The sequence below is a fragment of the Cetorhinus maximus genome, unplaced genomic scaffold, assembly GCF_964194155.1.
Source record: "Cetorhinus maximus unplaced genomic scaffold, sCetMax3.hap1.1 HAP1_SCAFFOLD_490, whole genome shotgun sequence".
NCBI lineage: Eukaryota > Metazoa > Chordata > Chondrichthyes > Lamniformes > Cetorhinidae > Cetorhinus > Cetorhinus maximus.
This window is the reverse complement of record NW_027596432.1, coordinates 94,562-165,786: the sequence shown is the minus strand read 5'-3', so window position 1 is coordinate 165,786 and position 71,225 is coordinate 94,562. Positions and strand designations below refer to the sequence as shown.

General features: G+C 46.7%; 1 pseudogene across 1 annotated transcript; it reads left to right on the top strand.

The window, feature by feature from the left end:
- Positions 1-45,935: 45,935 nt before the first annotated feature.
- LOC144673851 (zinc-binding protein A33-like) lies at positions 45,936-57,607 on the top strand (annotated as a pseudogene). The gene is made up of 6 exons (XR_013574434.1): positions 45,936-46,397; positions 51,916-52,011; positions 52,092-52,322; positions 53,685-53,728; positions 55,713-55,861; positions 56,957-57,607. The product of XR_013574434.1 is annotated as a zinc-binding protein A33-like (transcript).
- The last annotated feature ends 13,618 nt before the right edge of the window (positions 57,608-71,225 follow it).

Here is a 71,225-nt window from a genome sequence, read left to right as displayed (position 1 = left end):
ATGCGAGAGAGTGCGTGTGCATGCGAGAGAGTGTGTGTGTGCATGCGAGAGAGTGTGTGTGTGTGCATGCTAGATAGTGTTTGTGCATGCGAGAGAGTGCGTGTGCATGCGAAAGAGTATGTGTGTGCATGCGAGAGAGTGTGTGTGTGTGCATGCGAGATAGTGTGTGTGTGCATGCAAGAGAGTATGTGTGTGCATGCGAGAGAGTGTGTGTGTGTGCATGCGAGATAGTGTGTGTGTGCATGCAAGAGAGTGTGTGTGTGCATGCGAGAGAGGGTGTGTGTGTGCATGCAAGAGAATGTGTGTGTGCATGCGAGATAGTGTGTGTGTGCATGCGAGAGAGTGTGTGTGTGCATGCGAGAGAGTGTGTGTGCATGTGAGAGAGTGTGTGTGTGCATGCGAGAGAGTGTGTGTGCATGTGAGTGTGTGTGTGTGTGCATGCAAGAGAATGTGTGTGTGCATGCGAGATAGTGTGTGTGTGCATGCGAGAGAGTGTGTGTGTGCATGCGAGAGAGTGTGTGTGTGCATGCGAGAGAGTGTGTGTGCATGTGAGAGTGTGTCTGTGCATGCGAGAGAGTGTGTGTGTGCATGCGAGAGAGTGTGTGTGTGCATGCGAGAGAGTGTGTGTGCATGTGAGAGTGTGTGTGTGTGCATGCAAGAGAATGTGTGTGTGCATGCGAGATAGTGTGTGTGTGCATGCGAGAGAGTGTGTGTGTGCATGCGAGAGAGTGTGTGTGTGCATGCGAGAGAGTGTGTGTGCATGTGAGAGTGTGTGTGTGCATGCGAGAGAGTGTGTGTGTGCATGCGAGAGAGTGTTTGTGTGCATTAGAGAGAGTGTGTGTGCATGCGAGAGGGAGTGAGAGTGTGTTTGCAAGAGAGTGAGTGTGTCTGTGCAAGAGTGTGAGTGTGTATCTGTGTGATAGACTGAGTGTTTTTCTGTGTGAGAGAGTGAGTGTGTGCATTTGTGAGATAATGAGTGTGTCTGTGCGAGAGAGTGAGTGTGTGCATGTGCGAGAGAGTGAGTGTGTGCATGTGTGAGAGAGTGAATGTATGTCTATGCGAAAGAGTGAGTGTGTGTATGTGCTAGAGAGTGAGTGTGTGCATCTGCGAGAGAGTGAGTGTGTGCATGTGCGAGAGAGTGAGTGAGTGCATGTGTGAGAGAGTGAGTGTGTGTCTGTGCAAGAGAGTGAGTGTGTGCATGTGCGAGAGAGTGAGTGCCGCAGAGAGAGCGTACCCAGGGAGTGCGTGCCCCAGCGAGTGCGTACCCCCGAGAAAGTTTGTGCGCAAGAGTGTTTGTGTGCATGTGCGATAGAGTGTGTGTGTGCATGTGCGAGAGAGTGAGTGTGTGCATGTGTGAGAGAGTGAGTGTGTGCATGTGTGAGAGAGTGTGTGTGCATGTGTGAGAGAGTGAGTGTGTGCATGTGTGAGAGAGTGAATGCGTGCATGTGTGAGAGAGTGAGTGCGTGCATGTGTGAGTGAGTGTGTGCATGTGTGAGAGAGTGAGTGTGTGCATGTGTGAGAGAGTGAGTGTGTGCATGTGTGAGAGAGTGAGTGTGTGCATGTGTGATAGAGTGAATGTGTGCATGTCTGAGAGAGTGAGTGAGTGAATGTGCGAGAGAGTGAGTTTGTGCATGTACGAGAGAGTGAGTGTGTGCATGTGTGAGAGAGTGAGTGTGTGCATGTGCGAGAGTGTGAGTGTGTGCATGTGTGAGGGAGTGAGTGTGTGCATGTGTGAGAGAGTGAGTGTGTGCATGTGTGAGAGAGTGAGTGTGTGCATGTGTGAGAGATTGAGTGTGTGTGCATGTGTGAGAGAGTGAGTGTGTGCATGTGTGAGAGAGTGAGTGTGTGTATGCGTGAGAGAGTGAGTCTTTGTATGTGTAAGAGTGTGAGTGTGTATATGTGTGAGAGAGTGAGTGTGTGCATGTGTGAGAGAGTGAATGCGTGCATGTGTGAGAGAGTGAGTGCGTGCATGTGTGAGTGAGTGTGTGCATGTGTGAGAGAGTGAGTGTGTGCATGTGTGAGAGAGTGAGTGTGTGCATGTGTGAGAGAGTGAGTGTGTGCATGTGTGATAGAGTGAATGTGTGCATGTCTGAGAGAGTGAGTGAGTGAATGTGCGAGAGAGTGAGTTTGTGCATGTACGAGAGAGTGAGTGTGTGCATGTGTGAGAGAGTGAGTGTGTGCATGTGCGAGAGTGTGAGTGTGTGCATGTGTGAGGGAGTGAGTGTGTGCATGTGTGAGAGAGTGAGTGTGTGCATGTGTGAGAGAGTGAGTGTGTGCATGTGTGAGAGATTGAGTGTGTGTGCATGTGTGAGAGAGTGAGTGTGTGCATGTGTGAGAGAGTGAGTGTGTGTATGCGTGAGAGAGTGAGTCTTTGTATGTGTAAGAGTGTGAGTGTGTATATGTGTGAGAGAGTGAGTGTGTGCATGTGTGAGAGAGTGAGTGTGTGCATGTGTGAGAGTGTGAGTGTGTGCATGTGTGAGGGAGTGAGTGTGTGTATGTGTGAGAGAGTGTGTGTGTGAATGTGTGAGTAAGTGAGTGCGTGCATGTGCGAGACAGTGAGTGCCGCAGAGAGGGCGTACCCAGGGAGTGCGTGCCACAGAGAGTGCGTGCGCGAGAATGTGGGTGTGCAAGAGTGTTTGTGTACATGTGTGACAGAGTGTGTGCATGTGCTAGAGAGTGAGTGTGTGCATGCGCGAGAGAGAGAGTGTGTGTGCAAGAGTGTGAGTGCTTCTGTGCAAGAGAGTGAGTGTGAGTCTGTGTGAGAGAGTTAGTGTGTTTCTGTGTGAGAGTGAGTGTGTGTATGTGTGAGAGAGTGAGTGTGTGTATGTGTGAGAGAGTAAGTGTGTGCATGTGTGAGAGAGTGAGTGTGTGCATGTGTGAGAAAGTGAGTGCGTGCATGTGTGAGAGAGTGAGTGTGTGCATGTGTGAGAGAGTGAGTGTGTGCATGTATGATAGAGGGAGTTTGTGCATGTTTGAGAGAGTGAGTGTGTGCATGTGTGAGGGAGTGAGTGTGTGTCTGTGTGAGAGTCTGAGTGTGTGTCTGTGTGAGAGTCTGAGTGTGTGTCTGTGTGAGAGAGTGAGTGTGTGCATGTGTGAGAGAGTGAGTGTGTGTATGTGTGAGAGAGTGAGTGTGTGCATGTGCGAAAGAGTGAGTGTGTGTATCTGTGAGAGAGTGAGTGTGCGTATGTGTGAGAGAGTGAGAATTTGCATGTGTGAGAGAATGAGTGTGTGTATGTGTGAGAGAGTGAGTGTGTTTATGTGCGAGAGAGTGAGTGTGTGTCTGTGTGAGAGTTTGAGTGTGTGCATGTGCGAGAGAGTGAGTGTGTGCATGCGCGAGAGAGTGAGAGTGTGTGTGCAAGAGAGTGAGTGTGTCTGTGCAAGAGTGTGAGTGTGTGTATGTGTGAGAGAGTGAGTGGGTGTCTATGTGAGAGACTGAGTGTGTGTCTGTGTGAGAGAGTGAGTGTGTGCATGTGTGAGAGAGTGAGTGTGTGCATGTGTGAGAGAGTGAGTGTGTGTATGTGTGAGAGAGTGAGTGTGTGTATGTTTGAGAGAGTGAGTGTGTGTCTGTGTGAGAGAGTGAGTGTGTTAATGTGTGAGAGACTGAGGGTGTGGATGTGTGAGAGAGTGAGTGTGTGCATGTGTGAGAGAGTGAGTGTGTGTCTGTGTGAGAGAGTGAGTGTGTGCATGTGTGAGAGAGTGAGTGTGTGTCTGTGTGAGAGAGTGAGTGTGTGCATGTGTGAGAGAGTGAGTGTGTGCATGTGTGAGAGAGTGAGTGTGTGTCTGTGTGAGAGAGTGAGTGTGTGCATGTGCGAGAGAGTGAGTGCCGCAGAGAGTGCGTGCCCAGGGAGTGCGAGCCCCAGCGAGTGCGTTCCCCCGAGAAAGTTTGTGCGCAAGAGTGTTTGTGTGAATGTGCGATAGAGTGTGTGTGTGCATGTGCGAGTGAGTGAGTGTGTGCATGTGTGAGAGAGTGAGTGTGTGCATGTGTGAGAGAGTGAGTGCGTGCATGTGTGAGAGAGTGAGTGCGTGCATGTGTGAGAGAGTGAGTGCGTGCATGTGTGAGAGAGTGAGTGCGTGCATGTGTGAGAGAGTGAGTGTGTGCATGTGTGAGAGAGTGAGTGTGTGCATGTGTGAGAGAGTGAGTGTGTGCATGTGTGAGCGAGTGAGTGTGTGCATGTGTGATAGAGTGAATGTGTGCATGTCTTAGAGAGTGAGTGAGTGAATGTGCGAGAGAGTGAGTTTGTGCATGTACGAGAGATTGAGTGTGTGCATGTGTGAGAGAGTGAGTGTGTGCATGTGCGAGATTGTGAGTGTGCGCATGTGTGAGGGAGTGAGTGTGTGCATGTGTGAGAGAGTGAGTGTGTGCATGTGTGAGAGAGTGAGTGCGTGCATGTGTGAGAGATTGAGTGTGTGTGCATGTGTGAGAGAGTGAGTGTTTGCATGTGTGAGAAGTGAGTGTGTGTATGCGTTAGAGAGTGAGTCTTTGTATCTGTGAGAGAGTGAGTGTGTATATGTGTGAGAGAGTGAGTGTGTGCATGTGTGAGAGAGTGAGTGTGTGCATGTGTGAGAGTTTGAATGTGTGCATGTGTGAGGGAGTGATTGTGTGCATGTGTGAGAGAGTGTGTGTGCATGTGTGAGTGAGTGAGTGCGTGCATGTGCGAGACAGTGAGTGCCGCAGAGAGGGCGTACCCAGGGAGTGCGTGCCACAGAGAGTGCGTGCGCGAGAATGTGGGTGTGCAAGAGTGTTTGTGTACATGTGTGACAGAGTGTGTGCATGTGCTAGAGAGTGAGTGTGTGCATGCGCGAGAGAGAGAGAGTGTGTGTGCAAGAGTGTGAGTGCGTCTGTGCAAGAGAGTGAGTGTGTGTCTGTGTGAGAGAGTTAGTGTGTTTCTGTGTGAGAGTGAGTGTGTGTATGTGTGAGAGAGTGAGTGTGTGTATGTGTGAGAGAGTAAGTGTGTGTATGTGTGAGAGAGTGAGTGTGTGCATGTGTGAGAAAGTGAGTGCGTGCATGTGTGAGAGAGTGAGTGTGTGCATGTGTGAGAGAGTGAGTGTGTGCATGTATGATAGAGTGAGTTTGTGCATGTTTGAGAGAGTGAATGTGTGCATGTGTGAGAGAGTGAGTGTGTGTCTGTGTGAGAGTCTGAGTGTGTGTCTGTGTGAGAGTCTGAGTGTGTGTCTGTGTGAGAGAGTGAGTGTGTGCATGTGTGCGCGAGTGAGTGTGTGCATGTGCGAGAGAGTGAGTGAGTGCATGTGTGAGAGAGTGAGTGTGTGTCTGTGCAAGTGAGTGAGTGCGTGCATGTGTGAGAGAGTGAGTGTGTGCATGTGTGCACGAGTGAGTGTGTGCATGTGCGAGAGAGTGAGTGAGTGCATGTCTGAGAGAGTGAGTGTGTGTCTGTGCAAGTGAGTGAGTGTGTGCATGTGTGAGAGAGTGAGTGTGTGCATGTGTGAGAGAGTGACTGCGTCCACGTGTGAGAGAGTGAGTGTGTGCATGTGTGAGAGAGTGAGTGCGTGCACGTGTGAGAGAGAGAGTGCGTGCATGTGTGAGAGAGTGAGTGTGTGCATGTGTGAGAGAGTGAGTGTTTGCATGTGTGTGAGAGTGAGTGTGTGCATGTCTGAGAGAGTGAGTGAGTGAATGTGCGAGAGAGTGAGTTTGTGCATGTACGAGAGAATGAGTGTGTGCATGTGTGAGAGAGTGAGTGTGTGCATGTGTGAGAGTGTGAGTGTGTGCATGTGTGAGGGAGTGAGTGTGTGCATGTGTGAGAGAGTGAGTGTGTGCATGTGTGAGAGAGTGAGTGTGTGCATGTGTGAGAGAGTGAGTGTGTGCATGTTTGACAGAGTGTGTGCGTGCATGTGCGAGACAGTGAGTGCCGCAGAGTGTGCGTACGCAGGGAGTGCGTGCCAGAGAGAGTGCGTGCGCGAGAAAATATGTGTGCAAGAGTGTTTGTGTACATGTGTGACAGAGTGTGTGCATGTGCGAGAGAGTGAGTGTGTGCATGCGCGAGAGACTGAGAGTGTGTGTGCAAGAGAGTGAGTGTGTCTGTGCAAGAGTGTGAGTGTGTGTATGTGTGAGAGATTGAGTGTGTGCATGTGTGAGAGAGTGAGAGAGTGTATGTGTGAGAGAGTGTATGTGTGAGAGAGTGAGTGTGTGCATGTGTGAGAGAGTGAGTGCGTGCATGTGTGAGAGAGTGAGTGTGTGTGCATGTGTGCGAGAGTGTGTGTGTATATGTGTGAGAGAGTGAGTGTGTGTATGTGTGAGAGAGTGAGTGTGTGCATATGTGAGAGAGTGAGTGTGTGCATGTGTGAGAGAGTGAGTGTGTGTATGTGTGAGAGAGTGAGTGTGTGCATGTGTGAGAGAGTGAGTGAGTGCATGTGCAAGAGAGTAAGTGTGTGCATGTGAGTGAGAGTGAGTGTGTGTGCATGTGTGAGACAGTGAGTGTGTGCATGTGTGAGAGATTGAGTGTGTGTGCATGTGTGAGAGAGTGAGTGTGTGCATGTGTGAGAGAGTGAGTGTGTGCATGTGTGAGAGAGTGAGTGTGTGCATGTGCGAGAGAGTGAGTGTGTGTGCATGTGTGAGATAGTGAGTGTGTGCATGTGTGAGAGATTGAGTGTGTGTGCATGTGTGAGAGAGTGAGTGTGTGCATGTGTGAGAGAGTGAGTGTGTGCATGTGTGAGAGCGTGAGTGTTTGTATGTGTGAGAGAGTGAGTGTGTATATGTGTGAGAGAGTGAGTGCGTGCATGTGTGAGAGAGTGAGCGTGTGTGCATTTGTGAGAGAGTGAGTGCATGTGCAAGAGAGTCAGTGTGTGCATGTGCAAGAGAGTCAGTGTGTGCATGTGTGAGAGAGTGAGTGTGTGTATGTGTGAGAGAGTGAGTGTGTGTATGTGTGATAGAGTGAGTGTGTGTATGTGTTAGAGAGTGAGTGTGTGCATGTGCGAGAGAGTGAGTGCCGCAGAGAGAGTGTACCCAGGGAGTGCGTGCCCCAGCGAGTGCGTACCCCCGAGAAAGTTTGTGCGCAAGAGTGTTTGTGTGCATGTGCGATAGAGTGTGTGTGTGCATGTGCGAGAGAGTGAGTGTGTGCATGTGTGAGAGAGTGAGTGTGTGCATGTGTGAGAGAGTGTGTGTGCATGTGTGAGAGAGTGAGTGTGTGCATGTGTGAGAGAGTGAATGCGTGCATGTGTGAGAGAGTGAGTGCGTGCATGTGTGAGAGAGTGAGTGTGTGCATGTGTGAGAGAGTGAGTGTGTGCATGTGTGAGAGAGTGAGTGTGTGCATGTGTGATAGAGTGAGTGTGTGCATGTGTGATAGAGTGAATGTGTGCATGTCTGAGAGAGTGATTGAGTGAATGTGCGAGAGAGTGAGTTTGTGCATGTACGAGAGAGTGAGTGTGTGCATGTGTGAGAGAGTGAGTGTGTGCATGTGCGAGAGTGTGAGTGTGTGCATGTGTGAGGGAGTGAGTGTGTGCATGTGTGAGAGAGTGAGTGTGTGCATGTGTGAGAGAGTGAGTGCGTGCATGTGTGAGAGATTGAGTGTGTGTGCATGTGTGAGAGAGTGAGTGTGTGCATGTGTGAGAGAGTGAGTGTGTGTATGCGTGAGAGAGTGAGTCTTTGTATGTGTAAGAGAGTGAGTGTGTATATGTGTGAGAGAGTGAGTGTGTGCATGTGTGAGAGAGTGAGTGTGTGCATGTGTGAGAGTGTGAGTGTGTGCATGTGTGAGGGAGTGAGTGTGTGCATGTGTGAGAGAGTGTGTGTGTGAATGTGTGAGTAAGTGAGTGCGTGCATGTGCGAGACAGTGAGTGCCGCAGAGAGGGCGTACCCAGGGAGTGCGTGCCACAGAGAGTGCGTGCGCGAGAATGTGGGTGTGCAAGAGTGTTTGTGTACATGTGTGACAGAGTGTGTGCATGTGCTAGAGAGTGAGTGTGTGCATGCGCGAGAGAGAGAGTGTGTGTGCAAGAGTGTGAGTGCTTCTGTGCAAGAGAGTGAGTGTGAGTCTGTGAGAGAGAGTTAGTGTGTTTCTGTGTGAGAGTGAGTGTGTGTATGTGTGAGAGAGTGAGTGTGTGTATGTGTGAGAGAGTAAGTGTGTGCATGTGTGAGAGAGTGAGTGTGTGCATGTGTGAGAAAGTGAGTGCGTGCATGTGTGAGAGAGTGAGTGTGTGCATGTGTGAGAGAGTGAGTGTGTGCATGTATGATAGAGGGAGTCTGTGCATGTTTGAGAGAGTGAGTGTGTGCATGTGTGAGAGAGTGAGTGTGTGTCTGTGTGAGAGTCTGAGTGTGTGTCTGTGTGAGAGTCTGAGTGTGTGTATGTGTGAGAGAGTGAGTGTGTGCATGTGCGAAAGAGTGAGTGTGTGTATCTGTGAGAGAGTGAGTGTGCGTATGTGTGAGAGAGTGAGAATTTGCATGTGTGAGAGAATGAGTGTGTGTATGTGTGAGAGAGTGAGTGTGTTTATGTGCGAGAGAGTGAGTGTGTGTCTGTGTGAGAGTTTGAGTGTGTGCATGTGTGAGAGAGTGTGTGTGTGCATGTTTGAGAGAGTGAGTGTGTGTATGTGCGAGAGAGTGAATGTGTGCATTTGTGAAAGAGTGAGTGTGTGTCTGTGCGAGAGAGTGAGTGTGTGCATGTGCGAGAGAGTTAGTGTGTGCATGTGTGAGAGAGTGAGTGTATGTCTGTGCGAGAGAGTGAGTGTGTGTAAGTGCGAGAGAGTGAGTGCATGTGTGAGAGAGTGAGTGTGTGCATGTGCGAGAGAGTGAGTGAGTGTCCGTGTGAGAGAGTGAGAGTGTGTTTGTGCGAGAGATTGAGTGTGTGCATGTGTGCGCGAGTGAGTGTGTGCATGTACGAGAGAGTGACTGCGTCCACGTGTGAGAGAGTGAGTGTGTGCATGTGTGAGAGAGTGAGTGCGTGCACGTGTGAGAGAGAGAGTGCGTGCATGTGTGAGAGAGTGAGTGTGTGCATGTGTGAGAGAGTGAGTGTTTGCATGTGTGAGAGAGTGAGTGTGTGCATGTCTGAGAGAGTGAGTGAGTGAATGTGCGAGAGAGTGAGTTTGTGCATGTACGAGAGAATGAGTGTGTGCATGTGTGAGAGAGTGAGTGTGTGCATGTGTGAGAGTGTGAGTGTGTGCATGTGTGAGGGAGTGAGTGTGTGCATGTGTGAGAGAGTGAGTGTGTGCATGTGTGAGAGAGTGAGTGTGTGCATGTGTGAGAGAGTGAGTGTGTGCATGTTTGACAGAGTGTGTGCGTGCATGTGCGAGACAGTGAGTGCCGCAGAGTGTTCGTACGCAGGGAGTGCGTGCCAGAGAGAGTGCGTGCGCGAGAAAATATGTGTGCAAGAGTGTTTGTGTACATGTGTGACAGAGTGTGTGCATGTGCGAGAGAGTGAGTGTGTGCATGCGCGAGAGACTGAGAGTGTGTGTGCAAGAGAGTGAGTGTGACTGTGCAAGAGTGTGAGTGTGTGTATGTGTGAGAGATTGAGTGTGTGCATGTGTGAGAGAGTGAGAGAGTGTATGTGTGAGAGAGTGTATGTGTGAGAGAGTGAGTGTGTGCATGTGTGAGAGAGTGAGTGCGTGCATGTGTGAGAGAGTGAGTGTGTGTGCATGTGTGCGAGAGTGTGTGTGTATATGTGTGAGAGAGTGAGTGTGTGTATGTGTGAGAGAGTGAGTGTGTGCATATGTGAGAGAGTGAGTGTGTGCATGTGTGAGAGAGTGAGTGTGTGTATGTGTGAGAGAGTGAGTGTGTGCATGTGTGAGAGAGTGAGTGAGTGCATGTGCAAGAGAGTAAGTGTGTGCATGTGAGTGAGAGTGAGTGTGTGTGCATGTGTGAGACAGTGAGTGTGTGCATGTGTGAGAGATTGAGTGTGTGTGCATGTGTGAGAGAGTGAGTGTGTGCATGTGTGAGAGAGTGAGTGTGTGCATGTGTGAGAGAGTGAGTGTGTGCATGTGCGAGAGAGTGAGTGTGTGTGCATGTGTGAGATAGTGAGTGTGTGCATGTGTGAGAGATTGAGTGTGTGTGCATGTGTGAGAGAGTGAGTGTGTGCATGTGTGAGAGTGTGAGTGTGTGCATGTGTGAGAGCGTGAGTGTTTGTATGTGTGAGAGAGTGAGTGTGTATATGTGTGAGAGAGTGAGTGCGTGCATGTGTGAGAGAGTGAGCGTGTGTGCATTTGTGAGAGAGTGAGTGCATGTGCAAGAGAGTCAGTGTGTGCATGTGTGAGAGAGTGAGTGTGTGTATGTGTGAGAGAGTGACTGCGTGCATGTGTGAGAGAGTGAGTGTGTGTATGTGTGAGAGAGTGAGTGTGTGTATGTGTGATAGTGTGAGTGTGTGTATGTGTTAGAGAGTGAGTGTGTGCATGTGCGAGAGAGTGAGTGCCGCAGAGAGAGCGTACCCAGGGAGTGCGTGCCCCAGCGAGTGCGTACCCCCGAGAAAGTTTGTGCGCAAGAGTGTTTGTGTGCATGTGCGATAGAGTGTGTGTGTGCATGTGCGAGAGAGTGAGTATGTGCATGTGTGAGAGAGTGAGTGTGTGCATGTGTGAGAGAGTGTGTGTGCATGTGTGAGAGAGTGAGTGTGTGCATGTGTGAGAGAGTGAATGCGTGCATGTGTGAGAGAGTGAGTGCGTGCATGTGTGAGAGAGTGAGTGTGTGCATGTGTGAGAGAGTGAGTGTGTGCATGTGTGAGAGAGTGAGTGTGTGCATGTGTGAGAGAGTGAGTGTGTGCATGTGTGATAGAGTGAATGTGTGCATGTCTGAGAGAGTGAGTGAGTGAATGTGCGAGAGAGTGAGTTTGTGCATGTACGAGAGAGTGAGTGTGTGCATGTGTGAGAGAGTGAGTGTGTGCATGTGCGAGAGTGTGAGTGTGTGCATGTGTGAGGGAGTGAGTGTGTGCATGTGTGAGAGAGTGAGTGTGTGCATGTGTGAGAGAGTGAGTGCGTGCATGTGTGAGAGATTGAGTGTGTGTGCATGTGTGAGAGAGTGAGTGTGTGCATGTGTGAGAGAGTGAGTGTGTGTATGCGTCAGAGAGTGAGTCTTTGTATGTGTAAGAGAGTGAGTGTGTATATGTGTGAGAGAGTGAGTGTGTGCATGTGTGAGAGAGTGAGTGTGTGCATGTATGATAGAGGGAGTTTGTGCATGTTTGAGAGAGTGAGTGTGTGCATGTGTGAGAGAGTGAGTGTGTGTCTGTGTGAGAGTCTGAGTGTGTGTCTGTGTGAGAGTCTGAGTGTGTGTATGTGTGAGAGAGTGAGTGTGTGCATGTGCGAAAGAGTGAGTGTGTGTATCTGTGAGAGAGTGAGTGTGCGTATGTGTGAGAGAGTGAGAATTTGCATGTGTGAGAGAATGAGTGTGTGTATGTGTGAGAGAGTGAGTGTGTTTATGTGCGAGAGAGTGAGTGTGTGTCTGTGTGAGAGTTTGAGTGTGTGCATGTGTGAGAGAGTGTGTGTGTGCATGTTTGAGAGAGTGAGTGTGTGTATGTGCGAGAGAGTGAATGTGTGCATTTGTGAAAGAGTGAGTGTGTGTCTGTGCGAGAGAGTGAGTGTGTGCATGTGCGAGAGAGTTAGTGTGTGTAAGTGAGAGAGAGTGAGTGCATGTGTGAGAGAGTGAGTGTGTGCATGTGCGAGAGAGTGAGTGAGTGTCCGTGTGAGAGAGTGAGAGTGTGTTTGTGCGAGAGATTGAGTGTGTGCATGTGTGCGCGAGTGAGTGTGTGCATGTACGATAGAGTGACTGCGTCCACGTGTGAGAGAGTGAGTGTGTGCATGTGTGAGAGAGTGAGTGCGTGCACGTGTGAGAGAGAGAGTGCGTGCATGTGTGAGAGAGTGAGTGTGTGCATGTGTGAGAGAGTGAGTGTTTGCATGTGTGAGAGAGTGAGTGTGTGCATGTCTGAGAGAGTGAGTGAGTGAATGTGCGAGAGAGTGAGTTTGTGCATGTACGAGAGAATGAGTGTGTGCATGTGTGAGAGAGTGAGTGTGTGCATGTGTGAGAGTGTGAGTGTGTGCATGTGTGAGGGAGTGAGTGTGTGCATGTGTGAGAGAGTGAGTGTGTGCATGTGTGAGAGAGTGAGTGTGTGCATGTGTGAGAGAGTGAGTGTGTGCATGTTTGACAGAGTGTGTGCGTGCATGTGCGAGACAGTGAGTGCCGCAGAGTGTGCGTACGCAGGGAGTGCGTGCCAGAGAGAGTGCGTGCTCGAGAAAATATGTGTGCAAGAGTGTTTGTGTACATGTGAGACAGAGTGTGTGCATGTGCGAGAGAGTGAGTGTGTGCATGCGCGAGAGACTGAGAGTGTGTGTGCAAGAGAGTGAGTGTGACTGTGCAAGAGTGTGAGTGTGTGTATGTGTGAGAGATTGAGTGTGTGCATGTGTGAGAGAGTGAGAGAGTGTATGTGTGAGAGAGTGTATGTGTGAGAGAGTGAGTGTGTGCATGTGTGAGAGAGTGAGTGCGTGCATGTGTGAGAGAGTGAGTGTGTGTGCATGTGTGCGAGAGTGTGTGTGTATATGTGTGAGAGAGTGAGTGTGTGTATGTGTGAGAGAGTGAGTGTGTGCATATGTGAGAGAGTGAGTGTGTGCATGTGTGAGAGAGTGAGTGTGTGTATGTGTGAGAGAGTGAGTGTGTGCATGTGTGAGAGAGTGAGTGAGTGCATGTGCAAGAGAGTAAGTGTGTGCATGTGAGTGAGAGTGAGTGTGTGTGCATGTGTGAGACAGTGAGTGTGTGCATGTGTGAGAGATTGAGTGTGTGTGCATGTGTGAGAGAGTGAGTGTGTGCATGTGTGAGAGAGTGAGTGTGTGCATGTGTGAGAGAGTGAGTGTGTGCATGTGCGAGAGAGTGAGTGTGTGTGCATGTGTGAGATAGTGAGTGTGTGCATGTGTGAGAGATTGAGTGTGTGTGCATGTGTGAGAGAGTGAGTGTGTGCATGTGTGAGAGTGTGAGTGTGTGCATGTGTGAGAGCGTGAGTGTTTGTATGTGTGAGAGAGTGAGTGTGTATATGTGTGAGAGAGTGAGTGCGTGCATGTGTGAGAGAGTGAGCGTGTGTGCATTTGTGAGAGAGTGAGTGCATGTGCAAGAGAGTCAGTGTGTGCATGTGTGAGAGAGTGAGTGTGTGTATGTGTGAGAGAGTGACTGTGTGCATGTGTGAGAGAGTGAGTGTGTGTATGTGTGAGAGAGTGAGTGTGTGTATGTGTGATAGTGTGAGTGTGTGTATGTGTTAGAGAGTGAGTGTGTGCATGTGCGAGAGAGTGAGTGCCGCAGAGAGAGCGTACCCAGGGAGTGCGTGCCCCAGCGAGTGCGTACCCCCGAGAAAGTTTGTGCGCAAGAGTGTTTGTGTGCATGTGCGATAGAGTGTGGGTGTGCATGTGCGAGAGAGTGAGTGTGTGCATGTGTGAGAGAGTGAGTGTGTGCATGTGTGAGAGAGTGTGTGTGCATGTGTGAGAGAGTGAGTGTGTGCATGTGTGAGAGAGTGAATGCGTGCATGTGTGAGAGAGTGAGTGCGTGCATGTGTGAGAGAGTGAGTGTGTGCATGTGTGAGAGAGTGAGTGTGTGCATGTGTGAGAGAGTGAGTGTGTGCATGTGTGAGAGAGTGAGTGTGTGCATGTGTGATAGAGTGAATGTGTGCATGTCTGAGAGAGTGAGTGAGTGAATGTGCGAGAGAGTGAGTTTGTGCATGTACGAGAGAGTGAGTGTGTGCATGTGTGAGAGAGTGAGTGTGTGCATGTGCGAGAGTGTGAGTGTGTGCATGTGTGAGGGAGTGAGTGTGTGCATGTGTGAGAGAGTGAGTGTGTGCATGTGTGAGAGAGTGAGTGCGTGCATGTGTGAGAGATTGAGTGTGTGTGCATGTGTGAGAGAGTGAGTGTGTGCATGTGTGAGAGAGTGAGTGTGTGTATGCGTGAGAGAGTGAGTCTTTGTATGTGTAAGAGAGTGAGTGTGTATATGTGTGAGAGAGTGAGTGTGTGCATGTGTGAGAGAGTGAGTGTGTGCATGTGTGAGAGTGTGAGTGTGTGCATGTGTGAGGGAGTGAGTGTGTGCATGTGTGAGAGAGTGTGTGTGTGAATGTGTGAGTAAGTGAGTGCGTGCATGTGCGAGACAGTGAGTGCCGCAGAGAGGGCGTACCCAGGGAGTGCGTGCCACAGAGAGTGCGTGCGCGAGAATGTGGGTGTGCAAGAGTGTTTGTGTACATGTGTGACAGTGTGTGTGCATGTGCTAGAGAGTGAGTGTGTGCATGCGCGAGAGAGAGAGTGTGTGTGCAAGAGTGTGAGTGCTTCTGTGCAAGAGAGTGAGTGTGAGTCTGTGTGAGAGAGTTAGTGTGTTTCTGTGTGAGAGTGAGTGTGTGTATGTGTGAGAGAGTGAGTGAGTGCATGTGCAAGAGAGTAAGTGTGTGCATGTGAGTGAGAGTGAGTGTGTGTGCATGTGTGAGACAGTGAGTGTGTGCATGTGTGAGAGATTGAGTGTGTGTGCATGTGTGAGAGAGTGAGTGTGTGCATGTGTGAGAGAGTGAGTGTGTGCATGTGTGAGAGAGTGAGTGTGTGCATGTGCGAGAGAGTGAGTGTGTGCATGTGTGAGAGAGTGAGTGAGTGCATGTGCAAGAGAGTAAGTGTGTGCATGTGAGTGAGAGTGAGTGTGTGTGCATGTGTGAGACAGTGAGTGTGTGCATGTGTGAGAGATTGAGTGTGTGTGCATGTGTGAGAGAGTGAGTGTGTGCATGTGTGAGAGAGTGAGTGTGTGCATGTGTGAGAGAGTGAGTGTGTGCATGTGCGAGAGAGTGAGTGTGTGTGCATGTGTGAGATAGTGAGTGTGTGCATGTGTGAGAGATTGAGTGTGTGTGCATGTGTGAGAGAGTGAGTGTGTGCATGTGTGAGAGTGTGAGTGTGTGCATGTGTGAGAGCGTGAGTGTTTGTATGTGTGAGAGAGTGAGTGTGTATATGTGTGAGAGAGTGAGTGCGTGCATGTGTGAGAGAGTGAGCGTGTGTGCATTTGTGAGAGAGTGAGTGCATGTGCAAGAGAGTCAGTGTGTGCATGTGTGAGAGAGTGAGTGTGTGTATGTGTGAGAGAGTGACTGTGTGCATGTGTGAGAGAGTGAGTGTGTGTATGTGTGAGAGAGTGAGTGTGTGTATGTGTGATAGTGTGAGTGTGTGTATGTGTTAGAGAGTGAGTGTGTGCATGTGCGAGAGAGTGAGTGCCGCAGAGAGAGCGTACCCAGGGAGTGCGTGCCCCAGCGAGTGCGTACCCCCGAGAAAGTTTGTGCGCAAGAGTGTTTGTGTGCATGTGCGATAGAGTGTGGGTGTGCATGTGCGAGAGAGTGAGTGTGTGCATGTGTGAGAGAGTGAGTGTGTGCATGTGTGAGAGAGTGTGTGTGCATGTGTGAGAGAGTGAGTGTGTGCATGTGTGAGAGAGTGAATGCGTGCATGTGTGAGAGAGTGAGTGCGTGCATGTGTGAGAGAGTGAGTGTGTGCATGTGTGAGAGAGTGAGTGTGTGCATGTGTGAGAGAGTGAGTGTGTGCATGTGTGAGAGAGTGAGTGTGTGCATGTGTGATAGAGTGAATGTGTGCATGTCTGAGAGAGTGAGTGAGTGAATGTGCGAGAGAGTGAGTTTGTGCATGTACGAGAGAGTGAGTGTGTGCATGTGTGAGAGAGTGAGTGTGTGCATGTGCGAGAGTGTGAGTGTGTGCATGTGTGAGGGAGTGAGTGTGTGCATGTGTGAGAGAGTGAGTGTGTGCATGTGTGAGAGAGTGAGTGCGTGCATGTGTGAGAGATTGAGTGTGTGTGCATGTGTGAGAGAGTGAGTGTGTGCATGTGTGAGAGAGTGAGTGTGTGTATGCGTGAGAGAGTGAGTCTTTGTATGTGTAAGAGAGTGAGTGTGTATATGTGTGAGAGAGTGAGTGTGTGCATGTGTGAGAGAGTGAGTGTGTGCATGTGTGAGAGTGTGAGTGTGTGCATGTGTGAGGGAGTGAGTGTGTGCATGTGTGAGAGAGTGTGTGTGTGAATGTGTGAGTAAGTGAGTGCGTGCATGTGCGAGACAGTGAGTGCCGCAGAGAGGGCGTACCCAGGGAGTGCGTGCCACAGAGAGTGCGTGCGCGAGAATGTGGGTGTGCAAGAGTGTTTGTGTACATGTGTGACAGTGTGTGTGCATGTGCTAGAGAGTGAGTGTGTGCATGCGCGAGAGAGAGAGTGTGTGTGCAAGAGTGTGAGTGCTTCTGTGCAAGAGAGTGAGTGTGAGTCTGTGTGAGAGAGTTAGTGTGTTTCTGTGTGAGAGTGAGTGTGTGTATGTGTGAGAGAGTGAGTGTGTGCATGTGTGAGAGAGTAAGTGTGTGCATGTGTGAGAGAGTGAGTGTGTGCATGTGTGAGAAAGTGAGTGCGTGCATGTGTGAGAGAGTGAGTGTGTGCATGTGTGAGAGAGCGAGTGTGTGCATGTATGATAGAGGGAGTTTGTGCATGTTTGAGAGAGTGAGTGTGTGCATGTGTGAGAGAGTGAGTGTGTGTCTGTGTGAGAGTCTGAGTGTGTGTCTGTGTGAGAGTCTGAGTGTGTGTCTGTGTGAGAGAGTGAGTGTGTGCATGTGTGAGAGAGTGAGTGTGTGTATGTGTGAGAGAGTGAGTGTGTGCATGTGCGAAAGAGTGAGTGTGTGTATCTGTGAGAGAGTGAGTGCGCGTATGTGTGAGAGAGTGAGAATTTGCATGTGTGATAGAATGAGTGTGTGTATGTGTGAGAGAGTGAGTGTGTGTATGTGCGAGAGAGTGAGTGTGTGTCTGTGTGAGAGTTTGAGTGTGTGCATGTGTGAGAGAGTGAGTGTGTGCATGTTTGAGAGAGTGAGTGTGTGTATGTGCGAGAGAGTGAATGTGTGCATTTGTGAAAGAGTGAGTGTGTGTCTGCGCGAGAGAGTGAGTGTGTGCATGTGCGAGAGAGTGAGTGTGTGCATGTGTGAGAGAGTGAGTGTATGTCTGTGCGAGAGAGTGAGTGTGTGTAAGTGCGAGAGAGTGAGTGCATGTGTGAGAGAGTGAGTGTGTGCATGTGCGAGAGAGTGAGTGAGTGTCCGTGTGAGAGAGTGAGAGTGTGTTTGTGCGAGAGATTGAGTGTGTGCATGTGTGCGCGAGTGAGTGTGTGCATGTACGAGAGAGTGAGTGAGTGCATGTGTGAGAGAGTGAGTGTGTGCATGTGTGAGAGAGTGAGTGTGTGCATGTGTGAGAGAGAAAGTGTGTGCATGTGTGAGAGAGTGAGTGTGTGCATGTGTGAGAGAGTGAGTGTGTGCATGTGTGATAGAGTGAGTTTGTGCATGTCTGAGGGAGTGAGTGAGTGAATGTGCGAGAGAGTGAGTTTGTGCATGTACGAGAGAATGAGTGTGTGCATGTGTGAGAGAGTGAGTGTGTGCATGTGTGAGAGTGTGAGTGTGTGCATGTGTGAGGGAGTGAGTGTGTGCATGTGTGAGAGAGTGAGTGTGTGCATGTGTGAGAGAGTGAGTGTGTGCATGTGTGAGAGAGTGAGTGTGTGCATGTTTGACAGAGTGTGTGCATGCATGTGCGATATAGTGAGTGCCGCAGAGAGTGCGTACGCAGGGAGTTCGTGCCACAGAGAGTCCGTGCGCGAGAATGTATGTGTGCAAGAGTGTTTGTGTACATGTGTGACAGAGTGTGTGCATGTGCGAAAGAGTGAGTGTGTGTGCATGCCCGAGGGAGTGAGAGTGTGTTTGCAAGAGAGTGAGTGTGTCTGTGCAAGAGTGTGAGTGTGTATCTGTGTGATAGACTGAGTGTCTATGTGAGAGAGTGAGTGTGTGCATTTGTGAGATAATGAGTGTGTCTGTGCGAGAGAGTGAGTGTGTGCATGTGCGAGAGAGTGAGTGTGTGCATGTGTGAGAGAGTGAATGTATGTCTGTGCGAAAGAGTGAGTGTGTGTATGTGCTAGAGAGTGAGTGTGTGCATGTGCGAAAGAGTGAGTGTGTGTATCTGTGAGAGAGTGAGTGCGCGTATGTGTGAGAGAGTGAGAATTTGCATGTGTGATAGAATGAGTGTGTGTATGTGTGAGAGAGTGAGTGTGTGTATGTGCGAGAGAGTGAGTGTGTGTCTGTGTGAGAGTTTGAGTGTGTGCATGTGTGAGAGAGTGAGTGTGTGCATGTTTGAGAGAGTGAGTGTGTGTATGTGCGAGAGAGTGAATGTGTGCATTTGTGAAAGAGTGAGTGTGTGTCTGCGCGAGAGAGTGAGTGTGTGCATGTGCGAGAGAGTGAGTGTGTGCATGTGTGAGAGAGTGAGTGTATGTCTGTGCGAGAGAGTGAGTGTGTGTAAGTGCGAGAGAGTGAGTGCATGTGTGAGAGAGTGAGTGTGTGCATGTGCGAGAGAGTGAGTGAGTGTCCGTGTGAGAGAGTGAGAGTGTGTTTGTGCGAGAGATTGAGTGTGTGCATGTGTGCGCGAGTGAGTGTGTGCATGTACGAGAGAGTGAGTGAGTGCATGTGTGAGAGAGTGAGTGTGTGCATGTGTGAGAGAGTGAGTGTGTGCATGTGTGAGAGAGAAAGTGTGTGCATGTGTGAGAGAGTGAGTGTGTGCATGTGTGAGAGAGTGAGTGTGTGCATGTGTGATAGAGTGAGTTTGTGCATGTCTGAGGGAGTGAGTGAGTGAATGTGCGAGAGAGTGAGTTTGTGCATGTACGAGAGAATGAGTGTGTGCATGTGTGAGAGAGTGAGTGTGTGCATGTGTGAGAGTGTGAGTGTGTGCATGTGTGAGGGAGTGAGTGTGTGCATGTGTGAGAGAGTGAGTGTGTGCATGTGTGAGAGAGTGAGTGTGTGCATGTGTGAGAGAGTGAGTGTGTGCATGTTTGACAGAGTGTGTGCATGCATGTGCGATATAGTGAGTGCCGCAGAGAGTGCGTACGCAGGGAGTTCGTGCCACAGAGAGTCCGTGCGCGAGAATGTATGTGTGCAAGAGTGTTTGTGTACATGTGTGACAGAGTGTGTGCATGTGCGAAAGAGTGAGTGTGTGTGCATGCCCGAGGGAGTGAGAGTGTGTTTGCAAGAGAGTGAGTGTGTCTGTGCAAGAGTGTGAGTGTGTATCTGTGTGATAGACTGAGTGTCTATGTGAGAGAGTGAGTGTGTGCATTTGTGAGATAATGAGTGTGTCTGTGCGAGAGAGTGAGTGTGTGCATGTGCGAGAGAGTGAGTGTGTGCATGTGTGAGAGAGTGAATGTATGTCTGTGCGAAAGAGTGAGTGTGTGTATGTGCTAGAGAGTGAGTGTGTGCATCTGCGAGAGAGTGAGTGTGTGCATGTGCGAGAGAGTGAGTGAGTGCATGTGTGAGAGAGTGAGTGTGTGTCTGTGCAAGAGAGTGAGTGTGTGCATGTGTAAGAGAGTGAGTGTGTGCATGTTTGAGAGAGTGAGTGTGTGTCTGAGCGAGAGAGTGAGTGTGTGAAAGTGCGAGAGAGTGAGTGCATGTGTGATAGAGTGTGTGCATGTGCTAGAGAGTGAGTGTGCATTTGTGAGAGGGTGAGTGTGCGCATGTGTGAGAGAGTGAGTGTGTGTGTGTGTGAGAGAGTGAGTGTGTGCATGTGTGAGAGAGTGAGTGTGTGCAAGTGCGAGAGAGTGAGTGTGTGTATGTGTGAGATAGTGAGTGTGTGTGTGAGTGAGAGTGAGTGTGTGCATGTGTGAGAGAGTGAGTGAGTGTATGTGTGAGAGAGTGTGTGTGTGCATGTGTGAGAGAGTGAGTGAGTGTATGTGTGAGAGAGTGAGTGAGTGCATGTGTGAGAGAGTGAGTGTGTGCATGTGCGAGTGAGTGAGTTTGTGTATGTATGAGAGAGTGATTGTGTGCATGTGTGAGAGAGTGAGTGTGTGTATGTGCGAGAGAGTGAGTTAGTGCATGTGTGAGAGAGTGAGTGTGTGTGTGTGTGTGAGAGAGTGAGTGTGTGTATGTGCGAGAGCGTGAGTGTGTGCATGTGCGAGTGAGTGAGTGTCGCAGAGAGTGCGTGCCTAGGGAATGCGTACCCCAGAGAGTGCGTGCGCGAGAATGTGTGTTCGCGAGAGTATTTGTGTGCATGTGCAAGACAGTGTGTGTTCATGTGCGAGAGAGTGTGTGTGCATGCGAGAGAGTGTGTGTGCATGCGAGAGTGTGTGTGCATGCGAGAGAGTGTGTGTGCATGCAAGAGAGTGAGTGTGCATGTGAGAGAGAGTGTGTGCATGCGAGAGAGTGTATGTGTGCATGCGAGAGAGTGCGTGTGCATGCGAGAGAGTGCGTGTGCATGCGAGAGAGTGTGTGTGTGCATGCGAGAGAGTGTGTGTGTGTGCATGCTAGATAGTGTTTGTGCATGCGAGAGAGTGCGTGTGCATGCGAAAGAGTATGTGTGTGCATGCGAGAGAGTGTGTGTGTGTGCATGCGAGATAGTGTGTGTGTGCATGCAAGAGAGTATGTGTGTGCATGCGAGAGAGTGTGTGTGTGTGCATGCGAGATAGTGTGTGTGTGCATGCAAGAGAGTGTGTGTGTGCATGCGAGAGAGGGTGTGTGTGTGCATGCAAGAGAATGTGTGTGTGCATGCGAGATAGTGTGTGTGTGCATGCGAGAGAGTGTGTGTGTGCATGCGAGAGAGTGTGTGTGCATGTGAGAGAGTGTGTGTGTGCATGCGAGAGAGTGTGTGTGCATGTGAGTGTGTGTGTGTGTGCATGCAAGAGAATGTGTGTGTGCATGCGAGATAGTGTGTGTGTGCATGCGAGAGAGTGTGTGTGTGCATGCGAGAGAGTGTGTGTGTGCATGCGAGAGAGTGTGTGTGCATGTGAGAGTGTGTCTGTGCATGCGAGAGAGTGTGTGTGTGCATGCGAGAGAGTGTGTGTGTGCATGCGAGAGAGTGTGTGTGCATGTGAGAGTGTGTGTGTGTGCATGCAAGAGAATGTGTGTGTGCATGCGAGATAGTGTGTGTGTGCATGCGAGAGAGTGTGTGTGTGCATGCGAGAGAGTGTGTGTGTGCATGCGAGAGAGTGTGTGTGCATGTGAGAGTGTGTGTGTGCATGCGAGAGAGTGTGTGTGTGCATGCGAGAGAGTGTTTGTGTGCATGAGAGAGAGTGTGTGTGCATGCGAGAGGGAGTGAGAGTGTGTTTGCAAGAGAGTGAGTGTGTCTGTGCAAGAGTGTGAGTGTGTATCTGTGTGATAGACTGAGTGTTTTTCTGTGTGAGAGAGTGAGTGTGTGCATTTGTGAGATAATGAGTGTGTCTGTGCGAGAGAGTGAGTGTGTGCATGTGCGAGAGAGTGAGTGTGTGCATGTGTGAGAGAGTGAATGTATGTCTGTGCGAAAGAGTGAGTGTGTGTATGTGCTAGAGAGTGAGTGTGTGCATCTGCGAGAGAGTGAGTGTGTGCATGTGCGAGAGAGTGAGTGAGTGCATGTGTGAGAGAGTGAGTGTGTGTCTGTGCAAGAGAGTGAGTGTGTGCATGTGTGAGAGAGTGAGTGTGTGCATGTTTGAGAGAGTGAGTGTGTGTCTGAGCGAGAGAGCGAGTGTGTGAAAGTGCGAGAGAGTGAGTGCATGTGTGATAGAGTGTGTGCATGTGCTAGAGAGTGAGTGTGCATTTGTGAGAGGGTGAGTGTGTGCATGTGTGAGAGAGTGAGTGTGTGTGTGTGTGAGAGAGTGAGTGTGTGCATGTGTGAGAGAGTGAGTGTGTGCATGTGCGAGAGAGTGAGTGTGTGTATGTGTGAGATAGTGAGTGTGTGTGTGAGTGAGAGTGAGTGTGTGCATGTGTGAGAGAGTGAGTGAGTGTATGTGTGAGAGAGTGTGTGTGTGCATGTGTGAGAGAGTGAGTGAGTGTATGTGTGAGAGAGTGAGTGAGTGCATGTGTGAGAGAGTGAGTGTGTGCATGTGCGAGTGAGTGAGTTTGTGTATGTGTGAGAGAGTGATTGTGTGCATGTGTGAGAGAGTGAGTGTGTGCATGTGCGAGAGAGTGAGTTAGTGCATGTGTGAGAGAGTGAGTGTGTGTGTGTGTGTGAGAGAGTGAGTGTGTGTATGTGCGAGAGCGTGAGTGTGTGCATGTGCGAGTGAGTGAGTGTCGCAGAGAGTGCGTGCCCAGGGAGTGCGTACCCCAGAGAGTGCGTGCGCGAGAATGTGTGTTCGCGAGAGTATTTGTGTGCATGTGCAAGACAGTGTGTGTTCATGTGCGAGAGAGTGTGTGTGCATGCGAGAGAGTGTGTGTGCATGCGAGAGTGTGTGTGCATGCGAGAGAGTGTGTGTGCATGCGAGAGAGTGAGTGTGCATGTGAGAGAGAGTGTGTGCATGCGAGAGAGTGTATGTGTGCATGCGAGAGAGTGCGTGTGCATGCGAGAGAGTGCGTGTGCATGCGAGAGAGTGTGTGTGTGCATGCGAGAGAGTGTGTGTGTGTGCATGCTAGATAGTGTTTGTGCATGCGAGAGAGTGCGTGTGCATGCGAAAGAGTATGTGTGTGCATGCGAGAGAGTGTGTGTGTGTGCATGCGAGATAGTGTGTGTGTGCATGCAAGAGAGTATGTGTGTGCATGCGAGAGAGTGTGTGTGTGTGCATGCGAGATAGTGTGTGTGTGCATGCAAGAGAGTGTGTGTGTGCATGCGAGAGAGGGTGTGTGTGTGCATGCAAGAGAATGTGTGTGTGCATGCGAGATAGTGTGTGTGTGCATGCGAGAGAGTGTGTGTGTGCATGCGAGAGAGTGTGTGTGCATGTGAGAGAGTGTGTGTGTGCATGCGAGAGAGTGTGTGTGCATGTGAGAGTGTGTGTGTGTGCATGCAAGAGAATGTGTGTGTGCATGCGAGATAGTGTGTGTGTGCATGCGAGAGAGTGTGTGTGTGCATGCGAGAGAGTGTGTGTGTGCATGCGAGAGAGTGTGTGTGCATGTGAGAGTGTGTCTGTGCATGCGAGAGAGTGTGTGTGTGCATGCGAGAGAGTGTGTGTGTGCATGCGAGAGAGTGTGTGTGCATGTGAGAGTGTGTGTGTGTGCATGCAAGAGAATGTGTGTGTGCATGCGAGATAGTGTGTGTGTGCATGCGAGAGAGTGTGTGTGTGCATGCGAGAGAGTGTGTGTGTGCATGCGAGAGAGTGTGTGTGCATGTGAGAGTGTGTGTGTGCATGCGAGAGAGTGTGTGTGTGCATGCGAGAGAGTGTTTGTGTGCATGAGAGAGAGTGTGTGTGCATGCGAGAGGGTGTGTGTGCATGTGAGAGTGTGTGTGTGCATGCGAGAGAGTGTGTGTGCATGTGAGAGTGCGTGTGCATGCGAGAGAGTGTGTGTGTGCATGCGAGAGAGTGTATGTGCATGTGAGAGTGTGTGTGTGCATGCGAGAGAGTGTGTGTGTGCATGCGAGAGAGTGTGTGTGTGCATGCGAGAGAGTGTGTGTGTGCATGCGAGAGAGTGTGTGTGTGCATGCGAGATAGTGTGTGTGTGCATGCGAGAGAGTGTGTGTGTGCATGTGAGATAGTGCGTGTGCATGTGAGAAAGTGTGTGTGCATGCGAGAGAGTGTGTGTGCATGCGAGAGAGTGTGTGTGCATGCGAGAGAGTGTGTGTGTGCATGCGAGAGAGTGTGTGTGTGCATGTGAGAGTGTGTGTGTGCATGCGAGAGAGTGTGTGTGTGCATGCGAGAGAGTGTGTGTGTGCATGTGAGAGTGTGTGTGTGCATGCGAGAGAGTGTGTGTGTGCATGCGAGAGAGTGTGTGTGTGCATGTGAGATAGTGTGTGTGCATGCGAGAGAGTGTGTGCATGTGAGAGTGTGTGTATGCATGCGAGAGAGTGTGTGTGCATGTGAGAGAGTGTGTGTGCATGCAAGAGTGTGTGTGTGCATGTGAGAGAGTGTGTGTGTGCATGTGAGAGAGTGTGTGTGTGCATGTGTGAGAGTGTGAGTGTGCATGTGTGAGAGTGTGTGTGTGCATGCGAGAGAGTGTGTGTGTGCATACAAGAGAGTGTGTGTGCATGTGAGAGTGTGTGTGTGCATGCGAGAGTGTGTGTGTGTGCATGCGAGAGAGTGTGTGTGTGTGCATGCGAGAGAGTGTGTGTGCATGTGAGAGAGTGTGTGTGTGCATGTGTGAGAGTGTGTGTGTGCATGTGAGAGTGTGTGTGTGCATGTGTGAGAGTGTGTGTGTGCATGTGTGAGAGAGTGTGTGTGCATGTGTGAGACTGTGAGTGTGCATGTGTGAGAGTGTGTGTGTGCATGCGAGAGAGTGTGTGTGTGCATACAAGAGAGTGTGTGTGCATGTGAGAGTGTGTGTGTGCATGCGAGAGTGTGTGTGTGTGCATGCGAGAGAGTGTGTGTGTGTGCATGCGAGAGAGTGTGTGTTCATGTGAGAGAGTGTGTGTGTGCATGTGTGAGAGTGTGTGTGTGCATGTGAGAGTGTGTGTGTGCATGTGTGAGAGTGTGTGTGTGCATGTGTGAGAGAGTGTGTGTGCATGTGTGAGACTGTGTGTGTGCATGTGTGAGAGTGTGTGTGTGCATGTGAGAGTGTGTGTGTGCATGTGAGAGTGTGTGTGTGCATGTGTGAGAGTGTGTGTGTGCATGTGAGTGTATGTGTGTGCATGTGAGAGTGTGTGTGTGTGCATGTGAGAGAGTGTGTGTGCATGCGAGAGAGTGTGTGTGCATGTGTGAGAGTGTGTGTGTGCATGTGAGAGAGTGCGTTTGCATGTGTGAGAGTGTGTGTGTGCATGTGAGAGTGTGTGTGTGTGCATGTGAGAGTGTGTGTGTGCATGTGTGAGAGTGTGTGTGTGCATGTAAGAGTGTGTGTGTGTGCATGTGAGAGTGTGTGTGTGTGCATGCGAGAGAGTGTGTGTGTGCATGTGAGAGTGTGTGTGTGTGCATGTGAGAGAGTGTGTGTGTGCATGTGAGAGAGTGTGTGTGCATGCGAGAGAGTGTGTATGTGTGCATGTGAGAGTGTGTGTGTCCATGTGAGAGTGTGTGTGTGCATGTGAGAGAGTGTGTGCATGCGAGAGAGTGTGTGTGTATGTGAGTGTGTGTGTGCATGTGAGAGAGTGTGTGCATGTGAGTGTGTGCATGCGAGAGAGAGTGTGTGCATGTGAGTGTGTGTGTGCATGTGAGAGAGTGTGTGCATGTGAGAGAGAGTGTGTATGTGAGTGTGTGTGTGCATGTGAGAGAGTGTGTGCATGTGAGAGAGAGTGTGTGTATGTGAGTGTGTGTGTGCATGTGAGAGAGTGTGTGCATGCGAGAGAGAGTGTGTATGTGAGTGTGTGTGTGCATGTGAGAGAGTGTGTGCATGTGAGAGAGAGTGTGTGTATGTGAGTGTGTGTGTGCATGTGAGAGAGTGTGTGCATGCGAGAGAGAGTGTGTGTATGTGAGTGTGTGTGTGCATGTGTGAGAGAGCGTGGTTCACTCCAGCTCTCAGGGTTCGGACTCACCCCCACGCATCAACACCCTTGTACCAATTCACGCTGTGAGTTTACAGAGGGTGAGTGATTAAGCACCCTGAGACTCCGAGTGAGCTCGTCAACCACAATTTTACTCTCTCACACTCAAAAATCATCTTTATTAATCACTTATTTTTCAAAATTATCAATTTATTGCTCTGACATGGTTTTATCCTAGCTCAGCAAGCTGCTTCTTTTCCTCATACTTCAACATTTTGTTGAAATTCATTTTTAATGTTGTGCCAAACTGTAACTTTCTGAAATTTGCTCATCGGCTCCTTGAATGAGAAAAAAAATTGAAATGTGCCCCCCTGCCCCCCACCCACCCCGCCCCTGAGTGAAAAGGCTGGACTAGCATGGTCTAGAAGGACAAGGGCAGCAGATAGATGGGAACACCACCACCTGGAAGTTCCCCTCCAAATCACTCAACATCCTGACTTGGAAATATATCGCCGTTCCTTCACTGTCGCTGGGTCAAAATCCTGGAACTCCCTCCCTAACAGCACTGTGGGTGTACCTACACCACATGGGCTGCAGCGGTTCAAGAAGGCAGCTCACCACCACCTTCTCAAGGGCAATTAGGGATGGGCAATAAATGCTGGCCCAGCCAACGATGCCCACATCCCATGAATAAATTTTAAAAAAATCATTTTCATTGCAATCTCTGAATTAACTAATGATATGGGATCATTTTCACTACAATATTTGAATACAGATAGGTGAGAATCATCGTAATATTGAAGATAAATATAAATATATTGGAATCATATTCAAGTACAGGTGCTTACAACATGCCCGGTAATCCCAGGGAAAAACTCTGCCTGTGGGCAGCGACAATTTACGTCCTAGCCTCAGGAATCTCAGGTGTTCTGTCTGTGGCTCACTCACTCTCTCACGTTCTGTTTAACAGAGACGCAATACAATCTTCACCTGAAAGCTTTTGAAATTTGTCCTCCAGCTGTTCTTCAAAACTTTTTGAGAAAAAAAAATCCACTGAGCACAAATGAGTGAAATTTACAGGAGAATATTCCAGCCGCCGACCAGCCTGGATGGTTTTCATGCAACGCTTTAAAATTGGGATCACTGTCCTCGCTCAGGCCACGCAACCTGTATTCAGCAAGCAAAGTCAAAAGTCAGGGCACAACAATCAACTGCAAGCTCAGCCTCTCGCGAAAGGCTGAGGCTTTCAAACTAAAACGCTCATGAAAGCATTTAAAGGCGCGATTGTTAAATTTAATTATGTTATTTTGACCAATGTCAAAAAACCCTTCAAAAACATTACATTGAAATTTGAGACTTCAGCTAGTGAGCAAAGAAAGGCAGGTGAACATTTTTCTGAGAAAGGATTTGGAGTGATTTGCAGAGAATATGATAACCTCTGAAGGTTTGACATCAAGATGTGCCAGGCCACTGTTTAGATTAACCTTGGATCATATGAATTAGAAGCAGGAGTAGGCCACTCGGCCCCTCGAGCCTGCTCCGCCATTCAATAAGGTCATGGCTGATCCGATTGTAACCTCAACCCCACATTCCTGCCTACCCCCGATAACCTTTCCTCCTCCTTGTTAATCAAGAATCTCTCTATCTCTGCCTTAAAAATATTCAAAGACTCTGCTTCCACTGCCTTTTGAGGAAGCGAGTTCCAAGAACTCACCACCCTCCTGGTGAAATAATTTCTCCTCATCTGTCTTAAGTGGGAAACCCCTTATTTTTATAAACAGTGACCCCTGGTTCTAGATTCTCCCATGAGAGGAAATATCCTCTCCACATCCACCCTGTCAAGGCCCCTCAGGGTCTTATATGTTTTGATCAAATTAACTCATACTTTTCTAGACTCCAGCAGATACAAGCCTAACCTGCCCAACCTTTCCTCATAAGACAACCTGCCCATTCCCAAGTTTAGTCCCAATAAAATATCACTAAATTTGGATGGGCAACAAAAGTTGGTCTCTCCAGAAACATCCACATCCCAATAAAGAATAGAACAAAATTACAAGGTGGATGACACAAAGATTGGCCGGGTGGTTAACAGTGAGGTGAATGTCTTGGGCTACAGGAAGATATAGACGAGGTGGTCAAATGGGCAGTTAAGTGGCAGATGGAATTTAACCATGGAAAGTGTGAGGTGATACACTTTGGAAGGAGTAATTTGACAAGGAAGTATTCAATGAACGGCATGACACTAGGAAGTTCTGAGAAACAAAGGGACCTTGGTGTGTGTGTCCATAGATCTCTGAAGGTGGAGGGGCATGTTAGTGGGGTGGTGAAACAGACATATGGGACACTTGCCTTTATCAATCGAGGCACAGATTACAAAAGTAGGGAGGTCATGTTGGAGTTGTATAGAACGTTGCTAAGGCCACAGCTGGAGTACTGTGTGCAGTTTCAGAGACCCAGGTTAATCTTCTGGGGGACATGGGTTCAAATCCCACCACGGCAGCTGGTAGAATTTGAATTCAATTAATAAAATCTGGAATATAATGCTGGTCTCAGTGATGGTGACCATCAAACTGTCATTGATTGTTGTTAAAAGCCCATCTGGTTCACTAATGCCCTTTAGGAGGGAAATCTGCCATCCTGGCCTATATGTGACTCTCACTCCACAGCAATGTGGTTGAATCATAACTGTCCTCTGGAATAGTCGAGCAAGCCAGTCAGTCCGAGGGCAATTAGGGATGGGCAACAAAGCCTCACCTTGCCAGCGATGACCACATCCCGTGAAAGAATCAAAAAAAATGTATAGGTAATATGTTAAATTATGACATCTATTTTAAATATTTATAGGGAATTTGTTACAAGCTGTGGAATTCCCATCGGAACTGTTTGCAAAAGTTTCCAGTGAGCTACATGACCCAGATAAGTAAGTTAATACAGAACATAAAAACCGGTGTCTGGCAAAAGCCTGAACACCAGTCCCCACAGTGTGTGATATAACAGCAAACATTACAATGGATCATGGTGAGGTCTGATTCCATTTTTAGGACCAGCTGAAATCATCCTTGGATTCCATGGAGAATGAAAAGAAAAATAAAAGTGAATTAAAACAGCAGCAGGAGAGGAAGATTTCCGAACTGGATGTGAGTATTACTTCTGTTCCCTTTAAACACAATGATCCTTTAACAATCCACTGTTTAAATGATCTCTCTCGCCACTTTAAGAACAAGGCACCTCCACACAATTTGCCAAAATACATCTAATTGTACAGTGTACCCAGTCTGTAATACCTTTTCACTGTACACACTGGAGTCTGGGAATATATCTAACTGTACACTCTACCCAGACTGTAATATCTGTTCACTGTACACACTGGAGTCTGGGAATATATCTAACTGTACACTGTACCCAGTCTATAATAACTGTTCACTGTACACACTGGAGTCTGGGAATATATCTAACTGTACACTGTACCCAGTCTGTAATACCTGTTCACTGTACACAATGGACTCTTGTAATATATCTAACTGCACACTGTACCCAGTCTACAATACCTGTTCACGGTACACACTGGACTCTTGTAATATATCTAACTGCACACTGTACCCAGTCTGTAATATCTGTTCACAGTACACACTGGAGTCTTGTAATATATCTAACTGCACTCTGTACCCAGTCTGTAATATCTGTTCATTGCACACACTGGAGCCTGGGAATATATCTAACTGCACACTGTATCCAGTCTGTAATATCTGTTCACTGCACACACTGGAGTCTGGGAATATATCTAACTGTACACTGTACCCAGTCTGTAATATCTGTTCACTGCACACACTGGGGTCTGGGAATATATCTAACTGTACAGTGCACCCAGTCTGTAATATCTGTTCACTGTACACACTGGAGTCTGGGAATATATCTAATTGTACACTGTGCTCAGTCTGTAATATCTGTTCACTGTACACACTGGAGTCCAGGAATATATCTAACTGTACACTGTTCCCTGTGTGTATTATCTGTTCACTGTACACACTGGAGTCTGGGAATATATCTAACTGTACACTGTACCCATTCTGCAGTATTAACTGATACAGAAATTTGGACTTGGTGCCAAGTCCTGTTATAAAGACACCAGATATTAACACTTATTCATCCAGCTTCCTGTGTGTAAAATATTTAACATGATATATTTTTAATTTCCCCAGTTTCATCCTCATTGACCCTGGACCCAAACACAGCTCATCCTGGGAATATATCTAACTATACACTGTACCTAGTCTGTAATATCTGTTCACTGTACACACTGGAGTCTGGGAATATATCAAACTGTACATTGTACCCAGTCTGTAATATCTGCTCACTGTACACACTGGAGTCTGGGTATGTATCTAACTGTACACTGTACCCAGTCTTTAATATCTGTTCACTACGCACTGGAATCTGGGAATATATCTAACTGTACACTGCACCCAGACTGTAATACCTGTTCACTGTACTCACTGATGTCTGGGAATATATCTAACTTTGTACCGCAGATATTGTACCCTCTGCGGTATTTACTGCAGAAATTGTGGACTTGGTGCTAAGTCCAGTTTTAAAGACATCAGATATTACTCTGTGTCCATTCACCTTCCTCTGTCTAAAATATTTAACATGGTTTCTTTTTTAATTTCCACAATTCCAGCCTCATTGACCCTGGAACCAGACACAGTGCATCATGGCCTCACCCTGTCTGAGGATCTAACAGGTGTGAGACGCAGTGACACAGAATTACAGCTTCCAGATAATCCGGAGAGATTTGACATGGTTCCACATGCACTGGGGTCACATATTCACATCAGGGAAACATTACAAGGAGGTGGAGGACAGGGACAAGACTCAGTGGGACCTGGGTGTGACCAGAGAGTCAGCCAATAGGAAGGAAGGTTTAACACTGGGTCCTGAACATGGTTACTGGGCTGTGTTGCTGAAAGATGAAAATGAATATGAAGCTACTGAAAGCCTATCGGTCACCCTGACCCTGAGTGTAAACCTAGGACCATCGGAGTTTACCTGGACTATGAGGGAGGACAGGTGACCTTTTACAATGCTGATGATATGTCTGTTCTCCACACTTTCACTGACACATTCAGTGAGAAACTCTTCACTTATTTACACACTGGAATGTACAATGATGGTAAAAATGCTGCCCCTCTTAAACTGCGCCATTCCAAACTGTAGGCTCCTAGAGTGATGTGTCCCATATTGAGGGAAATGGGATTGATGTTTGGTCTGATGACAGGCGAGAGAGACGATCAGGGTTGGGGGGTGGGGAAAGTGTAAAACTAAAATTTCACAAAACGTGACCCAGCCCACAATGTTAACACTTGCCACCATTGTTGCAGCAGAGGGTTACTGCCTTGCCTGTGTCCTGTTCTCTCAGTGCCATTGGGAACCTCATTGAAATTTAATGCTGTCAGTTTGGGTTTCCCAGGGTGTGGGAAAACTGGGAGCTTCATGGAGATGGAAGCGATCAGATCAAGCTGGGAGTACTTTTCCAGGAATAAAAAAAAAACTCAGCAGGTCAGGCAGCATCAGTGGAAAGAAACCAAGTTCATGTTCCAGGTCAAGATGAGCTTTCATGATTTTATTTCAGATTTCCAGCATCTGCAGTGTTTGCTTTTCCATAAGTGCTGTTATAGCACGTTGCTTGTGAACCAAGAGGAGCAAGGATTCAGTCCCAGTCAGACAACGCTTCTGTGGATGACAGCATTGCATCACTGCTGAGCTGCTGGATCAACAGAAGCAGTTTGCACTGATGGACAAACGTTTGTTTTTTTCGCTGAGCTCCAAGAATGGCTAATGCACTCAGCGCAGCAGGAGTCAAGGTAGTGCTAGCTTTGTTCATTTGATAGCATTTTGAGGTTGTAATAGGCTTTTCTTTCTTTGATATGACTTTTCCATGCCTTTTGTTTATTTGGACAAGATTGAGAGGTGTTAAGAGGGTTAAAGCTTTATTCATTGTTACTGTGAATGGCTAAAGTTGATTGACACTTTTATGAGATGTAAACTGAGAAGTTTATTTGCACAGGAGATTTTCAAAGGCTCTTTACTTGTTGTGTTGTGTCAGCTTAAGGAGGATTTCAAAGGCTTGTCAGACTGGCTCATTTGCTCTTTACATAGTGGCTAGTGTACACAGTAGGAATGAGGGTATGAAAAGGGATACGGGGTTAATGGAAGGCATGGGAAATGGAGGGCATATGATGAGGCATGGAAGGACCTTGGGATTAGGTGGGGAGGTGAGGCGTAAGGGCTAGGGGGCCTAATAACCAAATCACAGGACTGGGTTCAATGTCCCGGCAAAACAAGTCATGCATGTTAAGCAGGCCATCTCGCCCAACTCTGTTACTGCCTGAGGCCTCCTTTGTGGGGCAGCATTCCTGACTCCAGACCAACTCCGACAGCTGGAGACCAAAATCTTGTGGCAAGTGTCCCAATGTTCAGAAGTCAGGAACAGTTATGGTTCCCGAGTCTAAGCAGACAAACCAGCCTTGTGTGTCTGACATTCCTGGGGTGATGCATGTCTCAAGCGGATTACAGTTGGAGAGAGGGGGAGCTGGAATTGGGAGAGGACCTTAGATCCGTCCTAAATTAAGTCAGAAGGTCTACTGGAAGTGATACTGTAAGGGTTAAACAGGGACTTCTATGTTTTTAGTTAAACCAGAGGCCAGCAGAATTCTCCAGGTGAACCTCATACACCATAAGGGCCGATATCAGCAGAACTCTCCAGGGAAACCCTGAGAATCATGAGGGACTAACTGGTTAGGAGATGGGGTGGAGGGGGGAGCGGTGAGGATAAACAGATAAGGGTAAAGACAAACAGTACCATGCCAGGGATGGAGCCAGGCTAGAACGAGATAAAGAGGCCCTGCTTGGGTGAGTAAAGTTAAGTACCTGGGGCTGGAGACATCTGCTTATCATGTGATTATGCACTGACAAGATTAGAATTTGAATGATGCAATGCGTACATGACTAGTTGTGAATAAAAAGACAGTTTTCCTGTAATCGATAGAGTTCTGTTTTAGCCAGTCCATGGCTGACTCTCCCTGTGTTCGCTTGAATAAACGATCGTTAGCCCGTATCTGAGTCTCCTGTGGCTGATCCTTTGAAGACATCACAGCATCTGGTGCTGCAAACAGGGTACTTGTCTCGAACCATCGGAGTGGCGCTGAAAAACGGGTGAGTGAAGTTTATTTACCACCCACAGTTAGTGCAGTAAACGGATCTTGGAGGCTCCACCTACAGGGACAATCAAACCAACTGAAGCTCACGTTTCCTCTGTACCTGCCTGTCACTGTTCATTAACCCCCCTAGGGGGTACCCCTCCCTCTCTCTTTCTCTCTCTCTTTCTCCTTCAGCACCTGAGGATTGTCTGGTCAAGTATCAAAGAATCAAAAGGGGAACTCAGTACAGGAAGCGCTGAGAGAAGGGAGGTTGCTAGTGAAAGACTGGCGGTATCCACGCAGGGGCTATAATAGAAAACCATGCCGTTGGCATCCGTGCGGAGTACGAATAAATAAATAAAATGCAGCCAGGGAGGGAGAAGGAGAAAGGCAGCACTATAGATCTTGGTGGGGATTAGGGGGCTCCATCACGAGGTTTACAGCGGAGTGACAGTCGAAAAATATGAAGAAAATGTGGAAGGAAGGGTGGAATCTGAAAGGTCCCCCACTAAATTTTTGGTAAATTACTTAAAAATGAATTGATTTAAGCCACAAGAGCTGTTTGTGCTGGAGAGAGAGAACCCCTTAGGGGGTTAATGAACAGTGACAGGCAGGAGCAGAGGAAATGTGAGCTTCAGTCGGTTTGATTGTCCCTGTAGGTGGAGCCTCCAAGATTCCTTTATTCCCCCCACTGCTACTTGAAGTTTTGTTTAGAGTATGAAAGTTTTAAGTCATTAGGTTCAATGTTATAAGAATGGAAATACATACCTTTGTATATGTGTGTGTGTGCAATAAAGTGTTTGTGTGCAAGGAAGCATTTGTATGTGAGCTTTAATGTGTTTCCTTCCCTAAATTGTCATTTGTGTGTGGAGTTCAGCACTTTAGAGTCAAAAGCCTCATATTAGATTAATGGAAAAGTGTATTCAAACATTCCAATGTTTTGAGCATAGGGTTCGAGTTGAGACTTCCGGCAAAATCACAATTCCAATGTATTGTAAAGATAAATCAGGGTTTTCCTTTGTTTGATGTGAACCAGTCTTTGTAAAAAAAATCACCTGAAATTCAAAAGGATTCTAGGAAAACCAAAAGACATAAACACACGGTCTTGGTGGTTTCTGTGGATAAAAATGGGTTTCTTTTGAAGAGATGAATTAAATAGGAAAGGAAATCTACAGCCCAACAGCACTGTTATTTATATTTGGAACAATCTTGAGATGTGAAAAGCGCAGTGGAATTTAGCAGGTTACTTTTTAATAACTAGGATGCTATCCAAGATAAAGAATATGTGTTGATAAACATCTGGATACAAATTTATACACATGAGAAAGAGGCTGTTTTAATTTTGATAGTATGAATTGCAGTTCTTACAAGGTTTAAAAATTTGAGGTTTGGTCCCCGATAAAGTCCTCAAAAGGGAATTTTTAGTTAAAAGGTTTGACAATTGGCACTAATTCAAATGCTGCAACTTTTTGTATGTGTAAGTTTGTTCCCAAAATAAAAAGTTAAGCTTAAGACCTTGACAAAGTTTGGCAGAAATCCAATTTTTGACAGTTAATGAATGTGAGATGTTTCTAAAATGAAAAAAAGGTCAGACACAATCTAGTGGGTTCCTTTTGAGAAAATAAAATGTTGTTTGAAGAGAAGATAAGGAAGCAAAACATGTTAATGCCTGGAATCAAGTAGAAATGTATGATTTCCATCTTAAAAGTTATGAGGCTACTTTATTGGATTGTAAAGTCTCTCCAGAAACCTGAATGAGTTAAGATGCTAGACTGCATGTGTGAAGTGGTATGGGGGAATGATTAAGGGTAGGAGATAGAGTTAGGGAAAGAGGACACAATATACAAACTATTTTAAGAGAACTAAATTTGATCATCTGGCCATTGCCTGAGATATTGGAACCGCACAGAGGGAGATAGAGACAGAGATCCCTGTTAACATGGGGGTCTTCCTAAAGAGTAAGGAAACATTTTAAACGATTGTTAGCCTGAATCTGAATCTCCTGTGGTTGATCCTTAGAAGGCACCACAACAACACCTTTGCAAAATATTGCATCAAAGAGAATTGTAGAGGAGTTGACTGAATGTTTTTTTTTACAAGATATTGATAACTGAAAGAAGTACTGTCAGATCAGGGTTCAAATTTCATGTCACAGCTGTTTAAGGAAGCAATGAATGACCTGGGGTTAAAGCAATTTAAGTCATCAGCTTTTGATCCTGAATCACAAGGTGCGATAGAGAGATGGCATCAAACTAAAAAAACCATGATGAGGGTGTATAGCATAGAGGGTGCATACAGGATTGGGTTGGGGGAATTCCATTCTGGTTATTTGTTATTAGGGATGCTCCTAATGAATCAACAGGATTTAGTCCTTTTGAATTAATCTATGGTCACGAAGTAAGGGGACAACTGAAGCTGATTCAAGAGAAATTAGTGGGTCAAAATTCAGAAGCTACTCTCCTGGATTATGTGGCAAACTTCAGGGAAAGATTCTACACAGCGTGTGAGTTAGCTAAAGAACATTTAAAGATACCACAGCAAGTGATGAAAACGAAGGCAGATATGAAAGGCAAAGCTCGTAATTTTGTTGCTGGGGAGAAAACGTTAGTTTTGTTAGCAGTACTGGGTGAAGGCAGGGTTTAGTGGAGCTTACAGAATTGAAAAGAAACTGAGTGAAGTAAATTATTTAATAAATGCTCCAGATAGAAGAAAGAAGCAGAGGGTGTGTCATGTAAGTGTGCTTTAAAAGTACTTTGACAGGGAAGATAATCAAAAGGAGATATTAGTGGTGGTAGGTAAGGAGAAAGAGGTAGAAATGAAAGATTCTGAAATTGACTTTCCTCTAATTAAATTGGATAATGAGGAGGTGCTTAAAATTTAAATATAATATTGAGTTACCTTCCAGGCAAGTGTCAAAGTGATTTGGAGAAGCTATTGCAGTCACACAAACCTATTTGTGGGAATAAGCTGAGGAGGGCAAATTTAGCTACACATGATGTAGATGTAGGTGATTCCATTTCAATAAGGCAACATCCTTATAGATTAAATCCAGTGAAGTTATCGCAAGTACAGGAAGAAATTAGATTCATGCTTCAAAATGACATCACTGAGTCTAGTTGCAGTAATTGGAGTTCAGCTATTGTGATGGTACCAAAACCAGATGGAGTACAAAGACTGTGTGTGGACTATCAAAAAGTAAATTTAGTGCCAAAAGCAGATTCATATCCTATTCCACAGTTGGAAGATTGCATTGAGAAAGTGGGACAATCAAAATATTTAAAAAAGATTGACTTGCTGCAAGGATATTGGCAAGTACCGTTTTCGGAGAGAGCAAAAGAGATATCGGCTTTTGTAACACCAGATGGACTATATCAGTTTAAAGTTATGTCATTTGGTATGGAAAATGTACCTGAAACATTTCAAAGGCTGACAAACAAAGTAATTGTAAGACTGAGAAATTGTGCTGTTTATATTGATGACTTGGTAGTTTTCAGTCAAATATGGGAGGAGCATTTAAAACTTATGAAAGAACTGTTTGATCTACTGCAAGAAGCTAATTTGGTGGTGAACTTGGCTAAGAATGAATTTGCAAAACCACAAGTTACATATCTAGGCCATACCATTGGACATGGTAAGGTGGCTCTAAGAGATAGTCACAGAGGTCTGCAGCACAGAAAAAGGCCCTTCGGCCCATCGAGCCTGCGCCAGTCAAACAAGTACCTAACTATTCTAATCCCATTTTCCAGCATTAGGCCCATAGCCTTGTATGCCATGGCATTGCAAGTGCACATCCAAACACTTCTTAAATGTTATGAGGGTTTCTGCCTCTAAAACTCTTTCAGGCAGTGAGTTCCATATTCCCATCAACCTCCGGGAGTAAACATTCTTCCTCACATGCCCTCTAAACCTCCTGCCCCTTACCTTAAATCTATGCCCCCTGGTTACTGATCCCCTCACCAAGGGGGAAAATTCCTTCCTGCCTACCCTATCTATGCCCCTCATAATTTTATACATCTCAATCATGTCCCCCCTCAATCTCCTCTGCTCCAGGGAAAATAATCCCAGTCTATCCAATCTCTTCTCATAACTAAAACTCTCCAGCCCAGGCAACATCCTGGTAAATCTCCTCTGCACTCTTTCTAGTGCAATCACATCCTTCCTATAATGTGGATTCCAAAACTGCACGCAATACTCTAGCTGTGACCTAATCAGCGTTTTATACAGTTCCAGCATAACCTCCTTACTCTTATATTCCATGCCTCGTCTAATAAAGGCAAGTATCCCATATGCCTTCTTAGCCACCTTATCTACCTGTCCCGCTACTTTAAGGGACCGGTGTACATGCACACCAAGGTTCATCTGATCCTCGGTACTTCCCAGGGTCCTACCATTCATCATGTATTCCCATGCCTTGTTTGTCCTGCCCAAGTGCATCACCTCACACTTATCCGGATTAAATTCCATTTGCCACTGATCAGCCCATCTGGCCAGCCCGTCTATATCCCCCTGTAATCTAAGGCTATCCTCCTCACTATTTACAACCCCATCAATTTTCATATCATCCGTGAACTTACTGATCAACCCTCCTACATTCAAGTCTAAATCGTTTATATATACCACAAACATCAAGTTACCCAACACCATTCCCTGTGGAACCCCACTGGACACAGGCATCCAGTCACAAAAACGTCCCTCGACCATCACTCTCTGCTTCCTACCACTCAGCCAATTCTGGATCCAATTTGCCAAATTGTCTTGGATCCCATGGGTTCTTACCTTCGTTATCAGTCTCCCATGCGGGACCTTATCAAAAGCTTTGCTGAAGTTCAAGTAGACTACGGTAAATGCATTGACCTCATCTACACACCTGGTCATTGCTTCGAAAAATTCAATCAAATTGGTCAGTCATGACCTCCCCTTCATAAAACCATACTGACTGTCCTTGATTAATCCCTGCCTCTCCAAGTGTAGATTAATTCTGTACCTCAGAATTGCTTCCGATAGTTTCCCCACCACTGAGGTTAGGCTGACTGGCCTATCATTCCCTGGTTTATCCCTTCCTCCCTTCTTGAATAACGGTACCACATTGGCTGTCCTCCAGTCCTCTGGCACCTCTCCTGTGGCCAGAGAGGTATTGAAAATTATTGCCAGCGCCCCAGCTATCTCCTCCCTTGCCTCACTCAACAGTCTGAGACACATTTCATCCAGGCCTGGAGATTTATCTACTTTTAAGCCTACCAGACCACTTCGAACCTCCTCCCTTTCTATGCTAATTTCTTTAATTATATCACAGTCCTTCTGCCTGATTTCCATACCCACATCGTCCTTCTCACTTGTGAACGCCGACACAAAGTATTCATTTCGAACCCTACCTACGTCTTCAGGCTCCACACACCAATTACTAATGTGGTCCTTAATGGGCCCTACTATTTCCCTAGTTATCCTCTTACTCTTAATGTACTTGTAAAATAACTTTGGATTTTCCTTTATTGTACCTGCCAATGTTTCTTCATGCCCCCTTTTTGCTCTACCAATTTCCTTTTAAGGACCCCCCCCTACACATTCTGTATTCCTCTAGGGCTTCTGCTGTTTTGAGCCCTCGGTATCTGCCATAAGCCTCCCTTTTTCTCTTTATCTAAGCCTGTATATCCCTTGACATCCAGGGTTCACTGGATTTGTTGGTCCCACTCTTTATCTTTACTGGAATATGTTGGCCCTGTACTCTCCCTATTTCCTTCTTGAATGAGTCCCACTGCTCTGACGCAGATTTACCTAAAAGTAGCTGCTCCCAGTCCACTCTGGCCAAATCATATCTGATCTTATTAAAATCGGCCTTCCCCCAGTTTAGAACTCTGATTTCTGGCCCATCCTTCTCCTTTTCCATAACAACCTGGAATCTAAAGGAGTTATGATCACCATCTGCAAAATGTTCACCCACTGATACCTCTACCGCTTGCCCGGCTTCATTCCCTGAAATTAAAAGCCATCATGAATTTCCCCATGCCTATAACAAAACGAGAAGCTTTGAGATTTCTGGGCATGAGTGGATTTGATCAGAATTTGGCACCAGCAAGTGTGGTTGCTCTATTGACTGAACTATTAATAAAGAACAAGAAGTGTCAATGGATACAGGAGTGTCAGAATGCATTTGGCAGTTTGAAAATTGTGTTGACTGTGACACCATTTTTGGCAGCACCTAATTACGCCAATCAGTTTAAGTTGGTGATTGATGCAAGTGATGTAGGTATTGGTGCTGTATTGTTACAAGGAGATGAAACTGGAATTGAGAAGCTGATAGGATATTTTTCATGGAAGTTGAATGTACAACAGAGGTTCAGGGGGCGGTGCAGTTGTCTGGCTGTCTGCTGCCTCAATGTTTCGTCTTGTCTCTCTCTGTCTCCTTTGGCCCATTGCGCTCACTGAAAGCCTTGGTGGTTGGAGGGTTGCAAGTGTCCTTGGTAGTAGAGACACTGACCATTTCATCTGCTTGCTCCTCGTTGGCTTTGGCTGCCTGTGCATAAGTTTGGGGCAGGTCCTGTAGAGGTGGCCTGTCTCGCCACACAGGTTGCAGCACTTAGCCTGTTTGCAGTCTTTTGTCTGGTGCCCTTCCTGTTTGCAGTTCTTGCAGAGGGCAGCGCTGCAGTTGGCCGCCACATGACCAGACTTGCCGCATGAACGACAAAGTTTGGGCTGCCCATCATAGACAAGGTAGCCACGGCATCCCCCGATAGTGAAGCTGGAAGGAGGGTGGAGGATTACTCCCTTCCCATCCATCTTGAGTGTGACCTTGACCTGGCGTTTGCTGGTCCCAATCCTGAAGGCATCTTTAACCTCGGTGCAATTCCCATCCTTGCTGACGTACCTGGCGAGGAAGGTGAGCACATCGGCGACAGGGACATGGGGGTTGTAGAGATGCACAGTCACCACTCGGTCCCGTTGCAACGGCAGAGCAAAGAGTGGCTCCACCGTGAGGTTCCTCATGTGTGGCTTCGTATCTCTTCTCCTCGAACACCTTCAGGAACTTGACACAGGCAGCAACATTCTTGAAGGTCACATCAAAGTATCCAGCGCTGGAGAAGCCCTGCAGGCAGTAGGTCTCCACGGCTTCAAATCCACACAACTCCAAAAGGATTCTCCTAATGAAGAAAGCATGGTCAATGGGTGTATCTCCTGCACTGTCTTTCACTGCCACCGTAATGGTGTTATTACCCCCTGGTTTGGGGCACAACTGGTTGCAGCCATCGCCTCTTTAAGTTCCCAATGTTCGGCACTGAAACCTCTTCAAAGGAGAACAAACACCACAGAAGAGGTCCCAATACCAAAGGGCAAAAAGGCCAAAGCCTTTGCTGAAACCCCCAGTAAAATATATGATACCCACAAAAACAACACTCTCACTCATGCAGAGGCAACCATGATCATGGTCTCTCAGGTAAGTATCTGACTGTCTGCCTCAGGGTCCTTCTCTCAAACTCTCCTCAAGGTGCTTCTGACCACCCTGTCTCAGGGTCCTCCTCTCACACTCTCATCTAGGTGCTGCTGACTGCCTGTCTCAGGGTCCTCCTCTCACACTCTCATCTAGGCGCTGCTGACTGCCTGTCCCAGGGTCCTCCTCTCACACTCTCATCTAGGTGCTGCTGACTGCCTGTCCCAGGGTCCTCCTCTCACACTCTCATCTAGGTGCTGCTGACTGCCTGTCCCAGGGTCCTCCTCTCACACTCTCATCTAGGCGCTGCTGACTGCCTGTCCCAGGGTCCTCTTCTCACACTCTCATCTAGGTGCTGCTGACTGCCTGTCCCAGGGTCCTCCTCTCACACTCTCATCTAGGTGCTGCTGACTGCCTGTCCCAGGGTCCTCCTCTCACACTCTCATCTAGGCGCTGCTGACTGCCTGTCCCAGGGTCCTCCTCTCACACTCTCATCTAGGTGCTGCTGACTGCCTGTCTCAGGGTCCTCCTCTCACACTCTCATCTAGGTGCTGCTGACTGCCTGTCCCAGGGTCCTCCTCTCACACTCTCATCTAGGCGCTGCTGACTGCTTGGCCCAGATTCCTCCCCTTGCCCTCTCCTTTCTCTTTCCAGTGCTTTCATAGTTTCTTTGATCAATATCTTCAACCCACCTCTTTCTCTCCTTCTCAACTTCCTGAATAACTTGCAGTCAGGAATATTAAGTTCCCATATTTCCTTTTTTGAGCCAGGTCTCTGTTATTGCCATTAGATCACAATCCCGGATGGTGCTGTGTATCTCCAGCTCACCAACCCTATTTGCAATACTGAGTACATTTACACACATACCCTCCAAACCTATGGACTTCCTCACCCTGTTCCCCCCAACCCCACCAACCATGTCTAATCTCTCCTATTTCAAATCTGTTCTTTACCCTCATGCTGTCTGACTCTCTCTGTCCTCTGTGCATCTTGATTCTCCTCCCCAGTGCTTCATCCTGCTGCCACTCCCCTCCTGCCTAACTAGTTTAAACCCTCCAGTGGAAAGCTGAGACCTGCAGAGCAGAAGAGAAGGAAGGTGCCGGCCCCAATTTTAGTCTTACACCTGGCGTATCTTTAGAACAGATTCAGTTGACCTTTGGTTCTTTAAATGTAGTCGCTGAGCAATATGGAATGTACCTGGGAATCCTGAGACACGCGGGACAGCGGGGGAGGGGGAGGCAGATTGCAAGGAGATGCCCAGGTTATGCTATGGGACCAGCAACTCTGAGGCAAACTCCGAGCGAACCTCTGGTTGCACGGGGATGTTCTGGGTGACATTACAGGACCTGTGACTCTGACACACACAGGGCGCCAGGAGGTGAAAGAGTGGGCACTCTAGGTTATATTATTGGACCACCGACACTAAGGCACAAACACCGATTGAACAGCCAATCATTCATCTTTCATGTATGACACTTATTTAATACCAAACTAAACATTCTTAGGCATGGCAGGAGCATTCATGAATCATTACCTTTCACCTGCTTGAGCTGACACAGAGGCACATGTGAAGTACACACCAACAAACAGGAGTGAATCATCACTTTTAACCCACTGTGTCGTGTACCTGAACAGGAACTGACACTGAGACACACACAGCTCGTACAGTACCAGACAGGATTGAATCATTCCTATATATGCACTAGTATGGAGGGTGGAGACATGTGGTGGGGGGGTGGTGGTCTGGAGATTTATTGGGACCAAGGGAAGGATTGGGAGTGGGGGGGAACAGATTGGGATGCGGGTGGAGATTGGGCTCAGGTGGGGTGGAGGGTGGGGGGGAGATTGGGATTGGTGGGGAAATTGTCACTGAGGAGAGTGGGGATGAGGTTGGGGGTTGAGTCTGGGAAATGGTGAATTCTTGTATGGTGTCCAGCTTCTTCAATGTTTTGCAGCTGTACTCATCCAGGCAAATGGAGAGTATTCCATCACACTCCTGGCTTCTGTCTTGTGGATGGTGGGCAGGTTTTGGGCAGGTGAGTTACTCACCACAGATTCTGAGCCTCTAACCTCCCCTTGTAGCCACAGTATTTATATGGCTAGTCCAGCTCAGTTTCTGCTCAATGGTAAGACCCAAGATTTTGATAGTGGGAGATTCAGTGATGGTAATGCCATTGAATGTCAAGGGAAGATACTTAGATTCTGCCTTGCTGGAGATGGCCATTGCCTGTCACTTGCATAGCGTGAACGTTACTTGCCACTTGTCAACCCGAGTCTGGATATTGTTCAGGCCTTGCTGCATTTGGACATGGACTGCTTCAGTGTCTGAGGAGCTGTGAATGGTGCTGAACATTGTGCAATCATCAGTGAACTTCCCCACTTCTGACCTTATGATGGAAGGAAGGTCATTGATGAAGCAGCTGAAGACGGTTGGGCCTAGGGCACTACCCTGAGGAACTCCTGCAGTGCTGTTCTGGAGCTGAGAGGACTGACCTTCAACACCCACAACCATACCCAACACCCACAACCACCTTCCTTTGTGCTAGGTATGGCTTCAACCAGTGGAGAGTTTTCCCCCTGATTCCCATTCATTCCAGTTTTGCTAGGGCTCTTTGATGCCACACTCTGTCAAATGCTGCATTGATGTCAAGGGCAGTCACTCTCACCTCACCTCTTGATTCAGCTCTTTGGTCTATGTTTGAACCAAGGCGGTAATGAGGTCAGGAGATGAGTGACCCTGGCGGAACCCAAAATGAGCATCAGTGAGCAGGTTAATGCGAAGCAAGTGCTGCTTAATAGCACTGTTGATGGCCCCTTCCATCACTTTATTGTTGATGGAGAGTAGACTGATGGGGAGGTAATTGGCTGGGTTGGATTTGTCCTGCTTTTTGTGTATGGGACATACTTGGGCAATTTTCCACATAGCCGGGTAGATGCCAGTGTTGTCATTGTACTGGAACAGCTTGGCTAGGGGCACAGCAAGTTCTGCAGCACAAGTCTTCAGTGCGATTGCTTGAATATTGTCAGGGCCCATAGCCTTTGCAGTATCCAGTGCCTTCAGCCATTTCTTGATATCACATGCAGCGAATTGAATTGGCTGAAGACTGGCATCTGTGACGCTGGTGACTTCCAGAGGAGGCCGAGATGGATCATCCACTCGGCACTTCTGGCTGAAGATTGTAGCAAATGCTTCAGCCTTACCTTTTGCACTGGTGTGCTGAGCTCCTCCATTATTGAGGATGGGGATATTTGTGGAGCCTCCTCCTCCAGTGAGTTGTTTAATTGTCCACCACCATTCACCACTGGATGTGGCAGGACTGCAGAGCCTAGATCTGATCTGTTGGTTGTGGGATCGCTTAGCTCTGTCTATCACTTGCTGCTTATGCTGTTTGGCACGCAAGTAGTCCTGTGTTATAGCTTCTCCAGGTTGACGCCTCATATTTAGGTATGCCTGGTGCTGCTCCTGGCATGCCCTCCTGCACTCTTCATTGAACCAGGGTTGATTCCCTGGCTTGATGGTAATGGTAGAGTGGGGGATATGTTGGGCCATGAGGTTACAGATTGTGTTTGAGTACAATTCTGCTGCTGCTGATGGCCCTCAGCACCTCATGGATGCCCAGGTTTAAATTTGTTCAAAATCCATCCCTTTTAGCACGGTAATCGTGCCACACAACATAATGGAAGGTATCCTCGACATGAAGATGGGACTTCGTCTCCACAATGACTGTGCGGTGGTCACTCCTGCTGATACTGCCGTAGACAGATGCATCTGCGGCAGGCAGGTTGGTGAGGATGAGGTCATGTAGATATTTCCCTCCAGTTAGTTCCATTACCTCTTAAAGAACATGTTCTCTCTATGGCATTGCATTGTCCATGTCTATAATCAGGGGAAGATATAAGGATCATAAGACCATAAAACGCAGGAGCAGAAGTAGGCCATTCGGCCCATCGAGCCTGCTCTGCCATTCAGTGAGATCATGGCTGATCTGATAATCCTCAACTCCACTTTCCTGTCTTTTCCCCATAACCTTTGATTCCCTTACTGATTAAAAATCTGTCTATCTCCGCCTTGAATATATTTAACAACTCAGCCTCTACAGCCCTCTGCGGTAAAGAATTCCACTGATTTACCACCCTCTGAGAGAAGAAATTCCTCCTCATCTCTGTTTCAAATAGGTGACCCCTTACTCTGAGATCATGCCCTCTGGCCCTGGACTCTCCCACAAGGGGGAACAACCTCTCAGCATCTACCCTGTCAAGCCGTCTAAGAATCTTATATGTTTCAATAAGGTCACCCCTCATTCTTCTAAACTCCATTGAGTACAGGGCCAACCTACTCAACCTCTTCGTATAAGAAAATTCCTCCATACCCGGGATCAACCTAGTGAACCTTCTCTGGACTGCCTCCAATGCCAGTATATCTTTCCTTAGATATGGGGACCAAAACTGTTCACAGTATTCTAGGTGTGGTCTAACTAGTGCCTTGTAAAGTTTTAGCAAGACTTCCCTAATTTTATACTCCATTCCCTTTGAAATAAAGGCCAACATTCCAATTGCCTTCCCTATGATCTGTTGAACTTGTATGTTAGCATTTTGGGATTCATGCACGAGGACCCCCAAATCCCTCTGTGCTGCAGCTTTCTACAGTCTTTCCCCATTTAAATAATATTCAGCTCCACTATTATTCCTGCCAAAGTGCATAACCTCACATCTCCTCACATTATTCCATCTACCAAGTTTTTGTCCACTCACTTAACCTGTCTACATCCCTCTGTAGACTCTTTGCGTCATCCTCACCACTTGCCTTCCCACCTATTTTTGTATCACCCACAAACTTGGCGATAGTACATTCACTTCCCTCCTCCAAGTCATTAATAAATATTGTAAATAATTGAGGCCCCAGCAGCAATCCCTGTGGCACTCCATTAGTTACAGGTTGCCATCCTGAAAATGCCCCCCTTATCCCAAATTTCTGTCTTCTATTAGTAAGCCAATCCTCTATCCATGCTAATATACTACCCCAACACCATGGACTCTTATTAAGTAGCCTTATGTGCGGTAACTTATTGAACCCCTTTTGGAAATCCAAATATATTACATCTACTGGTTCCCCTTTATCTATCTTGCTTCTTACCTCATCAAAGAATTCTAATAAATTTGTTAGGCATGATTTCCCATTCATGAAGCCATGCTGATTCTGCTTGATTAGATTATGTATTTCCAAATGCTCTGCTATTGCATCCTTTATACTAGACTCCTACATTTTCCCAATGGCAGATGTTAAGCTAACTGGCCTATTGTTAGCTGTTGTTTGTCTGCCTCCCTTTTTGAATAAGGGTGTTCCATGTCCCAATCCTCTGGGACTTTTCCAGAATTTAAGGACTCTTGGACGATTACTACCAGTGCATCCATTATCTCTGCAGCTATTTCCTTTAATAGCCTAGGATGCAACCCATCAGATCCAGGTGACTTATCGGCCTTTAGCCCCATTAATTTCTCTAGTACTTTTTCTCTAGTGATAGTTATTGTATTTATTTCGACCCCCCACCTCCCCCTCTATTTAGTTTAAAGCCCTCTCTACAGCCCGAGTTATTCGATTCGCCAGGACACTGGCCCCAGCATGGTTCAAGTGAAGCCGATCCCACTGGAACAGCTACTTTCTACCCCAGTTCTGGTGCCAGTGCCCCATGAACTGAAACCCATTCCTCCCACACCAATCTCTGAGCCACGCATTTAACTCCTTGACTTTATTTACCCTATGCCAATTTGCCCGTGGCTCACGTAGCAATCCGAGATTATTACCTTGGGAGGTTCTGCTTTTAACTTAGCTCCTAATTGTTCAAATTCTTTCAGTAGAACCTCCTTTCTAGTCCTATCAATGTCGTTGGGACTGAAGTTAGGGTGGAGGGGGTGCTGGTGGTGAAAGTGGGGGGTGGGGATGAAGGGGTGGAGAGGGAAGGGGGAATGAAGGAAGGAGGAAGCTCTGGCCTGTGAAAATATCCATTTAGTCATTGAACTTTGTAATTGACAAGCAAGCAAATTAAATTGAACCTTCACCAATTTGCCTGATAAGAGTGCTCTTTAAAAGGGCAGCTTAAGTGAGTTTCACACTACACTGGGAGAAATGAAAGTGAAATTAAGATCAACAACGGAGATGGCTGCCAGTAAACACATCTTAACCCTGGCCGAGGATTTAACCTGCTCCATCTGCCTGTCTCTGTTTGTGGAGCCGGTGCGGTTGGACTGTGAGCACAACTTCTGTAAATCCTGTATCCAGAAGTGTTGGGGAAAGCAGCGTCAGGCTGTGTCCTGCCCGGAATGTCGAGTAGTTTTCCCCCAGGGAAGTTTCACTAGCAACAGGGTGTTGGCTAATCTCTGTGAGAAAACTCGACAGCTGGATCTGAAGCCGGACCGAGAGGCGGTGGGGTCTCACTGTGAGTAACACGACAAGAAGCTGAAGCTCTTCTGCGAGGACGATCTGTCCCTGATCTGTGTCATTTGTAGAGATTCACCCGCACATTCGGAGCACAGCTTCCTGCCTGTTGGGGATGCGGTGAAAAAGTACAAGGTAAGGGACATGGTCAAGAGGGTGGGGGAGCAGGGGAGATTTACTGACTCTCGCCCTGATGGTGGTATGGAGCCAGGGATAGAACGGGTGCAGATCCGAAACTCGTGTCCCCTGTCCAGAAGGGGATCGCTGGGCTCCTGTCTGGAAATCTGATCCCTGGGTCCCTGTGTCGATCGAGATGACTTGGTCCCTGTCTGGAGCCGAATCCCGGAGTCTCTGTCGGCAATCCAAAAGTGCAAGGTTAGCGAGCAAGAAGCCCGGGATGGAGGGAGTGGGTAACTGGGAACTTGTTCCATCACAATATTTACATTAAACCACCACAGGAGGCCATTCGGCCTGCCGTGTCTCTGCTGGCCCTCTGTCAGGGCAACACAGCCAGTCCCACTCCCCGCCCTTTCCCATAAACCTGCAATATTTTTTCCCTTTAGATTATGATCGATTTTCCTTTTGAAAGCCTCGATTGAATCTCCCTCCACTGCACTGACAGGCAGTGCATTCCTGATCTTAATCACTCACCGAGTTAAAAAGGTTTTTCCTCATGTCGCCTCTGTTTCTTTTGCCAGTCATTTTAATTTGGTTTCCCCTTGTCCTTCGCCCCCTCTCCAACGGGAACAGTCTCTCCCTATCCACTCTGTCCAGGCCCCTCGTGATTTTGAACACCTCGATCAAATCTCCTCTCACCCTTCTCTTCTCCCAGAAGAACGGTCCCAACTTCTCCAATGCCTTCACATCCTCCCTAAAGTGTGGTGCCAGAAGTGGACACAATACCCCAGGTGAGACCAAATGAGTTTTTTTTTTACAAGGGTTCATGGTAACTCTCTTGTTTTTGCACACAATACCCCTATTTATAAAGCTCAGGATCCAGACTGCTTTTTAACCAAGTTCTTATCCTGCCCTGCCACTTTTAATAATCTGTTCAAATATACCCTTGGGTCCCTTTGCTCCTGCACCCCCTTTAGGACTGTATCCTTTATTTTACATAGCTCCTCCTTGCTCTCCCTGCCAAAATGCATCACTTCATACTTCTCTGCATTAAACTCCACCTGCCACATGTCTGCCATTCCAACAGCCGGTCTTTGTCCTCTTGAAGTCTATCACTATCCTCCCCATGGTTCACAATACCTCCAAGTTTTGTGTCATCTGCAAATTTTGAAATGGTTCCCAAGTGTAGTTCACCAGCATATATTAAGAAAAACAGTGATCCTAATACCGGCACCTGGGGAATTGCATTATAAACTTTCCTTCATTCCAAAAACAACCGTTCACCAGAACTTTCTGTTTCCTGTCATTCAGCCAACTTTATATCCATGCTGTCACTCTCCCTCCTATTCCATGGGCTTCAACCTTACTGACAAGCCTTTTATGTGGCACTTTTTAAAATGCCTTTTGGAACTCCATGTACACCACATCAACTAGATTACCCTTATTAATCCTCTATGTTATCGCAACAAAAAACTCAATCAAATTAATTAAATACAATTTTCTGCCTTTCCTTGATTAATCCACATTTCTTCAAGTAACTGTTAATTTTGGCCTGAATCAATTTTCTAAAAGCTTTCCCACCACCAAGGTTAAACTGCCTGGCCTAGAATTTCTGGGTTTATCCTTCCTACACATGTTTTTGAACATAAACATGGCATTGCAATTCTCCAGTCCTCTGGCATCACCCCTGTATCTAAGGTTAATTGGAAGGTTAGAGCCAGTGCCTCCATAATTTTAAATCTTACTTCCCTCAGTATCTTTGGTTATGTCTGGTCTGGTCCCAGTGACTTAACAACTTAAACTACAGCCAGCCTTTCTCATGCTGATGTTTATTAATTTTTAGCCCGTTTAATGTCTCAACTACCATGTCATTCGCCAGAACTTTGGCAACATCTTCTTCCTTGGTAAAGACAGATGCAATGTATTCATTTAGGACCTCAACCGTTCCCCTGTCTTCATGAGGAAATTCCCTTTTTGATCCTGAAACAGAGCTCCTCCCCTTTTTCACCAACCTTTTACTATTTATATGCCTTTAGAATATTCTAGGATTCCCTTCATATTAGCTGCCAGTCGCTTTTCATACTCTCTGTTTGCTGCTCTTATTTTTTTCCTTGCTTCTCCTCTGAATCTTCTATATTCATCCTGGTTCTAACACGTATTATCCACCTGGCATCTTTCATATCTGTTCTTTTTCTGCTTCATCTTACTCCCTATTTCTTTCACCACCCAGGGAGTTCTGAATTTGTTTATCTTGAATTTCCACCTCGCAGGAATGTACCTCGACTGTGCCGGAAAGTTCTCCTCTTTAATTGCTCAGTTGCAGTTTTGCCTGCCAATCTTTGATTCCAATTTATCTGGGCCAGCTCCATTTTCACCCCAGTGAAATTGACCTTCCTCCAACTAATCATTTTCCCTCTAAATTGTTCCTTGTCCTTTTCCATAGCTATGACAGCTGTCCCTAAATATTCCGCTACTGACAGCTGACCCACTCGTCCCGCCTCATTCCCCAGAACCAGATTCAGCAATGCCTCCTACCTCATTGGACTGGAAACATACTGGTGTAGAAATTCTCCTGAACACATTTCAGAAAATCTTCCTTCTCTGTGCCCCTTAGACCTTTACTAACTCAGTTTCTATGCAGATAATTAAAGTTCCCCATAATAATGACTCTATAATTCTTGCACCTCTTTGGAATTTCTCCGAATGTTCTTCTGTATCTAGTTGGCGACCAATAGAATAAATCCAGCAATGTAATGTTGCCTCTATTGTTTCTTAGCTCTAACTAAATAGATCCTATCCTTGACCTCTCTAGGGCATCCTCTCCCTCATGCACTGTAATGTTAGCCTCAATCATTACTTCCACCCCCTCTTTTCTTTCCTATCTTTCCTGAACACCTTGTCTCCAGGAATATTAATACCTGGAGTTGTCATTTTATTTGAACCTAGTTTACGTTATTGCCACAACATCATATTCCCATTTGGCTATATGCACCTGTGACTCACCAGCCTTAGCTGTCACACACCAGGGGTTCACATACATGCACAGTAAAACTAACTTAGGTCTTGCATTTCCACTTACTCTGACTCCACAGAATACCTTACTAATTTTTACTCTAGTGCTATCTGTTTCTCTTCCAATGCTTTCTGCATCCTGCTTTTCCTCTCTAAAGTTACCTCCTGGTTCACATACCACTGCCAAGTTAGTTTAAATTCACCCCAATTGCACTAGAAAACTGCCCCCCAAGAACGTTGGTCCCAGCTCTGTTCAGGTGCAATCCATCTGGGCTGTACAGGTCCACAGCTTGGACTGGCAAGTGGCAAGGAGCATTCATGCCACACAAGTGCCAGGCAATGATCATCTCCAGCAAGAGAGAATCTAACCATTGCTCCTTGACATTCAATGACATTACCATCACTGAATCCCCCACTATCAACATCCTGGGGGGTTACCATTCACCAGAAACTGAACTGGACTAGCCATATAAATACTGTGGCTACAAGGGCCACAGAGGATAGGAATCGTGCGACGAGTAACTCACCTCCTAACTCCCCAAAGCCTGTCCACCATCTACAAGGCACAAGTCAGGAGTGTGATGGAATATTCCCCACTTGCCTGGATGAGTGCAGCTCCCACAACACTCAAGAAGCTTGACACCGTCTAGGACAAAGCAGCCCGCTTGATTGACACCACTTCCACAAACATTCACTCCCTCCACCAGTGACGTACAGTAGCAGCAGTGTGTACCATCCACAAGATGCACTGCAGAAACTACCAAGGCTCCTTAGACAGCATTTTCCAAACCCATGACCACTATCATCTAGAAGGACAAGGGCAGCAGATAGATGGGAATGCCACCAGTTGGAAGTTCCTCTCCACTCACCATCCTGACCTGGAAGTGTATCGCCGTTCCTTCACTGTTGCTGGGTCAAAATCCTGGAACTCCCTTCCTAACAGCACTGTGGGTGTACCTACACCACAAGGACTGCAGCGGTTCAAGAAGGCAGCTCACCACCACCTTCTCAAGGGCAACTAGGGATGGGTAATAAATGCTGGCCCAGCCAGCAAAGCCCACATCCCATGAATGAATAATTCAAAAAAGAAACTTCCCCCAGAACTGGTCCAAGTCTTCCAGGAATCTAAACCCCCCCATCTTGCACCATCTCTCCAGCAACACATACATCTACCAAGGCCTCCTATTTCTATACTCACCAGTGTGTGGTACTGGCCGTAATTGGGACATTACTAACTTTGAGGTGCTGCCTGCCAGTCTATCCCTAGCCACCTAAAATCTACAGGACCACGTCCCTCTTTCTACTTATGCTGTTGGTACCAATGCGGACCATGACTGTTGGCTGTTCTCCTTCCTGCCCTTGGAGTGCTCTGCAGCTGCTCAATGAAATCCTTCACCCAGGCATCAGGAAGGCAACGCATCATCCTGGATTCATGCCTGTGGCTGCAGACACACCTGTCTGCTCCCCTAACTACCGAGTGACACCATCCAATCTTCCAAGCTTCCAATCTTCCTCCTACTCACCCTCCCCCACCCCACCATTACAGCTGAGCCACTGTGTTGCTGTGGAATAAGCTATGGCTGCACACCCCAGACGAACCATGACTCTCACCAGTTTTCAGAATGGAATACTGGTTGGAAGAGCGGGATACACCCAGTGGCCACCCACAGAGCCTGCCTGATGCTCCATGGCTGTCTGACAGTCACCTATCCTTGCTCTGCCTGCACACCCTTAAGCTGCAAGTGGGGGTGGGGTTGGTGACCACAACCAGAAACATGCTAACTCTCAGTCTTAACAAGGCAACACAGTGACACCAATTGCTAATCAGTCTCTGACACCTGGAGCTCGAGCTGCTCTGACTGATAAGGTTTCCTGCACATGTGGTTATCCAGCACTAGAGCAGCGTTCTGGAGTTCCCACATGGAACAGGATGTGCACTCCACGGTTCTGAGATGCCCTGCCATGCCTCTATTTATTAGACTATTAGCTGACATAGCAAAAATAAACCGAAGGCTTAAGTAAACATTCACCAATCAATTGCTTTCCTTGTGCTGATATCATTTTATTTTATAGGGAGCTAATTTAAGAGTTTTTCCTCAATTCTTAACACAGATTTTAATTTGCTGATAAATCCAGAACCCTTTGGTATTACTGTCCCTGTTATTTACTTTTAAATTTCTCCCCTAAATAATCGAACAGATATTATTTAAACACTAAATTATCAAAATTGCTTTAGATTTTTATACTAATTAATTAATCTACTTTTAGTTTGTAGTTAATGATTTTTTTAAATTAAAGGTATACGAGTACATTCATGCCATCTCCCACCTTTCTCCTGTGATGATTATTTTCTTGCCCAGTTTAGACCCACAGTCCTATCACAGTGAGGCTCCTCTTTCAGGCTTCTCTTTATGTGCTGCTTCTTTCATAGTTGATAAAAATTAGTCTCTCTAGTGTCTCACAAGCTTGTAATCTAACAGCAGACATTACAACGGATCATGGTGAGATCTGATTCCATTTTTAGAATGAGCTGAAATCATCCTTGGGTTCCGTTGAGGAAGACGTGAAACATGGAAGTGACTTAAAACAGCAACAGGAGAGGAAGATTGCAGAACTGGATGTGAGTATTACTTCAGTTCCCTTTAAACACTGCAACCCCTTAACAACCCGCTGTTTAAATGATCTCTCTCACCATTTTAGGAATTCACTAGATCCCTGGAGGAAGACATCGCCACACAATTTGCCAAAATCCATCGATATCTTGAAGACAAAGAAAAACATTTGATCGGAGAGCTGAGGAGACAAAAGGAGGAAGATCTGCGACAAATGGAGGAGAGGCTGAAAATAATTGAAGGGGCTCTGATGATTTTTGACACTGCATCAAACCTCTGTGTAGACAATGAGCAGCAGGACAGTCTCTCTTTTCTCAAGGTGACCCTTTATAACCCCGTCCCCAAGCTGTTGGTGTAATTGTAAACTGCATTTTATAATAAGACTCAAAACCCATCACAACAATGCTCAATGTGTGGTATGACTGAGGACAAAATGGTATCAGGATTGAGCTCGGAGTGTCAGGGAGACTTACCCACACTGTCAGTGCCTCACACTGGCTGCGATGTAACTGGAACCAGGGTGCAGGCAAATTACTGAACCTCTTGCAGATCCTCTTCATGTCTTCAATGTTAGTAAAGTGCCAAGAGGACAGTGCACTCTTTGCTGAAACTGTACGCTGAGACTGATACTGAGAACTCAGCCAATATCTTTAAATATAGATGTACAGTGCTTATGGCTTCCCCTGTTTGACTGCAGTGTGCAGTTGACAGTATAACTCCGAGCTGTGTGTAAGATGTGATCAGGGTTAGAAACCATTGCTTCCAAAATCCCTCAATGATTCCCAGCAGCTGATGAGGAGAGCCTGACTGAGGGAGATGTATTAATCTTGCCCTTGTCCTATCACTCCAACTTGTTTTACAGCTGCAACAGTGATGACCAGGTTACAATATCGATTGAGTCACCATTCGATATCGCCAATGGTTCCTTTCAGGTTTCTTGCCTACTCCCCTGCCCTTAACTGAATGACAAATTGGTCCTGAAATACTGGTTATTAATCCTGAGAGCAGTCAGTGTTCTGACTCAAACTAAGATGAAAGCAAAATACTGTGGATACTGGAAACCTGAAACAAAAACAGAAAATGCTGTAAAAACTCAGCAGGTCTGGCAGCATCTGTGGAGAGAGAAACAGAGTTAATGTTTTGAGTCCATATGACTTCTTCAGAGCTAAAAAGAAGTCAAAATGTGCTGAAATTTATACCGTTTAAGGGAAGGGTGGAGCAGCTATCGTTGGTCTTCTATCCAGCTTCACCTGCTCCACCCCCATCCCCTTAAACACTATAAATTTCAGCACATTTTTACTTCTCTTTAGCTCTGAAGAAGAGTCGTACGGACTCAAAATGTTAACTCTGTTTCTCTCTCCACAGATGCTGTCAGGTCTGCTGAGATTTTCCAGCATTTCCTGTTTTTGTTTCTGTTTCAAACTCATGGGTGCTAGCCCTGAGAGCAGTGACATGTTGGAAAGGACCGCTGAATCTTCAAAATCTTCAGAGGAAACCCTGTCAAGTATATTCAGGGTGGGGTGGTGGTGGTAACTGAAGTGGTGTCACTGGAACCCATCAATGAAAACTCCACCCATATCCCTTCAGGTTTTAATAAAATCACTGATTACACACCATTAAAATGTACAATGTAAACAGCACCGTATATTTACTAAAATGTTTCTGATTCTCTGTCCTGCAGGAACTGAAAGAAGTTACTGAAAAGGTCTACGGCTTTGCTTCAAGGTAAGCTGAACAAAGTTTGCTGGACTTGTGTATGAACAATAAGCTACCATGTGATATATATTACAGGGCTCATCCTCACAGCTCGCTGTGTCCACGTATGTATGGGCTGCCCAAGACACACAAAAGTGATGTCCCCTATGCACCATCTTATCTATGACTGGCTCCGCACAACGTGAATTGGCCAAGTGGTTGGGTGAATTGTTAAACCAGTTTTGACCAAGTCTTCCACATACAGGACTCCTTCACATTGTGAAGACCATGTGGGATTTGCATATCCATAGAAATGCTGTGTCCATGTGTTCATTTGACATTGCCAGCCTATTCACCAGTGTTCCACTTAAGGAAGCCAAAGATATTTTCACAGCAGCACTATATCATTGCGATCTAGAACCACCATCATTGTATGAATCAGTATTCATTGAGCTCATGAACTGGCAACTTGTCCAGTTGAGTTCAGTTTTAACGACACCGTGTCTGCCCAGATCGATGGTGTTGCCATGGGACCGCCTCTAGGCCCAGCTCTCACAAACATTTTTGTTGGGTACCATGAGAAAATTGTCGTCAATGGAATAACACCTAACCTCCTACCCCTTGCATATTTCTGATGTGTGGATGCTACATTTGCTATATTTAAATCTGCAGTTGCATGTAACAATTTCCTTACCTGTCTTAATGGGCTCCATCCTGCTCTCAAATTCACCTTTGAAATGGGGCAGTCAAATGAACTCCCCTTCCTTGACATACTAGTTGAGAAATCTGCCAGCGGGGTCCTAACCACAGTCTACCGCAAGCCTACCTTCACTGGTCAATACACACACTGGAACTCTTGTGGTCCCACACGCTATAAGATCGGCCTTTTCCGCAACTTCATAAATAGGGCTCGAGCCATTTGTTCAGCATGCACGCTTGATGCTGAAATAGGGCACATTAAAGCATCTTGCAGGATAATGGTTACCCTGATCAGATCATTTCACACTGTATATCACACAAACTCATGGACGGGCCTAAGGCTGTCACTTTCAGCATTGAAAAGTGCCCAGTCTACCTCAGGTTACCCTGGAAGGGAAAGGTATCACGGAAATTTGAGCAACAGGTGAAGCTAGCTGTTTCACGCTGCTACTATGCAGTAGCAACACGAGTGGTGTTCACCACTAACAGGATTCTGCTGTCAAGCCAGTAAAGCGTTCTACCTATCACACATATGAGTACTGTGGTATATGAATTGCAGTGATCGTGTGATGCTAGGTATGTAGGCCATACATCCCAATGATTGGTGGAATGTATCAAACAGCAAGTCCCTTCCTCTGTTCACAATGGGCAAGGTACAGACTGTACCCAAACAGCCAGTGTTTGCAAAACTCAAAGCACAGTGTCCAACATTATATGTGATTCCGCAATTGGACATCATTTGCTAAATGATCCTCAATATGCTGAGAATTACATCAACAACCAATTTAAGATTGTCAGTCAGGCAGCAATGTGGCGCATTTGCGTGTACTGGAAGCTACATATGTTAATACAGAGGGCCCTGTTCTTTGCAGACTGAAAGAACATGCACTCAATGCACCTGTTTCAACCAAACAAAATAAGTGACAGCCACTCACTGACTCATTCCTCAAGGTCAAGCTGCTTGGTTTAAATTTCAAACAATACTTGGCAGTTAACTGTTAGTCAGCATCACTGGTGCATTCTCCATAGCAACATGTCTACTAATCAGAGTCCACTTGCCAACCAATCAGCAGTCTCTTCACATACAGTATAAATTGTTGTTTTCCTCCTTATATTGGTATTCTTGCGAAGTGTCCTGATGAGTGCAAGATGAAAAGCTTTCACATGCCCCTTTATTCATCAATAATCAAGTTCTATTAAACAACTAATTCAAAGATGGATAAGTGAATATCCAATCCAAGCTCTCACACGGTTTTACACTGTGATCACAGTTTGCATCCAGCAGTGAGTGACTAAATCAATTCCATTTAATCAGGTACCTGGACAAAGAGGAGGAAGAGGAAGTTGGTGCAGAGGCAGATGAAGATAAGGAGATACTGGAGTTTCAAAGATGGAAATACCCAGGATTTCCAGGCCCACTGTTCTACCCAGTGTGGAAGGAAATGAAACAGGTCATGTTTCCAGGTAAGAAATTGCATAGCTTTTTGTATCCATTTTCTGTAGAGTTTCCCCCACTCCTGAAGGTGCTGCACGCTACTGGACACAAATCACTGGTGTCAGCAGCATGTGGGACCTCACTCAAGGGACTGTTCTTTATGTGACTGGAAATATATCTAACTGTACAGTGTACCCAGTCTGTAATATCTGTTCACTGTACACACTGGAGTCTGGGAATATATCTAACTGTACAGTGTACCCAGTCTGTAATATCTGTTCACTGTACGCACTGGAGTCTGGGAATATATCTAACTGTACACTGTACCCAGTTTGTAATATCTGTTTACTGTACACATTGGAGTCTGGGAACATATCTCACTGTACACTGTACCCAGTCTGTAATATCTGTTCACTGGACACACTGGAGTCTGGGAATATATCTAACTGTATACTGTACCCAGTCTGTAATATCTGTTCACTGTACACACTGGAGTCTGCGAATATGTCTAATTGTACAGTGTACCCAGATTGTAACATCTGTTCACTGTACACACTGGAGTCTGCGAATATGTCTAATTGTACAGTGTACCCAGATTGTAACATCTGTTCACTGTACACACTGGAGTCTGCAAATATGTCTAATTGTTCAGTGTACCCAGATTGTAACATCTGTTCACTGTACACACTGGAGTCTGCGAATATGTCTAATTGTACACTGTACCCAGATTGTAATATCTGTTCACTGTATGCACTGGAGTCTGCAAATATATCTAATTGTAAACTGTACTCAGTCTGTAATGTCTGATCACTGTACACACTGGAGTCTGGGAATATATCTAATTGTACACTGTGCTCAGTCTGTAATATCTGTTCACTGTACACACTGGAGTCCAGGAATATATCTAACTGTACACTGTACCCTGTGTGTATTATCTGTTCACTGTACACACTGGAGTCTGGGAATATATCTAACTGTACATTGTACCCACTCTGCAGTATTAACTGATACAGAAATTTGGACTGGGTGCCAAGTCCTGTTATAAAGACACCAGATATTAACACTTATTCATCCAGCTTTCTGTGTGAAAACTATTTAACATGATATATTTTTAATTTCCCCAGTTTCAGCCTCATTGACCCTGGACCCAAACACAGCTCATCCTGACCTCATCCTGTCTGAAGACCTGACCAGTGTGAAAAGCAGCAAGAGAAGAAACCCGATGTGTCCTGATAATCCGGAGAGATTTGATGTTTGTCTTTGTGTCCTGGGGTCACAGGGATTCACATCAGGGAAACATTACTGGGAGGTGGAGGTCGGAGACAAGACTGACTGGGATGTGGGTGTGGCCAGAGAGTCAGCCAATAGGAAGGGTAGGCTAAAACTGGCTCCTGAACATGGTTACTGGGCTTTGTGTTTGAGAAAAGGGAATGAATATAAAGCTATCAAATGCCCATCAGTCACCCTGACCCCGAGTGTAAACCCCAGGACCATCGGAGTTTACCTGGACTATGAGGGAGGACAGGTGACCTTTTACAATGCTGATGATATGTCCATTCTCCACACTCTCACTGACACATTCACTGAGAAACTCTTTCCTTATTTCTATCCTGGATTGTACAACGATGGTAAAAATGCTGCTCCTCTTAAACTGCATCATTTTGAACAGTAGATTCCTAAACTTGTATCAGAACATGAAAGGAAATGGGGTCAATATTACCCCCAACCCCTCCCCCATGTGGGGAGGGAGAGAATCAGGAGATGTGGGTGGGGGTGGTGGGGGGAGGTGCCGATAAAACAGCAACGTCACAAAGCATGATCCCTGCTGCTCATTGTGTATACAATTTTGTGGCAGAGTGTCACGTCACAGGCTTGTCCGTGCCTCCCTCTCGCACTGCTATTGGGAACCCAATTGAAATTCAACATTGTGTGGATAGATTTTTCAGGGTCGGGGAAACCTGGGAGCTAAATGGCGACAGGAGCAATTGGAGCAAACAGGAAGTGCTTTTCCAGCACTGCTTGTGAGCCGGGAGGAACAAGAATTGAACCCCTGTTCCCGCACTTCCCCACCGCCGCAGCTCTGGTTCTTATGTTTTATTTTAGTAGGATTTAAGTTGCCTGCTTAACTTGACCATTTTTAGAGGCTTTTTACAGAACATATATTCTGCAGCAAACCAACTACGTCAAGTCACCATTTTGTACTGACATGTGATCGGAAAATAAGCCAAGTAGATGTTGCTGACCTTTTGCAAGCTAACTCAATATATAGTCCTCTCATGCAGTCACCAACAGAAACAGACGATTGCATTAGAAGTACCTCAATAACCCTGTAACTAAAGGGTAAATCATTACTAATCCAATAATTAATAAGAGTCAGATTATATTTATTTCTGTATTTTCTACTAATAGTTCTACCTTAGGAATTTAAATTTGAAACTCGAAGTGCTGTAGCCAAAGCTGTGAGAAAGGATCCTTGTCTGTCCTGCATTGTCCCCTATCATAAACACACCGGCCTTGACTGACCCAGTGCTGGTCTAATGAATGGGACACTTTTGTGGTATTAAGATGATGAATACATCTTGAAATAATCCATTGTATTCTGTTTGAGGCAATGTGCGCCAATGGCTAGAACCAATGAAATTAACTCTTACAACATTATTGATCAATTAGCCCTTAACAACAACTATGGACTAAGGTGGGCTGATGCCAGGATTAGATATGGAAGAGGATTTTGGGAACCATTTGGTGTGTGTATACCAGGTGAAGGGAAACCAGTTGCATTGACTGATCCACAGGGACAGAGGGAGTTTCTTGTTGGTGTGGAGACCAATAATGTAGCACTGGGTCCAGGGACATAGGCAGAATTCCTGTCAGCGTGGACCCTGGTAGTGCAGTTTCTTTTGGAGGCAGGGGTGAGTACCTATCAGTGCAAAGGGTTAAGATAATTGATATTGACAGATCCTCAGGGACAGAGGGAGTTTCCTGTCATTGCTTGGATCAAATCTGTGGTGTTGGGTTGATAAGTCTACTTTTAGTAACTTGGGCGTTACAGGGCTTGAATATTGCTGAAAAAAGAGATATGCTGTCTAAGCTTTTGGTCTTGCACTCAACAAAGCAGATTCACAAGAATACCAATTGTAAAGGGAACAACAATTTTTACTGCATGAGAAGAGAGTGCTGATTGGTTGGCAAGTACTCTGATTAGTAGAGGCGTTGCCATGGAGAACGCACCAGGGAGCAGTTAACTGCCAAGCTTTTGTTTAAATTCCAACCAGGCAGGTCGACTCTAAGATCTAAAAAGATCTAAAATGCTTCAACAGCATGTCTCTTTTTCTATACTTTTTTTTTAGTTAATTGACAAGTCTTTAGTGAATTGATAAGTGTATTGTTTTATTTTATTTATGCTCAATAAACATTGGTATTATTTGCTAATTCAGTGTTTGAGTCTTTGCCTGATGGTTATATCTCTGTCAAACTCGAACAGTTTAATGGTTAATTTGGGGTCCAGTAATTAGGCTTCATGCAACTAAATTAAATCGAGCCTAAATTTATCAAAATGCCCCCTTTTTAGGCATACATCGCTGCATCTCATCAGTATCAGGATCAAATGTATGCCCATGTTGTGGATTTTCCCTACTCCCTGTCTGCATCAAGTACACTCTCCCTCTCTCTCAGTAAAGATCGGGGCCAGAGATCCCATGTGAGCTCCTGGCCCCTCACACAATCTATCCAATCTGGAACTCTTTCATCCTGGTCATTCCATTGGGAGAGACTCTGCTGCTCTCTCTGAATCCAGGGTCCGTTTTACAAAGTCCAACAATGGCTTTTGCTATCGGGAAACTGGTGTAAAGGGATCCTGGAAGTACATTACACTTTTCACATACAGGCAGAAGCTAGTAAAATCAGGACTATCTGGAGATTCACATAACCTGGCTCTGGAACTGAAGATCTACATAACCTGGCTCCAGGCAATGTGCTACACCACAATCCCAAACATGCCGAGGTATTTAGATAGTCTCGACAAATTATAGCTAACCACGAGTAGATGTAAAAAAAAACTGTTCCTAGTTTCTGACTCCATCAGTCTGAGATTAAACCAGTCTGATCGCAGCAATCTTGGTGTCAGACTGGATCCTGAGATCAGCTTTCAACCTCATGTTCGTCCATAAGAACTCCATAATATTGCTCTACTTCATCCCTGTCTTAACTCATCATCTGCTCAAATGTTCATCCCTGCCATTGCCACCTCTAGATTTGAATATTCCAATGCATTCGTGGCTGGCCTGCCACTATCTACCCTCTGTCAGTTTGAGGTCATCCAAAACCTTTCTGCCTGTGTCTTAACTTCCACCAAGTCCCATTCCCCTATCACCCCTGTGCTTGCTGACCTACATTGGCTCCCGGGTAAGCTGCATCTTGACTTTAAAATTCTCATCCTTGTTTTTCAAATCCCTCCATGGCGTGGTCTCCCCCTATCTCCGTACTCTGCTCCAGCTCTACAACCCTCCAAGATATCTGCACTCCTCTAATTCTGCCCTCTGCATTCCTGATTTAAATTGCTACACCACTGGTGGCCAGGCTGCCTTCAGATGCCTCAGCCCCAAGCTCTCCGCCTCACTTTCCTCCTTTAAGACATTCCTTTAAATCTGCCGCTTTGACCAAGCCTTTGGTCATCTGACCAATATCTCCTTACGTGCCTCGGTGTCCTGTTTTATAATCATGGTGTGAAGTGCCGTGGTACACTTCGTTCCAATAAAGGTACTAGATAAATGTAAGTTGTTGTTGTTCAGGGGTTGGTCTGAGGTGGGTCTTTGTTTTCAGGTAAGGGATGGGATTTTGGGAATCAGAAGCTTTTCTCACTGGAGTTAGAACAATTCTAAGTCGTGCACCAATAGTAGCTATTGGGCGGGGCTTACTGATGCCAGCAGCGGTGAATATTGTGATGTCTGCCGCTCTTTCGCTTCAGCACCCAATGGAAGTTGTCGTGCTTTGGGAGCTGGTTGGAAAAGGACCTTCATTTTCCAGGTATTTCGTGAAAGGCCCATTTTCTCACATGTGAGTCAACAGCTGAGTGAGCGTACGCGTAAGTGTCACCTGTTCACTCACTCACTTATCCACTCGGTCAATAGCCAGCTCAGTTGAGAACCTTTAAACGCTTAGCTGAACTTAGGGGTGCTGTAACGCTGGCCTCTGTGATGCTCCTCTTTGCCAACGCTCCAAGTGGAAGATGCACTAAAAGCACTGAGTCTGCAGCCAGAACAGGAAGGCCCAGCTTCAAGGATGCAAGGAGGTAAGGTCGCAGTTATCTTGGCAGTCAGGGCAATGTCTCAGCATTGCCGCTTGGCTTATCTTATTGAAGAAGGTTTGAAAGGTTGGGCCTAAACCCACTGGAGTTTAGAAGATTGAGAGGTGATCTTATTTAAACATGTAAGATCCTGAGGGGACTTGACAGGGTGGGTATCGGGAGGATGTTTCCACTTGTGGGGTGAGACTAGGACCAGGGGACACAGTTTATGAATAAAGGGTCCCCCTTTTAAGATGGAGATGAGGAGAATTTTTTTTTCTCTCTGAGGGTCATTAGCCTGTGGAATTCTCTTCCCCAGGAAGCAGTGGAGGCTGGGCCATTGAATTTATTCAATGCTGAGTTGGATTTCTGATCGACAAGAGAGTCAAAGGTAATGGGGGGCAGACAAGAAAGTGGAGTTGAGACCGCAATCAGATCAGCCATGACCTTATTAAATGGCAAGGCAGGCTCGAAGGGCCGAATGGCCTCCTCCTGCTCCTGTGTCCTATGTTTCTATGACCGGAAGATCTGGGCCGATATCTAATACTAAAGCAGTATTTTTCTACTATTTAATGGATGATATTTTTCTTTCTAAAACCATGGTTCACACTTGAAATGTATTAACAAAGGAGAGCCACTTGATTAAGTATAAGGGTGAAGACTTGTTATATCAGTACAGTTCAGTTAAAATCAGCTGAAGCTGAAGCAGCATAAACATTCGAGTAAACTCAGTTCACCCTTGTAACTTTAACCTTGGTGCAAAAGTCATTTCACTCAATATTGGTACCAGCCCTGATGGGGACAACGAACCTGCCGAGTTACTGTCCCCTTGAGGAGGGTTTTCAAATTGAGCATCTCTGCATCACACAGGCAACAGTCGGCAAGTTTCAAATGCTTCTACCTATTAAAAAAAACATCTAATTTATGAAGGAACTGACTAGTATACACCAAGGAAAGGAGTAAATGGTTCAGTTTAAATGCAGGGTAAAGACTTTAATGTTCACTGCGAGGTCGGGGCAGGCGGGGACTCAGATGGGATCCTGTTCCTTTAATTTCATGCTCCGTGCCCCCCCACCCCCTAAAAACCCGCCAGCGGGGGAGCGTGAAATTCAGGCCCATGTCGTGCCATTGTCCAGTAGCTAAACACATTTGGAAGCCATTCTTTAACGCCATATATTTTCCATGTTAGTCACTCCCTATGTTTGCGACAGGCACTTGTCCAACCACAACTGCACACTCACACTGGAATCTCAATATCATGTCACTCTTTCTGGACTTCACTCGCTTTTATCAACAGAGCAAGGCGTGTATATGTGTGTGGGGCAAAGTTATTGCTCATCTCCCTCTTCATGCTCCCAATACCTTGGGCAATGGTCAGCAATTGCAGTTCAGTTCCCTTTAAAACAACCATCTCAGGCAAGGACACAAAACATTATCAAGAGAAAATTGCCAAATTACTGATCTAATCTACACTTTCTAGACTTCCACTAAATTTACACGGATACCAGATCGTACCTATAATGCTTAATCCCAATTTGTTATTATGTGTTGTTTCTTAAATCTATCCCCTATCCTCAAATGCTTTTTTGTCACATAATTTACACATCGCCGATTTACACATCCCACTAGTTAGTATCCTACCTCATGTGTGAGTCTTGAAGAAACTTTACTGTCCACTACAACAACAACATTCATCGTTTTTCATGACTCAAACATTCCATCTGATTCCAGGCTTTAACGTGCCCTATTGATGTAGATAATAATTCCTTCTTTCGTCCATGTCACAGCCGTGTAGACCCAAGCTGGTTCAAAACAGAAGCTAGGTTTCCTTATAGCTCGGCTAACACTTACTCCACCTCTGCACATTCATGCTACAGAGGACTGTTTAACTCTTGTGATGATTACTTTAACTATTCAAAGAAAATTCTTAGAACCTCTAGTTTCCCACAGGATTATTGTTGACAACTCTTCCCTAGTTCCTGAGCTGCTGTGTTGTGAGTGTGTACTGCTGCGCTACAGCTAATCAACAGTGCAACCACGCATCTGGAGCGCTGTGGTCAGTGCCCTGCAGCAAACCCAGTTCGAATGCAACTCATGGTGGAGGTTAAGTTCTCTCCGGCTTCTGATAGAAGAACGCAGTTAAAGAGTCATTTGCGTGAAGAAATGTTTTAGAGGAGGTGGTGGTCGCATAGTGGTATTGTCAATGGACTGGTAATCCAGAGGCCCAGGGTAATGCTCTGGGGACCCGGGTTTAGGTGGTGGAATTTGAATTCAATAAAAATCTGGAATTAAAAGTCTGATGATGACCATGAAACCATTGTCGATTGTTGTAAAAACCCATCTGGTTCACTAATGCCCTTTAGGGAAGGAAATCTGCCGTCCTTACCTGGTCTGGCCTATGTGTGACTCCAGGCCCACAGCAATGTGGTTGACTGTCAAATACCCGCTGAACAAGGGCAATTAGGGATGGGCAATAAATGCTGGCCTGGCCAGTGATGCTCACATCCCATGAATGAATATATTAAAACAAAATCCTGAGTGGCGTGAGCTGCACCAACTTTACATTTCCTTTTTTTTCAATAAAAGGATGCTATGTCTCCATTCCATAATCGCACATAACCATGGCTGATAAAACCCCATTATTATTCATTACAACTTCACTGCAAATCACCTCAATCCACAACATCTCTTATTCATTCACAGGAGTCCTGTTAATTCCCAAGCTATTAGCATATAAATGCATAAAAATAAAGCAACAGATGATACAAGTTTTCTTGTCCTTTACCTTACATAACATTTTACTAGGGAACCCACCAAATCATACTAATATTGTTGCAATCTTTCTTTTATTCATTCACGGGATGTGGGCTTCACTGGCTGGGCCAGCATTTTATTGTCCATCCCAAGTTGCCCTTTGGAAGATGGTGGTGAGCTGCCTTCTTGAGCAGCTGAACTTGTCCCAAATTCAAACAAGAATATTGTTGTCTAAAAATGTGTTCCATTTATTTCTCTTCCAATAAAAAGATACTCCCTTGAACCACCTAGACTGGTTTTATCAACTTTTTCTTTAACATTAAAAATTCCATTGATCCCTTTAAACTCAAATAAATTCCCTTTCCCTATGAGTTCATGAAGCAGCAACTCATATCAATTTAAATGACCAATTTAAATTTCAAAAATTATGTCCAGGTTAGGTGGTTTTAAAATCAACTTATCGGAGACAAAAAGGTCTACATTTGTAGAAACATGGAAACAGAAAATAGGGGCAAGATTAGGTCATTCAGCCCGTCATGACTGCTCAGCTATTCAATATGATCATGGCTGATCCTCTATCTCAACACCATATTCCTACACTCTCCCCATACCCCTTGATGCCTTCAGAGTCCAGAAATCTATCTATTTCCTTCTTAAATATATTCAGTGACTTGGCCCCCACAACCCTCTGTGATAGAGAATCCCACAGGTTCACCACCCTTTGAATGAAAAGGTTTCTCTTCATCCCAGTCCTAAACATTCTACCCCTTATCCTGAGATTGTGATCACTTGTTCCAGACCCCCCAGAGAAAATATCATCGCTGCATCCAGTCTGTCCATCACTGTCAGAATTTTATACGTTTCAGTGAGATCTCCTCTCATTCTTCTAAACCCCAGTGAATACAGGCCTAGTTGGCTCAATATTTCTTCATACAACAATCCTGCCATCCCAGGAATCAGTCTGGTGAACCTTCACTGGACTCCTCAATGGCAAGTATATCCTTTCTTAGGTAAGGAGACCAAAACTGCACACAGTACTCCAGGTGTGGTCTCACCAGACCCTGTTCAGCTGCACTAAAACATCCTCACTCCTGTACTCAAGTCCCCTTGCAATGAAGGCCAACAGACCATTTTCCTTCTTAACTGCTTGCTGCACCTGCATGCTTACTCTCAGTGATTGATGTACAAGGACACCCAGGTCCCTTTGTACATCAACATTTCCCAATTTATCACTATTTAAATAATACTCTGCCATTCTGTTTTTCCGACCAAACTGGATAACTTCACACTTATCCACGTTATACTGCATCTGCCATGTATTTGCCCATTCACTCAACTTGTCTAAATCACCTAGAAACCTCTTAACACCCTCCTCACCGCTCACATTCCCACTTTGTTTCATGTCGTCAGCAAACTTGGAAATATTACATTTGGGTCCCTCATCCATGGGAAGTCAACTACAGCTGATTTACAAACGCTTTAAATTTCAAAAGATAACTAGTAACAAATCTGAATGAGTTCGGGCCAACTCGTTTTTTTGAAAGGTAAAGCCTTCAGTCCAAATTATCACAATACTGTGATAAAATTCCTCGACTTGGAAAGATGCTGCCGTTGCTTGTTGTGCTCTGATGCATATTCCACCTCTTTAAAGAAAACAAAAAAGCACAAGCTCCATTTGGCTAGAAATTCCAAGCTTTTAAAATCCCTTTCATTTCCAAATTGTCCTTTTTCTTCCCAATGATTAAATCCTTTTTGTCAAATCATCCCATTTTAATTCACAGCCTGGGCTTAAAACAAACAGTTCGGGGCTTTTTTTTAAGTTCCAATTAACCATCTCCAAATTTAAAACTAACTCACATGTTAACCTATGGTTAACCGGGTTAAGATTCCCACTTGTTTAACAAACAAAATTTGAATTGCGACTTTGATCAGAAATGTCAGCTCAGATTTATAACTTAAAACATTTACTTTGTTCCAATTGCTTCTCCCTTAAACTAGATAGCAATTACTATTGTGAAAAGTATTAAAACTCGCTCCTGTAAAATCAGAGCTTCAGGAAAAATAAACTTAAAACATGCATCACCCACACAAAATCTTTAGGATAAAAACAAAAAGCTACTGCGGATGCTGGAAATCCAAAACAAAAACAGAATTACCTGGAAAAACTCAGCAGGTCTGGCAGCATCGGCGGAGAAGAAAAGAGTTGATGTTTCGAGTCCTCATGACCCTTCAACAGAACTGAGTAATATTAGGAGAGGGGTGAAATATAAGCTGGTTTAAGGTGGGGGGGTGGGGGGAGAGAAGTTGCAGGGGGGGGGTGGGGTGTGGTTGTAGGGACAAGCAAGCAGTGATAGGAGCAGATAATCAAAAGATGTCACAGACAAAGGAACAAAGAGGTGTTGAAGATGCTGATATTATCTAAACGAATGTGCTAAATAAGAATGGATGGCAGGACACTCAAGGTACAGCTCTAGTGGGGGTGGTGTGGAAAGACTGCCAGGGCATTAAAGGTATAGATTTAAAACTAATGGAAATAGGTGGGAAAAGAAAAATCTATATAAATTATTGGAAAAAAACAAAAGAGAGGGGGAAGAAACGGAAAGGGGGTGGGGATGGAGGAGGGTGTTCAAGATCTAAAGTTGTTGAATTCAATATTCAGCCCGGAAGGCTGTAAAGTGCCTAGTCGGAAGATGAGGTGCTGTTCCTCCAGTTTGCATTGGGCTTCACTGGAACAATGCAGCAAGCCAAGGACAGACATGTGGGCAACAGATAGCCAAACAACAGCACTACCCCCTGAACCTCCCACTCCTCAGGACAGCGAATCAATGGAGGAGGAGGCAGCAGTGGAAAAGCAGCAGGGGGAGTGGCAGACGGTGAAGAGAGCCAAAAGGAAGAAGGAGCGAAGAAGAAGCAAAGCCACTTCCCAGACAAGTGGCAAGAGGCATCTCCCATCCGACATGGATGACAAAGGCAGCAGCTCTTCGGATGAAGAAGTGCCAGGGCGGCACCGACAGAAGAAGCGGCAAAGCTCCAGGGCATTGGAGGACGAGACACCCGAGCTCCAGAACATTGAAGACAACGAGGAGACCAGCGCACCCCAACTTTGCCTGCAACCTGAGGAGGCCAGTGCACCACAGCCCCAGGAATCTGGGAGCAGTGAGGCAATCATGGCACCCCAGCTCCGGGAAGCCGGGAACAGCAACGCCCCAGAGGGGGTGAGTTTTGGAGAAGCTTCTCCAGCAAAGGTCATCTCAAAACCCGCTCTCTACGCGAACCCCCAGATGCCACCTGAGCAGAACACTGCCAAGGAGAACTACCTCAGCCCATCCAAAGTGAAGCAATTTGAGCTCACTACGATTATGAAGGAGCAGACTAAAGGTCTGGGACTCTCAGAGACAACGGGTTTGGTAGGAGAATAAATGCTTTAAAATGGGTTTAAAGATTGTATCCATAAATGTGCGTAGCATTAAATCTACTACGCGATGTGTTGCGACCTTGGACTACCTTGCCAAGGTCAAAGCTGACCTGTTGTTTCTGCAGGAGTGTGCAATACCGCACCTCAGCTCCTACAGGCAATGGTCACAATGGTGGTCCCACAGGCCATCGATCTGGTCGGGCGGAAACGACTCTCGTTCCTCCGGCCTGGGTATTCTGCTGCGGGGAGGCAACTTCACCGTCTCCGAGGTTAAGGAGGTGGTGGGCGGGCGCCTCCTCGTAGCAGACGTAATGTACAAGAACGCTCTACTCCAGTTAATTAATGTGTACGCCCCGTCACAAGGGGCCGAGCGGCTGGAGGTTTTTCAGCAGCTCCCACTGCTGCTGGCGACCTCCAGGCCGGCCATTCTGGGCGGTGACTTCAACTGCATCATCGATGCGGCTGGACGATCCAGCAGGGCCGACAGCAGATTGGACGCCACGTCCAGATCCCTGATGGAAACAGTTAAGGATGCCAAGCTGCACGACGTCTTCAGCAACCCTGCAGATGGAGCGCAGCGTAGATACACCTGGTCGCGGCCAGACGGGTCCATTCGTTCCAGGATAGACTTCCTGTTTGTGTCCCGTGCATTCACAGTCAGATCCACCGACGTCAAGCCGGTGTTTTTCTCTGACCACTGCCTCCTACTGGCGGACTGCCACTTAGAGAAAGACCTGAGGGTGGGCAGGGGGGCATAGAAGCTAAACGAGCAACTGCTGACCCCAGAGAACATTGAGGAGCTCAAAAGGGATTACAAAGGTTGGAGAACCGTGAAACCCCTCTTTGAGTCCCTGACACACTGGTGGGAAGCGATCAAGGGAAACATCAAGAGGTTTTTCATCCTCAAAGGCACCCAGAAAGCTAGAAAGGAACAGAGGGAAATGTCTCGACTCCAGAAAAACATGCAGAATCTGCTCCGGCTGCAGTCGATGGGGGTCGATGTCAAGGAGGGACTCCAAGAGGTGAAGAGCCAGCAAGCCTCGCACTTTGCCTCGGAGGCCTCCAAGATCATCTTACGTTCCAGAGTCCGCTCCGTGGAGCAGGATGAGATGTGCTCACGTTTCTTCTTCCAAAAGGTACACAGAGAGAGCTCTGTGATCAGCAGCCTGAAGGAAGAAGACGGCTCAGTAAAGTCATCGCAGTCCGACATTTTGAGGATCAGCAAATCCTTTTATGCCGGATTGTATGACGTGAAGCCCACAGACAGCATGGCCTCCCAGTCCTTCCTGTCCTCTATCACGGAGGTCTTAGACAACAGTACGTGGGAGAGCCTGGACAAACCGCTAACTTTTGATAAACTGACTAAGGCCCTTGAGTCCTTCGAGAAGAGTAAAACTCCCGGAAGCGACGGCTTGCCGGCGGAGTTGTATTCGGCTCTGTGGGACTTGATCGGCCCAGACCTGCTAGAAGTGTACGAGAGTATGCTCCTGGCCGGCAGTATGTCAGAATCCATGAGGAAAGGCATTATCACCCTCATCTACAAGCACAAGGGGGAAAGGGAGGAAATTAGAAATTGGTGACCCATTTCACTGATGAATGTGGACTATAAGATTCTGTCCAAGGTCATCGCCAATCGGGTCAAATCCATTCTGGAATTGGTGATTCACCCTGACCAGACCTGCACTGTGCCAGGCAGGAAGATCTCTGACAGCCTCGCGCTGCTCGGGGATACGATTGCCTATGTACAGGACAGGGGTGTGGATACCTGCCTCATCAGCTTGGATCAGGAGAAGGCCTTTGACAGAATATCGCACACCTACATGGTGGATGTGCTCTCCAAAATGGGGTTTGGGGAGGGAATTCGAAATTGGATCCAACTGCTCTACACTAACATCAGTAGCGCAGTCTCAATCAATGGGTGGGAAACAGATAGCTTTCCGATTAAATCTGGAGTCAGGCAGGGCTGTCCTCTCTCGCCTGTTCTTTTCGTGTGTTGCATAGAACCCTTTGCCGAGTCCATCAGGAAGGATCCGGGCATAAGAGGAGTGACAATCCCAGGCAGTGGAGGCACTCAGGTAAAAGCCTCCCTGTACATGGATGATGTCGCCGTCTTCTGCTCGGATCCGCTGTCGGTGCACAGACTGATCCACATCTGCGACCAGTTCGAACTGGCCTCGGGAGCCAAGGTAAATCGTGGGAAGAGCGAGGCCATGTTCTTTGGGAACTGGGCTGACCAATCCTTTGTCCCCTTCACTGTCAGGGCTGGCAGCCTGAAGGTGCTGGGGATATGGTTCGGAGGGACCAGGGCATGCGTTAGAAACTGGAAGGAGCGAGTGTCTATGGTGAAAAGGAAACTGGGCATGTGGGAGCGACGCTCCCTCTCCATTGCGGGTAAGAACCTGGTCATCAGGTGTGAGGCACTCTCGCTGTTGCTGTACGTGGCGCAGGTCTGGCCCATTCCAGACTCCTGCGCGATGGCGATCACTCGAGCCATCTTCCGCTTTATCTGGAGGTCAAAAATGGATTGTGTCCGCAGGGACGCGATGTACAAGCCTCTAGATAAAGGGGGAAAAAACGTGCCCAACATTGCCCTCATACTGATGGCCACCTTTGTGTGTGGCTGCATCAAGCGGTGCGTAGACCCTCAGTACGCAAACACCAAGTGTCACTATGTGCTGAGGTTCTACCTGTCCCCGGTGTTGTGAAGGATGGGTCTGGCCACACTGCCGCGGAACGCTCCAAGTAGTTGGACCGTGCCGTACCACCTGTCCCTCGTGGAAAAATTTATCCAGAAAAACACCTTTGACCACAAGTCCATCAGTCAGTGGTCAGCACGTAATGTCTTAGAGGCCCTGAGGGAAAAGGAGAGGGTGGATCCTGTGGGATGGGTCCCCGAGCAGACTGTCAAAGTCATTTGGCAGAATGCCTCATCGCCAGAACTTTCCAACAAGCACCAAGACGTAGCTTGGCTGGTGGTGAGAAAGGCCCTCCCCGTCAGATCCTTCCTATGTGCCAGGAGTCTCACCCCCTCTGCACGTTGCCCTCGAGGTTGCTGTGGTGGGGAAGAGACCGTTGTTCACCTCCTTGTGGATTGTGCCTTTGCAAAGAAGGTCTGGAGAGAGATGCAGTTGTTGCTGTCGAGGTTCATCCCGAGCAGTTCTGTGACACAGGACTCTGTGCTCTACGGGCTGTTCCCAGGGACACACACCGAGACAAACATCAACTGCAGCTGGAGGATCATCAACTCGGTGAAAGACACGCTTTGGACTGCCCGAAACTTGTTTGTCTTCCAGCACAAAGAGTTGTCCCCGACCGAGTGTTGCGGACTGGCACAATCCAAAGTCCAGGACTACGTGCTGAGGGACGCACTAAAGCTTGGGGCAGCTGCCGCAAAGGCGCAATGGGGAAGGGTCACTGTCTAAGACCTTTCTGCCACAGCACACCGAGGGGCTGGGAACTGTTTAAACCCCCTCAGGCTGTACAGCTCAAAATGAAAGGCTGTAAATGATTGTAATATTGTTTATACTGATGCACCTGGTGATACATTTTGTAAAAGTTGAACCGGATTGTACCCTTGTAATGGTGTTTTTGAAATGGTTTGGAATGTGTTTGAAGATATTTTATGAATAAAGTATATTTTTGCAAAAAAAAATGTGGGCAAGAGAGCAGGGTGGGGTGTTAAAATGGCAAGCGACAGGGAGGTTTGGGTCTTTCTTGCGCACAGACCGCAGGTGTTCTGCAAAGCGGTCGCCCACTTTACGTTTGGTCTCTCCAATGTAGAGGAGACCGCATTGGGAGCAACGAATGCAGTAGACTAAGTTAGGGGAAATGCAAGTGAAATGCTGCTTCACTTGAAAGGAGTGTTTGGGCGCTTGGATGGTGAGGAGAGAGGAAATGAAGGGGCAGGTGTTGCATCTTCTGCGTGGGCATGGGGAGGTGC